The following is a 69,661-nucleotide window of genomic DNA, read 5'->3' as shown; positions in this document are numbered from 1 at the left end:
AAGACCCTGGAAAAAACTGAGACGCTGGGGATGGCTCTTAGCTCCAGAGAGCAGAGAGGCCTAGGCAAGGCAATGAGCCCTATTGAGACCCTGGGGAAGGGCCTGAGCCTCACCAAGACTCTGAGGAAGGCTCTGAATACCAGTGAGACAGCAGTGAAGGCACTGAACCTGTCTAAGACTCTTACCGAGGCCTTTAGCCTCTTCTGAACACTGGCAAATGATCCCAGCTCCATGAAGACCATGTGGCCTTCCTGAGCAGGACTAAAGCTCTGAGCCCTCGGGAGACTCTAGGGTAGGCCCTGAGGCCCATTTAGATGCCACAGTAGGCCCTGATCCCCCACAGACACTGGGAAAGGGCCTGAGCCCTCTTATGCCCTGCAGAAGTCTCTGATCAGCACCGAGGCTCTTGGTAGGCCCGGAGCACACCGTGACCTGGGAATGGTGTAGCTTCGCTGAGATCATGGGAAGGGAATGACACCACTAAGAGTATCTGACCCTGAGCCCCACTGTGACCTACCTGGGAATGATTCTGAGCTCCACTGAGGTACTGGGAAAGGCTCAGGGGGTTACAGAGACCCTGTTGAGTCCCCTGAACCCCTGAGACAAAGGGAAGGAAATGAAACCCTTTAAGACACTTATTAGGTTGTTTAACCTCTCATAAACACTGGGATGATATTTGAGCCGCATGGAAATCATGTGGACATTCTGCACATCACTTATATTCTGGGGCAGCCCCGAGTACCAATGATACTCTGAGGAAGAGCCTGATTCCCCACTGGATTCCCAGGGAGGGCCATGAGCTCTTATGAGAGCTTGTGGAAGACCTTGCACCTGACAGAGGCCCTGGGAAAGGCTGAGCTCTCCTGTGACACGGAAAAACCTTGAGCCCCACTGAAATGTGGAAAGTTCGAGAATATCATTGATGACTCGCAAAAGCCGTGAGACACAATGATATGCTGGGAAAGACCCTGAACCCCATTTGGACCCCAGTGAACTCCCTGAACTGCACTGAGACTCTAGTGAAGGCCCAAAGGTGGGCAGACACACTGGAGAAGTATGTCAGCCCACTGCAGTCCTGTGGACATGACCACATGCAATATACTCAGTGACACCCTAGGAAATACTCTCAGCCCCTGTGAGACCTTGGGGAAGGACCTGAGCCCCAGCAGCACTGTGGCAAAAGTCCTGATCAAGACCAAAGATCAAGTGTGCTCTCTGATATGTGATGCCAACCCATAACACGGGAGGATAGGGAAGAGAAGCGAAGGCGTTCGCCTGATTAGACAACAGGGAATTAAGGGAAGGTTATGGGGATGGGAACAGAGAAGGTAGCAGAATGAGTTGGACATCACTTCCCTATACTCATATGTGAATACACAACCAGTGTAACCACATCGTGTTCGACCACAAGAGTGGAATCAAAACTGTAACGAGTCATACCTCGTGTATGTATAATATGTGAAAATACACCCTACTGTCATGCATACCTAAGAGAAACCAGTGAAAATAAAAGGAGCGAGTCCCTAAGAATTACCCTGAGCCCTGGCGAGACCCTGTGGAAGGGCCTGACCACACCGAGAAGCTGGGAATGATCCTGAGTAGCTGTCACCCCGGCAAGAACCCGGAGCCCCACTGACACCCTTGCAAAGGCGATGCGTACCATGATGACCTGGAAAATGCCTGAGCCACAGGAGAGCCTGGAAACAGCCTGGAACCCATTTGGACCCCAGCAGAAGCCCTCAACCCACTGAGACTCTGGTGATGGTCTTTATCCTCACAGCAACACTGGGGAAGAATCTGCACCCCGTGAGATCCTATGGGCCACCTAAGTCTGACTGAAAATCCTTGGAAGGCTTCTGAGCCCTCCTGAGACCCTGAGGAAGGCTCTGAGCACTGCGTTGACACTTGGAAATAAACTGAGCCCGTGGAAACACTTTAAAATGCCATGAGTCCCACTGAATACCTGGGAAAACAGCTGAGACACAATGCAACACTGCGAAAGGCCCTGAACCCCACTGTGACCCTAATGAAGGCCTTTAGCCTCACAGAAACACTGGGAAAGAATCTCAGTCTGACTGTGATCCTGAAGACAGCCTGAAGTCTGAGATCCTGTACACGGTCTCAAGCACTAGGCACCGTAACGCAAGCCTGTAATCCCAGCAACTCCGGAGGATGAGGCAGGAGGATCATGACTTCAAAGCTAGCCTCATCAAAAGTGAGGCACCAAGAAACTCAGTGAGACCCTATCTCTAAGTAAAATACCAAATAGTGCTGGGGGTGTATGTGGCTCAGTGGCTGAGTGCCCCTGAGATCAAACCCCTGTACCCCCACCAAATAAAAGACCCCAGGCCACAGTGATTCACTGGGGAAAGTCCTGTACTCAAAGACACCCTAGGGAAAGCCCTGACCCCCCGTGAGAGTTTGGAGAAGGCTCTGAGTCCCAGCAAGACTCTTGAAAGGCCCTGAGCACCACTGAGACTTGGGAATGGTACTAAGCTCCATTGAGAAATTTGGCAATTCCCTGGGATTCACTGACACACTGGCAAAGATACTGAATCCAGTGGGTTTTGGACAAAATTTCTGAGCCTCCCTGAGATTCTGGGAACAACACTGAGCCACATTGAAAATATGGAAAATTTCCTGAGAAAATCTGAGACCACGTGAATGGCCTTGAGTCCCACTGAGATCCTGAGACACTGAGAACAGCACTGAGAACCAGCGAGACCCTGGGAATGACCCGAAGTCCCAGTGAGACACAGAGAAAGGCCCTGAAACCCACTGAAAAACCCAGTGAAGGCCATGAACACCACTGACACTCTAGTGAAGGCCTTTAACCTCATGAAACATTGGCAAATGATTTCAGCCCAATGACTGTCCCGTGGACGTCAGTCAACCTCATTAAAGTTCCTCATAAGTCCTCAAGCCCCCGGAACAATTTGGGGAAAGCCCTGTACTTGTCAACACTCTAGGCAATGTTCTGGTCCTCCTTGAGAACTTGGGCAAGGCTCTGAGCTCCCGTGAGACACTGGGGAAAATACCGAGCTCAACGTAAACACCGGGGACGAGAAAGAGCCCCATTCAGACACTGAGGAAGGGCCTGAGCACCTGGAGGAGGCACTGATCCCCACTGACATGATGGACAAGGTAGTGAGGCCCACTGAGAACTTGAGGAAGGCCTGAGTTCCATAGAGACACTGGTAAAAATATGAGCCCCACTGAGGACTTCTGAGCATCCTGAACCCCACTGCAAAGATCATGAGAAATGTTTTAAAAGTTGCTGAGATGCTGGAGAAATCCCTGAGTACCAGTGAGACTGTGGTCAAGGCCTTGAGACTTCACTGAGATCGTAGGGGGCCCTGAGAGGAACAGATGCTAGGGAAAAACCAGAGGTCTGCTGAAACCCTAGCCAAGGCCTTCGGTCCCACTGAGACCCTAGAAAAGAACCGAAATGCGTTAGGAGACCCAGAGTCTTCAATGATTTGCTGGGAGACCGTGAGTCACACCAATATGCTGGGGAAGGCCTGGCGCTTCACAAGGGCTCTGGGGAAGGCCCTGAGCATGACTGTGACCGTGGTAATGTTGCTATGCTCCCTGAGAACCTGGACAAGGCCCTGGGATTCACCAACACACAGGCAAATGCCCTGAACCCAGTAGGTTTCAGATGCAATTTCTGGGCCTCCTAAGATTTTTTTTTTTAATCAAAAATCATAAATTTACATAGGGCAATATTGTCTGATTCATTGTTATTTTTTTCCCTTCCCCCCACCCCTCCCACCCCTCTTTTCCCTCTATACAGTCCTTCCTTCCTCCATTCTTACCACCCTCCTTATCCGTAACCCTAAACCTAAGCCTAACGCTAACCCCTCCTACCCCCCATTATATGACCACATCCGCTTATCAGCGAGATCATTCGTCCTTTAGTTTTTTGAGATTGGCTTATCTCACTTAGCATAATATCCTCCAATTTCATCCATTTGCCTGCAAATGCTATAATTTTACCATTCTTCGGGGCAGAGTAATATTCCATTGTATATATATGCCACAGTTTCTTTATCCATTCATCAACTGAGGGACATTTAGGTTGGTTCCACAATCTGGCTCTGGTGAATTGAGCAGCTACGAACATTGATGTGGCTCTATCTCTGTAGTATGCTGATTTTAAGTCCTTTGGGTATAGGCCAAGGAGTGGGATAGCTGGGTCAAATGGTGGTTCCATTCCAAGCTTTCTGAGGAATCTCCATACTGCTTTCCAGAGTGGCTGCACTAATTTGCAACCCCACCAGCAATGTATGAGTGAACCTTTTTCCCCACATCCTCGCCAACACCTATTGTTGCTTGTGTGCTTGACAATCACCATTCTAATTGGGGTGAGATGGAATCTTAGGGTAGTTTTGATTTGCATTTCTCTTATTACTAGAGATGTTGAACATTTTTTCACATATCTGTTGATTGCTTGTACATCTTCTTCTGTGAAGTCTGTTCATTTCCTTAGCCCATTTGTTGATTGGGTTATTTGTATTCTTGGTGTAGAGATTTTTGAGTTCTTTATAGATTCTGGAGATTAGTGCTCTATCTGAAGTATGATTGGCAAAGATATTCTCCCACTCTGTAGGCTCTCTCTTCACATTACTGATAGTTTCCTTTGCTGACAGAAAGCTTTTTAGTTTGAATCTATCCCAGTGGTTGATTCTTGCTTTTATTTCTTGGGCTATGGGAGTCCTGTTAAGGAAGTATGATCCTAAGCCAACAAGTTGAAGATTTGGATGTACTTTTTCTTCTATAAGATGCAGGGTCTCTGCTCTGATTCTGAGGTCCTTGATCCATTTTGAGTTCAGTTTTGTGCAGGGTGAGAGATAGAGGTTTAATTTCATTCTGTTGCATATAGTTTTCCAGTTTTCCCAGCACCATTTGTTGAAGAGGCTATCTTTTCTCCATTGTATGTTTTTGGCACCTTTGTCTAGTATGAGAAAATTGTATTTCTTTGGGTTTGTGTCCATATCCTCTATTCTGTACCATTGATCTACCTGTCTATTTTGGTACCAATACCATGCCGTTTTTGATACTATTGCTTTGTAGTATAGTTGAAGTTCTGGATTGTGATACCCCCTGTTTCATTCTTCCTGCTAAGAATTGCTTTAGCTATTCTGGGTTTCTTATTCTTCCAGATGAATTTCATGATTGCTTGCTCTATTTCTGTAAGGCACGTCATTGGGATTTTAATTGGAATTGCATTGAATCTGTATAGCACTTTTGGTAGTATGGCCATTTTGACAATATTAATTCTTCCTATCCAAGAACATGGGAGATCTTTCCATCTTCTAAGGTTTTCTTTAATTTCTTTCTTTAGTGTTGTATAGTTCTCATTGTAGAAGTCTTTCACCTCTTTTGTGAGATTGATTCCCAAGTATTTTATTTTATTTTTTTTTTGATGCTATTGTGAATGGGGTAGTTTTCCTAGTTTCTCTTTCTGAAGATTCATCACTTATGTATAAAAATGCATTGGATTTATGAGCATTGATCTTGTAACCTGCTACTTTACTGAATTCACTTATGAGTTCTAAGAGTTTTCTAGTGGAATTTCCAGGTTCCTCTAAATATATAATCATGTCATCAGCGAACAGGGATAGTTTGAGTTCTTACTTTCCTATTTGTATCCCTTTAATTTCTTTGGTTTGTCTAATTGCTCTGGCTAGAGTCTCAAGAACAATGTTGAATAGAAGTGGTGAAAGAGGGCATCCCTGCCTTGTTCCAGTTTTTAGGGGGAATGCTTTCAGTTTTTCACCATTTAGAATGATATTGGCCATGGGCTTAGCATAGATGGCCTTTACAATGTTAAGGAATGTTCCCACTACCCCGATTTTTTCTAGTGTTTTGAGCATGAAGGGGTGCTGTGTTTTATTGAATGTTTTTTCTGCATCTATTGAAATAATCATGTGATTGTTAACTTTTAGTCTCTTGATATAGTGAATGACATTTATTGATTTCCATATGTTGAACCAACCTTGCATCCCTGGGATAAAACCCACTTGATTGTGGTGCACTATCTTTTTAATATGTTTTTGTATGCGATTTGCTAAAATTTTGTTGAGAATTTTTGTGTCAATGTTCATTAAGGATATTGGTCTGAAATTTTCTTTCCTCGATGTGTCTCTGTCTGGTTTAGGTATCAGGATGATATTGGCTTCATAGAATGAGTTTGGGAGGGTTCCCTCCTCTTCCATTTCATGGAATACTTTGAGGAGTATTGGCATGAGCTCTTCTTTAAAGGTTTTGTAGAACTCAGCTGAGAACCCATCTGGTCCTGGACTTTTCTTTGTGTAGGCTTTTGATGACTTCTTCTACTTCATTACTTGAAATTGATCTATTTAAGTTGTGTATGTCCTCCTGATTCAGTTTAGGTAATTCATATGTCTCTAGAAACCTGTTGATGTCTTTGAGATTTTCTGTTTTGTTGGAGTATAGATTTTCAAAATAGCTTCTAATTATGTTTTGTATTTCAATCCTGTCTGTTGTGATATTTCCTTGTTCATTCTGAATTTTAGTAATTTGAGTTTTCTCTCAACTTCTCTTTGTTAGTGTGGCTAAGGGTTTATCAAATTTGTTTAATTTTTCAAAGAACCAACTATTTATTTTGTTAATTTGTCTGATTGTTTCTTTTGTTTCAATTTCGTTGATTTCAGCTCTGATTTTAACTATTTCCTGTCTTCTACTACTTTTAGTGTTGGTCTGCTCTTCTTTTTCTAGGGCTTTGAGCTGTACTGTTAAGTCGTTTATTTGTTGATTTCTACTTCTTTTGTTGAATGCTCCCCATGAAGTAAATCTTCCTCTAAGTACTGCTTTCATAGTGTCTCAGAGGTTTTGATATGATGTGTCTTTGTTCTCGTGTACTTCTAAGAATTTTTTAATTTCTCTCCTGATGTCTTCTGTTATCCATTCATCCTATAATAGTGCATTATTTAATCTCTAGGTATTGGAGAAGTTTCTGTTTTTTATTCTGTCATTTATTTCTAATTTCAATCCATTATGATCTGATAGAGTACAAGGTAGTGTCTCTATCTTCTCATATTTGCTAACAGTAGCTTTGTGGCATAATATATGGTCTATTTTAGAGAAGGATCCATGTGCTGCTGAGAAGAAAGTGTATTCGCTCTTGGTTGGATGGTATATTCTATATAAGTTGGTTATGTCTAAATTGTTGATTGTGTTATTGAGATCTATGGTTTCTTTATTCAATTTTTGTTTGGACGATCTATCCAGCAGTGAGAGAGGTGTGTTAAAATCGCCTTGTATTATTGTGTTGTGGTCTATTTGATTTCTGGAATTGAGAAGGATTTGTTTGACATACATGGATGAGACAATGTTTGGGGCATAGGTATTTATGATTGCTATGTCTTGCTGATTTATGCTTCCCTTAAGCAGTATGTAATGTCCTTCTTTATCCCTTCTGACTAGTTTCGGCTTGAAGTCCACATTATCTGAAATGAGGATGGATACTCCAGCTTTTTTGCTGTGTCCGTGTTCATGGTATGTTTTTTCCCATCCTTTCACCTTTAGTCGATGGGTATCTCTTTCTATGAGATGAGTCTCTTGCAGGCAGCAAATTGTTGGATTTTTCTTTTTAACCCATTCTGCTAGCCTATGTCTTTTGATTGATGAGTTCAGGCCATTAACATTCAGGGTTATTATTCTGATATGATTTGTATTCCCAGTCATTTGACTCTTTTTTGTTTTTTGACATGATTTAATTTCTCCTTTATTTGGCTATTCCTTTAGACTAGTTCCTCCCGTTGCTGATTTGCATCGTTGTTTCTTATCTTTTCCTCATGGAATATTTTGCTGAGAATGTTCTATAATGCCGGCTTTCTTTTTGTAAATTGCTTTAGCTTTTGTCTATCATGGAAGGATCTTATTTCGTCGTCAAATCTGAAAGTAAGTTTTGCTGGGTATAAAATTCTTGGTTGGCATCCATTTTCTTTCAGGGCTTGGTAAATGTTGTTCCAGTCCCTTCTAGCTTTTAGGGTATAGATTGAAAAATCTGCTGATATTCTTATTGGTTTCCCCCTGAAGGTAATTTGATTCTTTTCTCTCGTGGCCTTTAAAATTCTGTCTTTATTTTGTATGTTAGGTATTTTCATAATAATGTGCCTTGGTGTAGGTCTGTTGTAATTTTGTGTATTTGGAGTCCTATAAGCCTCTTGTACTTGGTTTTCCATTTCATTCTTCAGATTTGGGAAATTTTCTGATATCATTTCATTGAATAGATTGTTCATTCTTTTGGTTTGTTTCTCTAAGCCTTCCTCAATCCCAATAATTCTTAAATTTGGCCTTTTCATGATATCCCATAGATCTTGTAGATTCTGTTCATGATTTCTCTACCATCTTCTCTGTTTGGTCAACTTTGTTTTCAAGATTAAATATTTTGTCTTCAGTGTCTGAGGTTCTGTCTTCCAGGTGTTCTATCCTATTGGATATGCTTTCTATGGAGTTTTTAATTTGGTTATTGTTTTCTCCATCTCAAGTATTTCTGTTTGTTTGTTTGTTTGTTTGTTTTCAGTATCTCTAACTCTTTGTTGAAATAATCTTTTGCTTCCCATATTTGCTTTTTTAACTGTTGACTGGTGCGATCATTCAATGCCTGCATTTGCTCCTTCATCTCCTCATTTGCTTCCCTGATCATTTTAATTATGTACATTCTGGACTCCCTTTCTGACATTTCTTCTGCTGTGCTGTCCTTGGGTTTTATTGATATAGCATCTAGGTTTGTTTGGGACATTTTCTTCCCTTGTTTTCTCATATTGGTCAGATGTCAGTGGGACTCTGAGATATTGCAGATTTCCTCTATTAGCTTATAGTGTCCCTGTAGATTTCCAGTGTATCACCTCCCAGCCTTCAGTAGCCTGAAGTCTTGGAGGAACTTGATAATGCAGTGCTTCCGAAGAAAGCTGCCCCTAGCCCACTACTGGTTCCAGGGCTTGGAGCTGGCTCTGTGCGGAAAGGCTCTCACTGGGGGGCCTGCTCCGAGAAGCTGGCTGTGTGGGAGGAGCCCACCACTGGAGTGCCCAGGGCTGCCTGGAGAAGACTCTAGCTGCCCTGCCCTACTCTAATAAGCTGCCCCAATCCGGGCCTGCCACCCGGCCGAGCTTCACCGGGTGGGGGAGACTCACCCCATGGTTCTATTTTAGTCCAAGTCTCTCAATGCCTCCCCTTCTTGAATTCTGGGTTCTGGAGTGACTGGAGATGCAGTCACCCTCTAGTCCACCATCTTGGATCAACCCCATTGAAAAAGCCTGCGGACCGGAGGGGGGCAGGGCCGCCTGGAGAGGTCTCTGGCTGCCCAGAGGCTGCTTGCGGGTCGGAGGTCTCCACTGGCTTGGGGACTTGTGGCTGGCTCTGTGTAGAAAGGCTCTCACTGGGCGGTCTGCTCCGAGAAGCTAGCCTAAAAAGGCACTTCGTGCTGGAGGGAGCTGGGCTGCTTGGGGAAGTCCCTGGCTGCCCTGTCCTGGTCTCTGAAGCAGCGTGTGGATGGGCCAGAGCTCGCCATGTGCTGGATCAGGGACTTGGAGCTGGTTGTGTGCAGAAAGGCTCTCACTGGGGGGCCTGCTCCGAGAAGCTGGAGTATCTGGCCCTGTGGGAGGAGCCCACCGCAGGAGTGCTCAGGGCTGCCTAGGGGAGACTCTAGCTGCCCTGCCCTACTCTAATAAGCTGCCCAAATCTGGGCCTGCCGCCTGGGCCGAGCTTCACCAGGTGGGGGAGACTCACCCCATGGTTCTATTTTAGTCCGAGTCTCTCAATGCCTCCCCTTCTTGAATCCTGGGTTCTGGAGCAACTGGAGATACAGTCACCCTCTAGTCCGCCATCTTGGATCGCCCCTCCTAAGATTTTGTGAACAGCGCTGAGCCACATTGAAAACCTAGAAAATTTCCTGAGAAACTCTGAGACCCTGAGGATGGCTGTGAGTCTCACTGAAAACCTGGGGAAGGCTCTGAGACCAATGGAAAACCTAAGGAATGTCCTGAACCCCAATGAGACAGAATGACTAGCCATGAGCCCCATTGAGCACCACTAAGAAGGCTGAGTCCACTAAGATTCCACAGAAGGTCCTGAGCACTGGTGTAACCCTGGGAAAGACCATGAACACACTGAAACACTCAGAAAGACTATGAGACTTACTGATGACATAGAAAGCCCTAAGATCCAATGAGACACTGGGAAAGGCCCTAATGTCCATTGAGAAGCTAGTGAAGTCCATGAACACCACTGACCACCTAATGAAGGCCTTTAGCCTCACTGAAACACTGGGAAAGAATTGTGGCCTCACTAAAATGTGTGGACCGCCCCAAGCCTCACTGAAATTCTGCGTGGGGCCCTGGACCCAGCAATAGTCTGGGGAACATCCTGAATGCAGTGACACCTTGGGACCATAAAGGCCTAAAGTCCTGAGGCCATATGAGTACTTGGGGAAAGCATTTAGCCCAGTGAAATCCTGTGGAAAGCCCAGAGGTTCACTGAGACACTGGATAAGGGATTGGACCCCAATCAGACCCTAAAAAAAGACAAGGGAGAATTTCCTGAACCTCACCTAGTACATGGAAGATACTATGAGCTTATAGGTTTCTAGAGAAAACCTTGAGCACAACTGTGACCCTGGGGAAGAACCAGTGCCCCACTGAAACACTTGGAAAGGCCATGAGCCCCACTGCTTACCTGAAAAAGCCCTGAGACACATTGAGACACTGGTAAAGTTCCTGAACCCCATTTAGACCACAGTGAAGGCCCTGAACCTGACTGAGACTCTAGTGAAGACCTTTACCACACAGAAACACTTGGAAAGGATCTCAGCTCCTCTAAGATTCTGTGGATGGTGCTGATTTCCACTGAAATTATGGGGATGGCCTTGAGCCCCACTGATAACATGGGAAAGGCCCTGAGCCCCAGTGATGACCTGGAGAAGCCCTGAGACTCATTGAGACAATGGAAAAGGCCCTGAAACCCATTAAGAACCCAGTGAAGGCCATCAGCACAACTGACACTGCAGTGACTGCCTTCACCCTCTGCAAGAACTAGAAAATCTAGTGATCCATTTTCAAAATGTAGATTTAGCCTTAATTGGGATATAAGATCCAATCATAGCCATTTTAATTATACCTCTTCCCTTTACCATCCCCAATTTTAAAATTGGCCAGTCTCAGACATCGTAACTCTGAGCTCCCTCAGAGACAGAAGCATTGCTGCATTAAGGGTAAAAACCGGCAGAGTACCCAGCCAGGTGCACTTGCTCGCCAGATTTTCTTTAGTAACACCCCTTCTGCAGAAGTGAAGTTTGCCTGACCAAGCCACTTCCAAGCATGTGTTTGATTCCTGTGGTACTCTGGTATCTCTAACACCTCAAACTCTGGAAAAGAATCTCAGCCCCATTAAGATTCTATGGATAATCCTGAGACTCACTGAAATTCTGCAGAAGGAACTGAGCCCCAGTGATACTCTGGGGAACTCAGTGACAACCTAGGGAAAATGCAGAGAACTTTGAACCCTTGGGGAAGAACCTGAGCCCTAGCAAGACCCTGGAAAGGCTCCAAAATCAGCAGAGATATTGGGGAAGAGACTGAGCCCCACTAAGATACTGAGAAAGGCCCTGAACACCACCTTGAAACTGGAGGCAGCACTGAGTTTCACACAGACCTTAGCAATGCCATGGGAATCAATGAGACTCTGGCAAGGACTCTGAACCCAGTGGGTCCTTGAGGAAGTTTCTGGTTCCACTGGGAACCAGACACTGGGATTAGCTCGGAGACCCACTGAGACCCTGGAAAAGGCCCTGAGCACCAATGGGGAAGGTTCTGAGCCCCACTGAGACCCTATTGAAGATCCTGAGTTCCACTGACTCTCTGGACAAGGTGTTAAGATCCACTGAGATCATAGAGAAGGCTATGAGTCCCAGTAAAATTCTAGGGAAACTTTTGAGTCCCACAGAGATATTTGTTAAGAATATGAGCCCCACTAAGAACATCTGGACACCCCAAGCCCCAGTGAAGCTGTGGGAAATATCATGAGCCCCATGAAGACAACAGGAGAAGACACAAAACTTCCTGAGATACAGGGAAAAGGCCTGAGCACCAGTGAGACTCTGGTAAAGGCTCTAGCATCCACCAAGAACCTCACAGGGCCCTGAGCCACACCAAAATATTGGTGAAGGTACTGAGCCCCACTGAGAACCTGGGCAAGAATCTGAGCAGCAATATGATATAGCAAGAGACCCTGAGGCCCCACTGACACACTGGGGAAAGCTCTGAGCTCCACTGTGACCCTAGAGAAGACCATGTGCCACTCTGAAACCCTTGGAAAATCCATGTGAACCACTGACAACCTGCAAGAGTACTGAACTGCAGTGAAACATTGGGAAATGCCCTGAACCCAAGGTACACCCCAGCGAGGACCCTGAACCCCACTAAGACTGTAGCAAAGGTCTTTAGTTTCACAGCAACCCTGGGAAATAAATCTCTTTTCCACTAAGATCCTGAGAGCAAACCAACCCCCACTGAAAATTTTGGGAAGGCCCTTATCCCATTGAGACCTGAGAGAAAGCCATGAGCCTCAATGAGACCTTATGGAAGGCCCTGAGTCTGACTGAAACCATGGGGAATGTCCTAGAACTCCTGTGAACCTGGTGAATGCCCTAGGTATCACTGAAACACTTGGAAAGGTCATGAGTCCCATTGATGACCTGAAATACCCCTGAACCGCAGTGAATGCCCTGAACACCACCGATACTCTAGTGTAAGCCTTTAGCCTCACAGGAACACTGGGAAAGGATCTCAGCCCCACTAAGATCCTGTGGGCAACCTCAAGCCTCACTGAACATCTGCAGAAGGCCCTGAGTCTCTATGATACTCTGGGAAACATCCTAAACTCAAAGACACCCTAGGGAAAGCCCTGAGCATCTGTGGGACTTATGTGAGTTCCCTGAACCCCAGGAAGACCCTACAGAAGGCCTTTAGGCCACTGAGGTATCAGGAAGGCCCTGAGAAGAACTGTGAGTGGGGTGACCTGAATCCCACTCAGACCCTGGGGAAGACCCTGATCCTCACTAAGACTCTGGGAAAACCCCTGATCCTCACTGTGATACTGGGAATGGCACTGAGCAACACTCAGAACTTGGACAAGGCCCCTGGATTCATTGAGACCTTGTCACAGGCTCTGAAACCCCTGGGTGGGTCCTTAGGAAAGTTTCTGAGACCCACTGGGACTTTGGGAATCACACTGAACTCTACTGAGATGCTGGGGAAAGTCCTGAGCATCACCGTGACCCCAGGGAAGACCCTGAGCCCACTGAGACTTTGGGGGCAGGCCCTGAGGTATGCTGAGACTCCGGATAAGGCCCTGAGCCCTTCTCTGATGCTGGGGAAGACTCTGTGCACTGCTGAGGCCCTTGGGAATCCCTGTGTCCTGTGGAGTCCCTGGTGAATGCCTCAGCTTCATCGAGATCTCTTGGAAAAACTCATTTCCACTAGGCCTTGTCAAATGTCCTCAGACCCACTGAGAATCCCCGAGGCAGACCCTGAGCCCCACTAAGAGCCTGGAATATAGCTTAGTCTGACTAACATCCGGAACAAGGCTCTGAACAACAATTAGGAACCCCTGAGCTTCACTAGATCTTGGGGAATGCTGTGTGAGCCATTGAGAGATTCTGAGAATCAGTGAGTCCCTGAAGGAGGACATGAGTCCTACCGAAGTTTGGGGGCATGCTGTGAACTCCAGGAGATGTTGATGAAGCCTCTTAGACACAGGGAGACACTGGGAATTACTCTAAGCCCCACTGAGTCCCTGGGAAAGGTTTTTGAGCCCTATTGGACCCAACAGAAGAGGTGAGTCCCCTGAAAATTTGGAGAAGACCCTGAGCAGCACCAAACGTAGGGGGCCTCTCTGCCACATCCCGCATGAAAGAGAAAAGGGTTAACTGCCAGAGGAGAATACTGGCAGTTTTTCTATCTATTACCCAAAAAACTTATCTACTCAATAAACACATAAGAGCCAATACTCTTTTGAAATCAGAGGGAGCATGACGGGTCTGGCCATTCCAGCTCTGGCCTCTTACAACAACTTGCCCAACTCTGTTTTATTTATAATACACAGGTAAAGGGGGCAAGGACTTGGAGGAGCTTCTACTGTGATAGACAGAGTTAGGGGAGCCATTCTCTTAGTGGGAATATTCCAGAAGGAAACAGGGAACTACTCCCACACAGCACCACATGCTTCCCAGCAGTTCCTAGAAGCCAGGCATCTGCATCCCATTGTTCAGCCTAGTCTGATTCTGCTAAATAAGGATGGTTTTCCACATCTGAGTATTTGCAAATGGCTGACATCCTCACTGAACTATGGGGAATGCTGTGGGCCCCAGTGAGACAATGGCACTAGTTTTGTGCTACTCTAAGGCCCTTGGGAAGAATGTGAGTACCACTGAGACCCCCAGGATGACCAGGAGTCACAATGAGTGCCTGGGGAGGGCCTTGAGATCAACTGAACCACATGGGAGGGCACGAGGACCACTGGGATGGTGGAGTAGGATGGGAGCCCCACTGAGCCCCTAGGAAAGCCTGAGTTCCAGTGAGGCCCTGGGAAAGGCTCTGCGTCACACTGTGTGGATAGCAGTCTGTGCCTTTTCTGAGTGACTCCACGGTGTGTAGAACAGCACTTCTCAGTCTACGCCTTTTCTGACTGGCTTCATGGTGGGTAGCACAGCAGCTCTCAGGCTGTGCCTGCCCTAGTGACTCCATGGTGTAGAACAGCAGTTCTAGGTTGTGCCTGCCCTAGTGACTCCATGGTGTAGAACAGCAGTTCTAGGCTGTGCCTGCCCTGAGTGACTCCATGGTGTAGAACAGCAGTTCTAGGCTGTGCCTGACCTGAGTGACTCCATGGTGTGGAACAGCAGCTCTAGGTTGTGCCTGCCCTAGTGACTCCATGGTGTGGAACAGCAATTCTAGGTGTGCCTGCCCCAAGCGACTCCATGGTGTGTAGGACAGCAGCTCTCAGGCTGTCTGTCCCCAGTTACTCCCTCTTGTAAAGCGAGAGTTTGCCATGAGCTTCTCCATTTTGAGTTTTAATGCTGAGATTTATGACACTTTGTACAGGTAAACAACTACCATCTGCCTGGCACAACCATAAGGCACAAACTGATAAATAAATTAAGTATGCTAATAAAAATGACCTCCTGTGAACTTATCAAATTAAGCAGAAGCATATGGTGGGTGGATGGGCATATCAAACTCATCAGAAAAACTAGGCCCATACATTATCAAACACACCAGACCACTGAATGAAGCAACCTCCTTCCTTAAAGCCCCAAAACAGAAGGAGCACCAAGACTGGACACAGTGGCATCCTGACCCCATCGCCTTGTCACTCATCATTAGCCTTGCCCAGGAAAATCGCCACAGTAATGAACCTCCAAATCCCTGTCCTTGGGATTATCACCTGAGGTGGTTTCTCCTGCCCATCATGACCACTCATGGCCTGCTGAAAGCTGACACCCAGAGCTGCTACTCCAAGCTGATGCTGTGAAACTGAAACCACTGTCCGGGGGACCCTCTGCTTTGACGGTTCTGGAACTGAGTGGTTAAGATTCCTACCTGATACCTGCAGGGACAGGCCCTTTCACTTTCTCCTTGTGCTCGGGGCTCAGCCCCCAGTGGCTGTCTTAGCCCTTTCTTAGTCTTCTGTGATCTCCTTATATCTCACTGCCTGCACTTGGATACGTACTTGAGCATCACAAATAGAGAATTAATACTGGAATAAAAGAACCGGCGACTGTCTGACCCATGAGTCTTCAGGGAACTGCACCCATGAGAGTGGGGTAGCCTGTGAGTTGACTGTCATTCAATGCCTTCTGGTGTTGAAGAGGGACACGGACGAGTTTGGTCTGTGCGAGTGAAACAGCTCACTAATGACACAATGGGATCCTACGGATGCCCCACCACAAGAACCTGGGAAGACCTGAGTCCCCCAACACCCAGGGATGGCCCTGAGCCCCCTGAGATGCCAGGGATGACCCTGAGCCCCCCGAGACTCCAGGGATGGCCCTGAGCCCCCTTAGACCCCAGGGATGACCCTGAGCCCCCTTAGACCCCAGGGATGGCTCTGAGCCCACTGAGACCCCAGGGATGGCCCTGAGCCCCCCGAGACTCCAGGGATGGCCCTGAGCCCCCTGAGACCCCAGGGATGGCTCTGAGCCCACTGAGACCCCAGAGATGGCCCTGAGCCCCCTGAGATGCCAGGGATGACTCTGAGCCCCCTGAGATGCCAGGGATGGCCCTGAGCCCACTGAGACCCCAGGGATGACCCTGAGCCCCCTGAGACCCCAGGGATGGCCCTGAGCCCCCAAGACTCCAGGGATCGCTCTGGGCCACATCCAGACCCTGACAATGGCCCTGAGCCCTTTAGGAGCCCCAGCAGACTGTGAGCCCAGCAGGGTCCTGGGAAAGGCCCCCTGTTCCTCCTGCCTCCAGACTCCCTGCCTGACTGCCTCTCTCCCACCGCAGCGGGTGTACTAAGAACCAGGTGTCCTATGGCGGGTGTTGTGGCTCTATGGATGGAACTGCCGGTGGGCAGGGGTAGCCAGAGCCCCCGGTCAGCTCCACCCATCGTCTCTTGGAGCCAGCAGGAGGTGGTGGAGGCCAAGGCTTAGGACCAAGATGGGACTGGGGAAGAGGATCCATGCTGAGGCAGGGGAAGCAGAGTCAGCAGGTGGGGCACAGAATGCAGCAACCTCTAAGTGCAGGCTGTGAGGGTCCCATGGTGGGGACTCCCTGGTCCCAAACCTTCTGCTAAGAGGGGTGTGCAGACAGCTGCAGAGGGGCTCAGAGTCTTACAATCCCAAGTGGGGCCTGGCTGGCCTCCTTGGGGCTGGGCACTGTATCATCTCAGCCCAGGTGACCCCAAGGGAGCCACGGGGCAATAGCCTGGCCTGATGGGGAAGATGGGCAGGGGCGCTCGGAAGAGGGGGAGGGGTGAGAGGAGCCTGGGCTGGACTGGCAGAAGCTCTGTTGCCCTCAGAGTGAAGATGGGAAACGGGGCCATGCTGCTGGGTTCTGAGGGTTTGGGGGCTTCAGCTGGTGGCCTGAGGTCCTAGGGTGGGGTGAGGAGTAGGCAGGCTGTAGGGAGTGGACTCTGCCCTGGGTCCCCCACCCCTGGGACCTCGCCACTCAATGGGGACTGAACAGGAGCCCCTAGGCAAAGGCACAAGGGCCCCCCAAGCAGCTGCCAGCCCTCCTGGGCTAATGTGGAAAACGCTTAGCCTAGGTCAGCGGTGTTGCTCCCTAGAGACCTCGGCCCCCAGCTGCGAGCAGGGCCAGCTTGCGCCATCAAGCCCTCGTTAAGACTAAGGAGCCCAGGGCCTGAGCAGAGGTGCTGACGATCAAGCAGCTCTTCCTGCAGACCCAGCACCAGGGAAATGATCCAGAAGCTGCAAGCTCAGCCCCCCGGCCATCTGCCAACCCCCCTGCACCCCTAATGGGCCAGGCAGCAGGGGCTGGGGACAGGGGAGGTGAACGTGGGGCTATAAAGCAGGCGGGGAGCCAGCCGCCCTCACCCCTGTGGGACCAACTGCACTCCATCCAAGGTGGTCAGTAATCAGGTCTGTGTCCCCATGCTGGGGCCCCAGGGTGGCTGGGAGGATGCGGGCTTCTCGCACCAGGAGGTCCCTTGGCCTGCCTTAACTTTGCCTGCCCACCAGGTCATTGACTCTCCACCATGGCCCTGTGGACACACCTTCTGCCCCTGCTGGCCCTGCTGGCCCTCTGGGGGCCCGACCCTGCACAGGCCTTTGTCAACCAGCACCTCTGCGGCTCTCACCTGGTGGAGGCACTCTACTTGGTGTGTGGGGAGCGTGGCTTCTTCTACACACCCAAGTCCCGCCGAGAGGCAGAGGAGCAGCAGGGTGAGCCTCTGTCCCACCCTCAGTGACCCTGCCCTGGGGGGACACAGGTGGGCAGAGAGCTGCTGTCCAGAGGGTGTCAGTGGACTTGCTGAAAAGGAAAAGGAGGCTCTCCTGGTTACTCCCTGGAGGGGACAGGCTCCTGGCTGGAGGCTCAGGATGGAGGCACCTTGGCCAGGGCCTTTGGCCAGGCATGTCTCCCTCTGCTCCTCAGATGAATGCCCACCTCCAGCCCTTTCTCCACCCTTCCAAAAGGACATCAACTCAGGGACAAATGTTATTGTATAGACCACATGCTGGGAGCTGAAGGTCTCTGGGTGACTAGAGGGCATGGGGTGTCTGTCCACATGTGGGATTAGAGTAGGAGTCCTGCCCCAGGGCCCTGAGCTGAGGGGACGCAGGACGTGTGGGCAGGCCCTGGGTGGGAGCCCAGGAGCACCTGTTCTGGCCTGTGTGGCACTGCCCCGGGGCCGGGAAGCAGACAAAATGTGCAGGGCCTCTGCCTGGGCGCAGCGCAGCCGGGCGGGGCGACGCGGGGCGGGGCGGCGGCGCCTTGCTGCTTCTGACCGGGCTGTGCTGTCTCCCTCACCTCGCCGCCGCCGGCAGGGGGCCCAGCGGAGCTGGGCGGGGGCCTCCCGCAGCGCTCGGCTCTGGAGGTGGCCCTGCGGAAGCGCGGCATCGTGGAGCAGTGCTGCACCAGCATCTGCTCGCTCTACCAGCTGGAGAACTACTGCAACTAGAGCCCCGCGCCTCCGGCCCGCCCGCGCTCCTCCCGCCCAATAAACCCTGCAAGGAACCCGCGTGTCCGTGTGTCTGGGGACTTGGCTGGCAGGGAGGGTACACAGGGCGTGCGAGGGCCGGGGGCCTCAGGGCCTGGGACCCCTTCCCAGGGCTCTCGGCGGAGCCAAGCGTCCTCCTTGCTCACTGCGCATCCAAGAGGCCCACAGCCCAGGCCCAGGGCCGCAAAGCTGCTCCCCACTGCGGCAGGGCGGAGCCTGGGTGTAGGAGGACCACGCCCACCAGCCTGCGGGGTCCCTGGAGGTAGAGCCAAGGGGGAGGCAGGGAGCCACCTCCTCCCGGCTGCACAGCCCGGCCTTCGAGGCCCCCAGAGAGCTTCTGAGGAGAGAGGGCCAGGAGTCCCGGCAATTGTGCCACCTAGCCCCTCAGGCTGTGTTGAGAGACATTTCGCATGAAGTCCGTCTTCCTGGAGAAGTGGGCTGGGGTCCTGCAGAGTGAAGATGGAGACGGGTCAAGAGGCTGTAGAGGCTGCACCTCCCTCTGGGAGTGCTGGGCCAGCCTTAGCCCCTGCTGGACACCATCAGACACCCTAAGGGGGCCACCAGTGCCTTGGGGGGAGCAGGATAAGGCAGGTGGCCACTAGGGCACGGACAGAGTGAAGAACCAGGTGGCACTGGGCAGGGCAGAACCCCACCATGGGGCCCCAGCTGTGAGGCCATGAGACTGGCTGCCTTGGGGAGCACACGGTCACAAGGCCAGGGACGGGGCCAGATCCCCCTTCTTCCCTCTCCAGGACAATGATCCTGGAGAGGACGTGCTCCATGTTCCTTTAGCCAGAGACCTGGCAGTCACCCCAGGAGGTGCCCCAGGCCCCAAAGGAAGGCCACACTGGGTCCATGATTTGAGGGTCTGGTGTGGAGACCTTCCTGCGGACCCTCAGTACCCAGGGCTCCCTCATACTCCCAGTCTGGGCACCACCTGTTGGTCTGATAAGAACCCAGGGGCTACAGGGCCTGGCAGTGGCCTGGAAGGTCAGTGAGTGACCCTGGTCACCCCAAGGCCTGGCCAGCCTGCCTGCCACCCAGGCCAAACCAATCTGCACCTGACCTGAGAGCTCCACCCTGCAGACTTGGATGGCTGGGCCAGGGCTGGCACCTGGGCCTGTAGGCCGCAGACCACCTGCAGGCTGGCACAGGGCTAGGAGTAGACCCTCCCGTGGGACCCAGCCTGCCAGGCAGCCTCCCCTTCCCAGGCCGTCCCTCTCCTCATGACCCCACTAGCTCCCCCCACCTAGAGGAGACACCCGGGGCCCCCAGCAAGCCCCGCCCCTGGAGTGGGAGCCAGGACTGGACAGGCGGGTGGATGGCTGGACACTGGACCCGGAAGAGGAGGGGAGCAGGAGGCTGGGATCGGTTCGTGGGAATACCCTGCTGTCTCGTTCACACAGCTAGAAGCAGGGGCGTCCTGCTGGAGTCGAGGTACGTGGGAGGGCTGCGGGGCGGACAGCCAGAGCTGGACAAGGAAGTGGGCTGGCTCAGTGTGCCATTGGCCATGATGGCCTGGACCTTGTGGGTTGATGGGCAGATGCCCCCCAGGTGCCCACAAACTCCCTGGAGGGAGTGTGAGTCAGGGCGGAGGGAACCCTGCAGGGTCCTAGGACCCCTGGGGCCAGTCCAGCTTGGTGGGACACAAATTGTGGCCAGTTCCAGGTGGCTACAGGGCTCAGGAACCTGGTTCTAGGGCCCAGATGCCCTGAGACTTGACCCCTGGGGACTCTGGCCTGAGACCTCATGTGGCGCACAACCCCCAGCCCACCTGGGCTGGGCCGTCCCCTCTCCTTTCCTGAGACCTCCCCACCCCCGAGACACAGGACCCTCCTCCCTGAGGCCTGCCACACAGCCCCTGCTCCCCAGTGTGTCCTTGAAAAGGAAGGGGAGAGAGACCAGGCAGGTGAGCAGTCGCCTCTCAACCCCTGCCCTGGGCAGGGATGGGAAGCTGCTGCCCAAGGTGACCCAGGGCCCATGTGGCAGAGGCAAGATCAGCTCACTCTCCACAGCACCATCCTGGGGGCTGACCCAGATGTCCCAACTGGGGGCGGAGCGTGGAAACTCTCTGGAGCTCCCAGATCAGGTGACCTAGGCCGGGCCCACAGTCTTGGCTCTGGGAAGCTGAGGACAGCCCCCCCGGCATGCGGGAACTGCTGCCCTGGGAATCGGGCTCCTGGCAGCGTGGGCAGCCATTTCCAGGCGTGCCTGTCAGCCAGTGTTGCGGTTGTGGCTTGCCAAAGGCCCCCTGCTGGATCCCCCGCCCTGCTGGCCCCTGGCCCCCTCACAGCCCCGCCCAGCGCCTTGCAGGGGTGTCGAGCACCAAGAGCAGCCCACACACCTGTCCTGCACTCGGCCTCCGGTTAGGCGTCCTACCTGCCCACGCTCGGGAACGAACTCTTATACCATGCCATGCAAGCGGAGACTGAGGCCTGGACCTGGCGTGGGCAGGCAGCACTGTCCCTCCCCACCAGGGACACTCTGTCAGTGACGCTGCCTTCAGGCTGGCCCTCTGACTGCAGCTGCTCTTGGCACCGACAAACTGGCACCTCTGCCTGACCCCAGGGCAGTATTTGCCTTCTCCTGCCAGCAGTAAATATTTACTGTCCTCCCTGTTTTCCAGGCCTAAGCAGACCCTGAGGGGCACAAGGCATGGACGCAGGGGTACCAAGGTGGACCCCCTGTCCTTGCGGGCTCTTTGCTCAGTAAGGGTCCTGCCCAAGATCAAGGATCCAGCCAGGACCAGGTGGCCTTTAAGCCTGGGTTTCCGGAAGATGCCCAAATTCTTAACAGGGTCAAACACCGGGCAATGAATCTTTAGAGGGTCTGCGGGGTGGAGGGGGGCTGCCCTCAGACCCTACTGGGCAGTCCACCTGTTGGTGGCTCTTTTCCAGGCAGAAACCTGTGCGTTCTGACCAATGTAGCCAGGAGCAGGCATTTGTGGACACAGCCAGCAGATGGCGCCAAAGCCTCATTTTTGAGGTGCTCTGTTCTGCCCGTCCAGCTTCTGAGCCACTGTGTTTGGGCGCTGCTTTCCACCTGGACAGCACCTGGCAAGGGGCTGCCTGGCAGTCTGGCCACCCTGGATTCTGAGGCATGCGGTGTATGGAGGAGAGAAGGTGTCTGATGGTGCTGGGGTACAATCCTGGCCCCCAGGGGCAGCCCCAGGCTGGCCTCCCAGATGAACAGGGAGCAGCTGGGAAAATGTCACCGTCTCCAGTATTTTGAGGAGGTCTAAAGCTAGAGGCCAGCCCCATTTCCTGCCTCTGAGAGTCATGGAGACCTAGGGGAGACTTCAGGATGACTCCTTCCAACACCCCGTGTTGAGGCTGAGCAAACAAGCCAGAGGAGTGGGCTATTTGTTCGCCCCCAGCTAGGACCTTGTGGAGGGTCTTCAGGGACCTGGGGGTTGCTGAGGTTAGGGGCTCAGGGGGATCACTTGTCCCTGTGAGTCCAGTGGTACCTCGCTCTGCTTGGAGCTACCTCAGCCATGAAGCCAGAAGGCTGGGTCCTTGCTCGCCTGGGAAGTGGGGGCTTCAGGGACCCCGGGTTGAGTAGGCCTCCAGCAGGCCCAGCTGGGTCAGGCAGTCCTTCCCCATGTCCACATGCTGCCCAGTGCTGAGAGGAGAGGGAGGTGAACTCCGGAAAGAACGTTTGGGGTGGGGGTGGCGGGGTCTGAGAGCCGCAGAGATGACAGCGGGCGGCGCTGTCCCCTCCCACGCCCACTATTGTTTCTGGCCTGGATCGAAGGAACAGCGAGGCAGATTCCTTCGAAAGTGCAGCCGGCCGGAGGTGGCCTCCTCGTCCCCATGTGGCCCAGTCACGCTGTGCTGGCGCCAGGCACCCTGCTGGCCCTCCCACCAGCTCCTGGGAGTCCTTGGCTCCTCCGCCTGCTCCCAGGTGGCCCCTTGCCCCTCCCTCCTTGGCGCAGACTCCCCACTTCCTCCCAGCTGCTGCTGTGGGACCTTGTCCCTGTCACCAGGCTGCCCCCAGCAGCTGGGTCTAGTCCGAGTCAAAGGGGTCCCGCGAGCTACACATGCCAAGGTGGGTGAGAGAAGAACCCTGTGTCTCAACTTATTCCAAGTCGGGACCCTCGGGTGACAGTGCAGCCCCTCCCCCCCAGAGATGCTCGAAAGTCCAGACCCAGGCAGCTGACCCCAACCAAGGTCACAGGTACTGGCCAAATCCCGCTGCCACCCCAGACTCTGTCCCCACCTCTCTGAGGTGCCCTCCCCAGCCACAGGGAAAGTCTCCGGGCTGCGGGGCTGCAGACCCTCAGGCCTCCGGAGGCCTCGGAACCTGATGCAGCACCGGCCCACATTCCTCGCAGCCTCCTCTGACCTCCACTGTCCATCTGTGTTTGTGGAAACAGCCGGAGCCGGCAGGCCGGCAGCTTGTGGCTCTTCATGCTGAGCCTCCAGGCACACCCCTCTGTGCTTCAAAGTCCACCCTCGCTAGAACTCGGGCCCATTCCAGCCCAGCCTCCAGCCCCTGCCTCCTGCCCACCCCAAGGCCCAGCATGGCCTGGGTAGCTGAGGGCCTCTGGGAAGTCCCTTCCCTCTCTGGGCTGCAGGTCCTCGGCACCAGTCAGCCACATGTGGCGGCTGCGTGGCGGGTCCTGGGTGGACTGGGTGCCCTGAACCTGAGCTCTGGGAACAGCTGTCCAGCCCCCCAAGGCTTGACCTGTGAGGGCCGAGGGAAGCTTCAGCAGGCGGAGATGGGAGCAGAGGAGGCGGCCTCCTCTGTGGCCCATGGAGAGGAGCCCACCACCAGGCTCTGCCATGGGGACAGCAGGACGGAGGCCGGGCAGCAGAGGAAGAGCTGGCGAGGAGCCGCTGGCCCCAAGCCCCAGCTGCACACAGAACTCAGGACCCAGGAGGCAGACACGGGCAGCTGGGAGGCCTGCTGGAGGAGGTGTCCCCTGACCCACAGGCACCGTGGCCTTGAGAATGCTGGGCCATGCTGCAGGCCAGCCAGGCACCCCAGGGCCACTGCAGCCTGGCCACCTGGTCAGGACACAGCGGCAGGGCTCTGCGGGGCTGTGCCCTTCCTGGGGCACAGGCTAGACCTGGATGAAAGCAAGGCTGGCATGGTCCAGGGATCTGCAAGAGGCCGTGTCCTGAGGTGCCAAGGGATGGGCCCTCACCTCCCAGGGCACCCCAATAACCTTGGGGCCAGGGCCATGTCCCCTTGGGCCAGCCGAGGCTGCAGTGAGGGAGCTGGCTGGGCAGGCGGGTTCACGTCCCGGCTCCACCACTTACGGTTCTGTGGTCTTGAGAACGTGCCTGGGCCGCTCTGCTCCTCAGAAGGGAACCACAGGAGGCCCCAACCCCGCCCAGGAGCCCGGCCAGCCTGCATGAGCCCTGCAGGCCCTGCAAAGGCTGTCACCTCCTACCACACGAGCAGGGGAGGGAACAAGAGTCAGGCCACAGGGTGGGTCAGCTGAGTGTCCCCAGGTGTGAGTGCCCTCCCTCCTGGACCTGCCCCGGAGGCCCAGGCCACAAGGGTCCCGGCATAGCGTTGCCTCTGTAACTAAGGTACACCGCATGGTCCTGTGGGGCCAGTCCACCTGGGGCGGGGAAGGGGGCTTCCAGATGTGTGTGAGGGACTCAGGGAGACAGAGGGCTGCACCCTTGGATGTCCTGTCCGGGCTCTGCACCTCTGGCAAGTAGACAGCCCTCTCTGGGCCTTGGCTGTGGGCCAGCACCTTGAGTCTGGGGTCCCTCCTGGCTCTGGCTTTGTAGATGCACCCTCCCTTCCTGGGACGCAGAGTCTCCAGGACTCCCAGAAAGGCCCAGGGCAGGAGGGAGGGGCCAGGCAGGGAGGGCCAGCACCCTGGGGCCAGAGCACAGAGGCCTCGTCCATCCCGGGTGGAGGGAGAGAAAGTGCTCAGGAAAGGCCCACACTGCGAGACGCAGATGAGGCTGGCAACCTGGCCTACGGCCCTGGGCAGGGAGGCGTCTTCATGGCTCTCTGAACCAAGCACCCCAGGCCGGACCCCACAAAGCCTGTGCCCTGGGGCCTATCCCGCTCCCTGGCTCAGCTGGTCTTCATCAAAAACTCCGGAGCCCTCTCAGGTGTCAGGTGTTACCTGAGCAGGTGGAGGAGTCTTTAAGACAGGCCACCCAGGGTCACATGGCTGCTGGCTGTCCAGTCTGTATTTCCATCTGGCCCAAGAGAAGCCGGGGGAGCCGGGGCGAACACAACCTCCCGGCAAGCAGGGGTAAAGCAGAGTGCTCCTCAGCCGTTCTCGGTGCCCGGTGCTCCTCCCTGGGGCTCCCACACCTCTGACTGGACCCGGGAGGCCCAGTGCCCAAGGTTGGTGGACAGAGCAGGGATTTGGACCAGGTCAGACTCCAGCCCCTCATGCCCACTCCTACCCCTGGTCTGAATGCCTAGTGGTGTGAGTTGTGCAGAATGGGCCCCTGGGTCCTGAAGGACAGGGCTTCCCAGGCCCTGGACTCTGTCCTTGTACCCTTTGAGGAGAGCCTCACCCCTGTTGGGCTACTACAGTGGAGGTCACTGGACCATCTAGTACCCCAATGACTTGGGGTCCTAGGGACAGAATTGGTTCACGCTGGAAGTGGGTATGGATCGCTCCTCCTCTTCTCTCAATTCCCAGGGCCCTGCGGTGACACCAGGGCAATGTAAATTTAGGGGAAAGATACTTCATGAAGCTGCGGGTGCAATTTCCCAAGTGACCACAAGGTGGCACACTTGCGCCAGATTTGGAAATTCCCACTTTGGAAATGGAACCCCGCAAAGGGGAAGCTGCTACTGAACCCGGATTTCAACACTCAGTTCCAGGTCCTCTTGATAATATATCAAATTTTACTTTGATACAAATATAATATGTTCACCTCCCTCAAAATGGATGCTTCAGGAAAGCATTTCAGTTTAATCTGTGGTTCTGGGTGCCCACAATGCCACCCCTAGGACAGGGGAATGCCAATTCTGTAATGCTGGGATAGCAGCAGAAAAGAGCCTCAGACCCGAGCACAAGGCTGCAGAGTCCTACGTACCACAGCTCTGCAGGGGCCTCTCTCCTGTCAGGAGAAGGGTTCCAGCTTGACTGCCCACCCACCAGCCACCTCCCAGAGCGCTGTAAATTCCTGCACGTAGGACTGGAAGAGATTTGGGTTGTGCGGTTGTAATTCTGGACATGGCCACAAGGTGTCAGCATAAGGCCACTTAAACAGTCAAATGGAGAAAACCTGGCACTGGGATTTCTGGGTTACCTCAATTTTTTCCTGCATAAAGAAGAATCCGACCAGATACCAGGATTGGCCTACTCTACCAGGTCTGAGAGGGAGAGGAGCAATGAGGTTTTGTCATGTCCTGTCCCTCACCCTTGCATCCCAGTTTTTGTTTTTATGGTCCTTCCCACCTGTGGGCCCATTAGGCTGTCTCCCTATAGAAAACCCACACAATGCACTGTTGGGTATTCCAGTTCTCACACCCCAGCTTGCTGATGCCAGTGCCTCTAGTTCTACCTCAGTGGTACCATGCCTAGGCTGCTTTGATTGGCTCTTCCCTATGCCACCCTTGTTTCCTTGCTCCCCTCCTCTTGCTTAAACACTCTGGGTTCCAAGATCCTGATAGAATAGAATAGCCCCGAACTTGTCTAGAGGTGAGAATATAGTTCAGGGCACAGCATGGACTCATTTAGGAGGCTCCACGATTCCAGGGTATTAATCTATGGGATGTGGGCTGCTCTCCCTTTCAACCTCTTAGCAGCCCACTTCCTCAAACTGAGGGCACCCCTTTTGGCAGGCCTCCCATGGAATCTTGACTGGTTTGGAGTGAGTCCCTCAACCTCTCTACCCCCACTTCAGCTTAGAAAGTCTCAACCAGTGTCGACAGATGGGCCTGAAAGTAACTCCTTGCAACATCCAACATTTTGCAGCAGACACTAGGGGGAGGCACATGCTGCAGAGCCTCTAGCCCACAGAGTCCCAAAGCAGAGTGAGAGTCAGCATGAGAAATGACTGCTTCACTCTAATAAGAGTGGGATACTTCATGCATACCTCATGGGAACCTGAGGCCACTATGCATCTCAGACCTGAACCAGAGTCACTAGCATCCCTGTAGCCCTCCTCACCCAAAACCTAATGGAGTCCTGCCTGCCCTCCAACGATGAGATAGTTTGGCTCTGAAGCATCTACATTCTCCTGGGGCACCCTCCCTTCACTTTTGAGTTCCCCTCAAGTCTGAGTCTCTATTCTATCCTTCCCATTTAAAAATGGAGTTCAGGCAAGGTCTTGGAAAGACATAGGGAGAAGGGAGAATTAAATCCCAACATGGGCTAGTAAACTGGGTAGTAAAATAAATACCCAGAGAGTGAGTGGCTGATTTGCTGGAATGTAGGGAGGGTGGGTTGGTGGATCTCTGGGGAGTGCATGTCTTTGCCTCTTTGGAAGTCTTTGCTCTGCTTTCTGCTGTCCATCAAGGCTGTGAGCAGAGGTTTCAAATTCCCAGTAAGATTTAGTCCAATCAGGCAGAATCTCTATCTGAGCTCTACCCCTCCTGCTGCCAGCCCTGAGTTTATGCCTTAATTGGAGTTTTGGCCAGGCTTAAAAGGCTGTGAGGCTGGCCAATCATCCTACCCACAAATGACTATGAGTTGCCAGTGCTGAGTGCATGTCACTTGCAGCAGCGTACTTAGTGCCTGGGACCACACGTGGGGGGTAGGGGGTTAGGTTAGATATGACCAGTGAATGAGAAAAAACTCCCAGTTGAGTCCTCTACCCATTTAATATGGAAAAACATAACTACATTGTGCCACAGGTGTGCTGGAAACAATCGAAAAACTACTTTATTATTATTTTCGAACCTTGTTTTTTTTCCCCTTAGTCCCCGCCCCCTTTTTACCAGTGCCACGCCCACACATTCCAGGGTGTCAAGTGACTGCCAACTGTCACTCCAGTGAAGGCACACCCCCCTCCTTACCCCCTGCACACAGTCCCCACCTCCTAGCTAACAAGGAGTGCTTCCGGCTTATACCCACACCCACATATGTCCTTCCAAGGGTTCAGGGATGGGCCAAAGCTCCACCCCTCAATGCACCCGTGCCCTGGTGTGGGTAAATGCCATAGTCAGCTGCCCCAGTACTACTGAGTTGGCGCAAGTCTTCCAAATTTGGAGGGGCTTGGAGAAAGGCGTGGAGGGGACGAGGAGGTGAGGGCAAAGCCAGTTTCAGTTGAGCAGGTGCCGTGCTCAACAGTGGAGAGGCTACCCTGCTTCTAGGGGCCCCTTTATCATGCGCCCTCTAAAAAAGTCTTTCATCGTTTCTCCAGCCTCGGCCTCGTCCCCCTCCACCTCCTCCTCCACGTCGACCCGGCTGGAGGGTCTGGGCACCACAACCAGAACACCCCCTGCTTTGGCGGCGACTGCTAATATTGGCCCAGCCAGCGGATCATCGTCCGGGCAGTTTCGGCAGAGAGTCTTGGGCACCAGTGATTCCCCAGTCCTCTTTATCCACCGTCCGGGAGCTGCAGGGACCACGCAGCGACTAGAGTACAGGTAACTGGGTCTCCCTCCCTTGTGCTGCACCCTCCGTGTGGGGGAAAGCTGCAGTTGTAATGTCTGGGCATAGGTGGGCTGGGGGCTTGGGACAGCCAGGGCCTAGACTCCTAAAGAGGGGAAAACCTTCTGTCACTGGAGGGCCCAGCAGGGTAAGTTTTCTAAGAGTAGCTTCAAATTTGGAGGGGACAGGAAAGAGTGGGAGAGGGGCCTCTTCTATAAGGCTGCCCAAAGGCACAGAGCCTTTTGCAAGGAAAATAGGTTTCCCCTTATAATCTGCCAGACCAAAAAGGAGGGACTGGGAAGGAGGGCAGCGCTGCTCTTGTCAGCAGGAATATACAGTTGCTTTTGCAAATGTAAAAAGCAGGGCTTTTTCTCTTGCTGAATCCCCCCACCCGAATTGTCCAAAGACAATCAGGACACTGTGTGTAGGGGCCAGGGCCTGAGATTCTGAAGCTGTCTTTTTTCTACCATTTTAAAATCAAACTTCCCTTTCTGTCTGCTCTCTACACCTCTCACCCATCATTGAGGACTTGGGGGTGAGGCCCTGAAAGGACAGTGACCATGATCCCCCAGCAGTTTTAAAAGGAAAGCTGCTTTATCCCGGGGGCACGTCCAGCTTCTCTCCCCCCTCAGCCTCTCCTGCCCACAAAGTGAGTGTTGGGCAATGGCCGTTTCTCTGAGAGCATGTTTGTGTGTCAAGTGTTTTGCCCCTGCACACTGGATCCCAGGCAACTCAATCCACCCAGTGTGGTGTTTATGGGAAGGGGGTTCATTTCCCAGAGAAGCCCCGGCCCCACTCCCCACCCCATGCCCATCTCCCTCCCCTCTCCCCCAGTGACTCTTGCAAGCAGAGCCTTTGTCCCTCTATCTCTGCCCCTCATTGGGGAGCTCTTCCCTTCCATTCAGAGTGGTTGTGTGGGGAGGGAGGGGAGACCTTCCTGTGTGTTGTGACTTCTTGAGGCAGATCCTTTGTGTGCAGCCCCCACCCATGCCCAGCAGAAATCCATCCACACCAGAAAGGGTGCTGCCCATTCACCAGGAGGGACTCCTGCCTTTCCATCGCAGGTGACAGACTTGGCAAAGTGTCTTCTTGCCACCTTTCCCTCCCTTGTGTTTTGAAAAGGGGGAGTCAGACAGTCAAAAAGACAGGAGGGAGAGACAGTGACCAGACCCTCAGAAGGTGACCCATAGGCCTCCCCCACCCTCAGCAGCCAGGGCAGAATGGGGCCCGTGCACTGGCTAGAGAGAGATCTGCAAACATGAAAAGTAAAAAGGGCTGGGGTACAGCTCAGAGGTACAGCAAAGCTGGGTCCACCACCTCACACTTAGGGGTGAAAAGTAATCTCAAAGATGTCACTTTGCTTTTCCTAGGGGCCGAATAGTCACCACTGAGCTTGTGAGGGAGGAGGCGGAGCCCAGCCCCCAGGCCGAGGGACCTGCATCTCCTCCGGATCTGCCCCCTGCCCAGCCTGCCCCCCAGCCTGAGCCCCAGCAGGTCAGAGCAGCCCGGGAGCCCAGTCCAGAGGCGGGCTGCTGCGGCCTCTGGCCCAGGAGGTCTCCTCGCTCCCAGAACTGAGGCCAGCCGGCAGCCAGCACCAGCCCCGAAGAGGTAAGTGTCCTGGGCAGGGCAGAGGTGTCCACTGCTGCAGCTCTCCTCATATCAGGCCCCCTTGCAGGGCTGCACCCTCCAGGCACAAGTGCGAATCCGCCCACTTGCAGGCAGCCGAGGCTGAGGGGGTAGTTCAGTCACACTGCTAGTATCTGGAAGTCAGGTGTGGGCTCCGGGTGCTTATCTCCTGGGGAGCGAGGTGTGTGCACATCAGGTTCCCTGAAGTCCCTGCAGCACGGAGGTCCTTGGAGACTCCTGAGAAAGAAAGAGGGGCAAAGGTGGGCAGGAGTCAGAGGGAGAGGGCAGGCAGCCCAAGGGAAGGCTGGCTTCCAAGTGAGCCCAGATCTGAGAAGGCAGGAAGAACACGGAAGGGGCAGAAGGGACAGAAGGGAAATCATCAGGGGGAGAAACCAGGAGATCCAAGGACAGCTGGGGGTGTGGAGCTTGGGCTAGGCCTTCTGGAGCTGCCAGGCTGTAGGGCCACCAGCAGTGGCTTGACCTCTCTGTCTCTACCCACTTGTCAAGCATGCTCCAGCCTCCCAGCTGACCGGGGAACAGCAGGTGAGACAATGACCAGAGGCATTCTGAGCACTGTGAGGGGCCTTACAAGTGGCCTTGTCATGATTCCATTGTGTTCTGGAGGCCAGCAGGGCTTCCTGTGTGTGAGTGGGGGCAGGGGGGGGGGGGGGCTCAAAAGGGACTGGGGCCAGAGCCGCCTCTGACTGCCTGCCAGCAAGCTGGGTGGTGGCCACTTCGTTGTTCAGGTACTGGGGTGGGAGGTGGGAGAAGGGCCTGGGTCCTGGGGAGCGCTGGAGGTGGGGGGGCACATGGGCCTGTGTCCTTGTGCCTGACTGGCAAGGGACACAGACCCCCTCCAGAGCCTGCGGGAGGACCAGCAGGTGATCCCCTTCCAGGCCGCTTTGCCCATCCCAGAGAGAAGCCAGGGATGTTCTTTTAAAGGTGTCTTTTTAGTTCAGACGCTGCATGAAGCAGCAGCACGAAGCAGCAGCACAGTGGCATAGCCTGGTTCTTCCTGGAGTGCTCTGCTCCCTCCCCAGAAGCCCCCCTGGCAACCCCACACAGACCCAAACTTACCTCGGCTTTTGTCTTGTTGATCAGCTGCTGGGTGTTTGTGTCCTGGTGTTGGTGTTCCCTTCAGGGGCCTGGGTCCCTGGCGTCCCAGGCTGGTGGGCTGACACCAGGCACTGTGTCCTCTTGGAGCACAGGATCTGTGCCTCTGCAGGGACCCTGCAGAGATGAGGGAGGGCTCTGGGGACCCTCGAGAACAGAGCAGGGCTTGGTCCCGGTAAGGGGGAAGCGGCCAGCTCAGAGCATGAGCCCGGGAGGAACAGGAAAGGCCCAGGGCAGGCTGGCAGGAGCGCTGGGAGCCAGGCAGCCCAGCCAGTGGACCCGCAGGCGGGGGCACCAGCCAGGCCGGGTGGGTGAGTCGAATCTCGGAGCAGATGGGTCTTGTAGTCCAGAGAGATCAGCGGCTGCCTCAGTGCCGAGCAGGCAGTGGTGGGGTCGCCGCTTGGGGCCGAAGTGACTGCCAGCCAAACTCTCCCAACCCCAGGATATTCTCAGGCTGCTGGTAGGACCCCTCCACGTTGGGGGGCCAGAAGTAGGGGGAAGGAGAGGGCTTTGGGGAGAACCTAGTCACTGTCCTAGCTAGGGGCACAGCTGGTGGACTTTTTGAGCTTCAGGGTGACCCGGATCAGCCCCAGCCTCCCGCCTGTCCCTTCTGCCACACTTTTGACTAAATAAGGCTAGGCGATGGCTCTCTGAGCAGTCCCGGGGGGAGGGAGAACATGCGTGCCCCCCACTGGCCTGGCATGGCCCCAGTGCCGTGGTGGCTCTACAGTGGGCACCCCAAGGTGACCTAAGCTGCCTTCCTACCTCTGAAAAGTCCGAGCTGCGTGTTCGATTGCAGTGGTGGCTCCTCCAGCAGGCACTTCTGCCAGGGCAGAAAGCAGAGGGTGGGTCTCCAAATGCCCACTGACGTGACTGTCCCCCAGGGACCCCCCTAAAAGGAGTAAAGCTCACCTCTGAAATGGAGTTTCACTCCAGCCTTGCCTGTCCCCAACTTGGGAAGCAGGCCTGAGGAACTGGAGAGCCCAGAGCTGGGCCAAAGGAAGCCCTAGGTTTGCCCTTAACAGAGACCCTGGGAAGGATCTGAAATCCGGTCTGGTCTTGCAGGGACTGGGGGGTGCAGAGAGACTTTTTTTTTTTTTAATGCTCCTCATCCCCAAATTCACAAGTCTCTCTGGAGTGGGGGGCTTTTGGGCACCGCAGAGTGTTCTCAGCTGGAGGCTCCCTCCTGTCTATAGCACTCCCTGACAGGCCGGCGCCTGGGACTGGAGGCGGCAGGAGGCTGGTGGGAAGGGGGGCAGCGATGGGTGGGGGGAGACGGGGCCAGATGTTCTTGGAATGGGACACAGGGGTGATTGATGTGGAATCTGAAGGGGGAACATTCCCCACGTGCCTGGGTGCAAAATGGGCTGCTTTTCTTGGGGGCGGGGGTCTCCCTGTCTTGCCAAGCTTATGTGGAGATGCCTAGGCCTTGCCTGGGCCCCCACACCTGTCCAGTGGCATTAACCCCTGCCTCCCCCAAGTGTCAGGCTTTGGGATGCCCCGATTTCTATCCTGGGTCTTTCTGCGGGGGTCCGGTCGGGAGGGGTAACGACTGCTGTCCTGGCGCCCAGGATTCCTACCATCCTGCTGCCCCCCGCAGTGCACCCTCTCTGGCACCCCCAACACACAGGCCCCCTAGGGTCTCTGCCCCTGACCTCCAAGACCGCCCAGTGCTGAGGGGTGGCCTTGTTCCCAGCAGCAGCACCATGAGGCTGCGGTGGGTTCGATATTCGCCTTTGAGAACTGGACGCTTCCCAGCCGGGGTGAGAGGCTTGTGAAATTGTCTGAGAAAACGAAAGGAGAGCCCTAGCACCCAGCCACCTCCGGCGGGGCCCCTGCTCAGTCCCCCATATTCTCCTTTGCTTCCGTCTCCTCTCCTTTCTCGTTACCCAAACGACGCTGGTTTCGCCGCCGTCTGGGGGCTGGCGAAGGCCCGACGGCGCCCGCGGGGCGCCGGGGCGGGAGGGGGCGGACGCCCGGGGTGCTCGGGGCCCCCACGCCGAGCCAGGCACGAGCCTGCCCCCGGCGGCGGCCGGGCCGCGGCTTCGCCTAGGCTCGCAGCGCGGAAGCGCGTGGGGCGCGGTGGTGGCGGGGAGCCGGCCGGCCTCCTCGGCGGCGGCCGAGCGGGGAGCCGGGAGCGCCGGAGCACGCGGGGAGCGCGCCGGGCAGCGCCTTCGCGGCCCTCGAGCGTCCCGTGTCACCAGACTCGGGCTCAGATCCGGCGCCCGCCACCGACGCCCTCTCCGTGGCGAGAAGCGGAGAGAAGGGAAAGCTGCGTCCCCTCGGCCGTGCGCTCCAGGCCGCCAGGGCTACCTGCCCGGCCGCCCGCGCCGGGTCCCCGCGCCGCCGCGCGCCGCCGCTCTCGTCCCCCGGGGAGGGCGCCACTGCTCCGCGCGTCCCGAGGCGCGGCGCTCGGGCGGCGCTTCCCCTCCCGCCCGAGCGTGGTTTCCCGGACGCCCGCAGAGCTCCAGGGCCCCCGCGCACGAACGGCTTCCCTGCTTTCCCCGAACTCGGACGTGACTTTTTTCTGGGATCCTCCGAATTTAAGCATTGCGCCCCAGGTCCTGTACATTCAGCGTTTGTACAGCTCACAGGAATTTTTTGGAGCATTAATTTCCAAACATAAAAAAAAAAAAAAAAGACCCCACTGCTTCCCCAGATTTACACTGTATGGTTTGGGTTCCCAAATTTGCTTTCTCCTAGGTTCCTAACAATGTTACATACACCCCGCCCCAAGATCCTACGGGTTTACAGAACGACAACCCGGATCCCCCAAATTTATACTGTAACCCCTTGGTCCTGTGGTCATGCTGACAAAAATCTCCTGGCTCCCGAGAATGTGGACAGCATTCTCCCAAAACAAGTAGAACGTTTCCATTTCCCTAAATTTAAAAATATTAATTACAGGGTCTCCTAAATTTACTTTTCTGACTTCCCCATATTTCAGCCCTGTTCCTGATTCACCACGATCTGGAACACTGTCCACCAAGTTCCACAGTCTTTTGTCCCCAACCTGTCTCCCTACATGTTACATGTTGAATCCCACGTCTATCCAGCACACTGAGCAATATTCCTGAACCCCTCAAAGCTTGAACACTATTTCCTATGCCTTCTCCCCCACTTTTAGGCACTATACCCAAAGCCCCTTCTAAACAATCTATTCTGATTCCCTGATGTCCATAAAATTAAAGAACGCTTTCACCAATAATCCCCCGAACTCCATAAAATTAAAGAACACTTTCACTAATAATCCCCCAGACTCATTGAGTACCCCACAAGGGCCACAAGGATTTGGGACCTTCATTTCCAAGGCTCTGCAAGCTTCCTGGCCATTCATCAGACTCTTTGCAACGTAGACACTGTGACCCAGGCACCAAAAACAGGCTGAGTGATTACCTAAGATGTGTTCAAGTGTGAAAGAGGGTCTTTTACCCTCTCCCGAACCACTCATGGCGGCCCACGACTTGGGGTCACAATGTGCACAAAATCAACCCTTGTGCAGAGTTTATTTCTTGTTCTTCCAGGCTTTATTGAAAGTCTCAGTCCCCAAACATTCTAAACTTTCTCTCTGTATCCGCAACATTTTAAATATTAAAAAAACTCCCTGGGTCCTCCTAGCTGACTGACAAGAACCCGGTTTTCTGAAACTCCAATACCAATCTCTAATCCCAGGGTGACACTGGACCCTTTTCCTCCTGTTTGCACATGCTGAGTTCCCTCAAACATTAGGCATGCCCTCCAGCCCCCAAACGCACTCAGTATTATCCTGAGTTACAGGAAGGTATAGATCTCAGGCTGGAAAGTATCCACATTTAAGCAATATTTTCTGCAAATACATTGCACACTGCCCGCAGATCACAAACTTTGGACATCAATTCTCCAGGCCCTATAATTTAGAGTTTCTTAATCCCTGTTCCCTAAAACAGATATTGACCCCCCCAAATCATCCAAGGAGCCTGAGAAATTTCCATGAATTATTGGACTCAAAAATTATTTTCCAGAGGCCCCCAAATCCAGGTACTTCAAAACAAATTGAGATTTTTTTTTTCCTTCACAGAACAACTGAGATTTTATCAAATTTTAATAAACTTTATGCCCCATGGCCTGAGTCCCCCTAAATTAAGCAATGTTCCCTGGGCCCCAAAGCACACTAGAAAATGTCCCTGGGTCCCACAAATCCTAGGATTTAAAGTTCTGTGTTGTATAAGTTTTTAGCTACTAACTTGGTTACCTGAAATTTAGATACCAGTTTCCATTTGGTAATTTCCATGATACCCAAATTTGGACTGTTTTACTGGGGTTCCCCAAATGCAAACATTGTCCAGGAAAACACATAGTATTCCCCCGCCTTGTTCAACAAAAATAAACTAATTAAAATCTATTTTGCCAATTAAAATATAAAAGGACATTGATTTTCTGCATTCTCCAAATATACTGCTTACAATCTGGGTTCCCCAAAATTTAGAAGATGTTTCTCAAGTGGCTAAAGAACTTTGAGGATTTTCCCCAAAGCCTCAGTAATTAGGAAGATTCTAGTGCTGCCCGTACCCAGGCCACGACCTGCATTCTTAAAAATGTGGACATAAATTCCCACTTTCTTCTGACCCACTAAGAATTTGCCCAGATCCCCAAAATGCATCTGTTTTTCATCCCAAAATGTTAGGCAATATGCCTCTTAGATTCCTCCAAATTTCATGTAGAGAAATTTATTTGATTCAACCAAAAAGCCTTGCCCCCTACCATTGATCTGGGATTTCATGGGCCCCCAAATTGCTAAAATGTTGGGTTCCCCCATTTTAGACTTGGATCACTAGGTCCCCCAGTTGCATGGAGGAATTCCTTCACTCCCCAAACTTGGACGCTTTTTGGGATTTTTTTTTTCTTTGAGTCTCAAATTTAGCCATTAATCATGGTTCCCCCCATTAACGAGTCTCCTCTGGGTTCCCCTGCTTCAGAACACTCATTCTCTGGGCTGCAAATAAGACAGAGCTCTGATTTCAGATCCCCGAAATTTGGGCATTGTTCCCGGCCCTGACAGCCACCCTAGGCTTCCTCAATCCCGCAAACGGTGGGCACTGGTTTCTGGCCTCTTCTCTGTTCCTACAGAGTCCGAAGAGCAACTTGGGGGTTTGGAAATTTCTGTGTGTGTGCCCCAAACACACTCAGGACGGCCGTGCGACCTCCAGGACGTGGGCAGTGCTTCTCCCGCGTCCAGGGAAACGACTGGGCATTGCCCCCAGTTTCCCCCAAATTTGGGCATTGTCCCCGGGTCTTCCAACGGACTGGGCGTTGCCCCCGGACATTGGGGACTGCCCCCGGGGTCTTGCTCACCTTCAGCAGAGTCCACTGCTCGCCACAGAGCGCTCGCCCGCCTGCTGCCTCGGCTTCTCGTGCACCCGCAGACGCAGCCTCCAGCTTCGTGGTGAGCTCCCCGCCGAACTGGTCCCGCCACTCTGCGGTCCCAGCCCGCCTCCTACCCGCACCCGCTGCCGTCCTACCCCGGCTGGTGCTTTTCTAGGGCGGCCGCTCCCAGGCTGACGTGGGGCGCGGGAACCGGCTGCGTGCTTCTCGCTCGGCGGCCGCGCTCCCTCGGGCTGCGCGCCCCGAAACTGGCGCCACTTTCGTTGACTCTTTGCAAAGATCACAACTGTCGGGAAAGCGGCTTGGCCGACCCGAACCGGTGTGGGCAGGGCCCTCGGTCGGTGGGATGCGGAGGAGAGGCGCTCCCCACCCCGGCGGCGCAGCGCCTCCAGGCCGCGAGGCCGAGGATTTGGGGAGGCGCGCGCGGAGCGCGGGCGCAGTGATTGATGGCGGAGTAAGGGGGCTAGCTGGCGCGCGGGTTTCCGCCGCCCGCGGCCCCTTCCTCTCGGCGAGTCGCGGGCAGCGCGGGCTGCGGGGGGCGGGCGGAGTGCAGGGGCTTGTGAGTGGTTTTGACTTGGCAAAAATCACAATGCCTTCTTACATCGTCCAAACTCTCCAGGAGATGGTTTCCCCAGACCCCCAAATTATCGTGGTGGCCCCTGGGGCCGAACCCGAGGCTACGCAAGTCCAACGCACTGAGGACGGGGGAACCATTATCCGGATATTTTGGGTGGGCCCCAAAGGCGAGCTGCTTAGACGCACCCCGGTGAGCTCGGTCATGCAGGTAGGATTTGAGCTACTTTTCCCGCCCTGCTTTTTTCTCTCCTGGCGGGCGCAGCCTCCGCACACAAGTTCCATGCCTGGCCCAGATTCCACCGGGCCCAACCGGCCTGCGCCGTGTCCCGCACCTGGCAGCCGCCCTGACTGCTCGGGGCTCCCGCGCGGCACCGGGGGGCGCTCAGGATTCGACTGCGACTCGAGGTGCTTCGGAGCCCGCTCCGCCTGCTCGGGCAGGTGGCGGCTGTGCGCCCCGCCCGAGCCTGGGGTTTCTCCACTCCCCTGGCATCTCCCAGCGGGGACCCCAAACCCAGAGCTGGACCACCTGCGCCGGAACTCTGACGGGACGCCCCCGCCACGTAGAACCCTGGCAAGACACGGGAAGCCCACTCCCGCTAGGGTCGGGGATGCTCGCCCCGCGCCCGCTGCGCAGGAAAGCAGGGTGCCCTAGCACCCCGGAAACCAGGGATGAGGCCCCAAATTCTTTAGGACGGGGATTCGGTGTTTCGCTCAACTTTTGCGGTTCCCAGCCCCCCACCCCGGCCTCGCGTTCGCGCACCCCACGGCCCCCCCAACCGCCGCCCCCCGGGCCCGGGGCCCCCAGCCCGCGTTCCCTCCGGTGGCTCGAGTTGCGGGGGCGGTCCCGGGGCGGGGCAAGGGCCCCTCGGGCGCCCATTGGCGCGGGCGCTTGGCCAGCGGGGCCCGAGCGGGCGCCGAGCCGCGGGGTGGCGCGGCTATAAGAGCCGGCGTTGGCGCCCGCAGTTCGCCTGCTCTCCGGCGGAGCTGCGTGAGGCCAGGCCGGCCCCCGGCCCCCCCCTTCCGGCCGCCCCCGCCTCCTGGCCCACGCCCGCCCGCGCTCGGCCCGCCAGCGCCTCCACCCGGGCTGGCGGCCCCGCGTCGACGCCGTCCGCCGCCTCGCTGCTAACTCCCGTCCCGGGCGCCGTCGGCGGGGCCGCGCTCCGTCGGGCCTGCGGATTCCCCGCCGCCTCCTCCTCCATCTACCTCAACCCCCGTCCCCGCTTCGCCGGAGGAGGCGGTCCCCCCCGCAGGCAGTCCGGCTCGCAGGCCGCCGGCGTTGTCATCCCCCGCGCTCCCCCCCAGCCCTCCCCCGGCGCGCAGCCCGGCCGCTCCCCCTTCCGCGCTGCGTCCCGAGCGGCCCCCGGCGCCGCCACCGCCTGCCCCCCCCCGAAGGCCCGGGCTCGCGACGGCCGAGGGCTCCGTCGGCCCATACCGAGCTGGGCGCCCGCGGCCTGGGTGACGCCTCCTCTCCGCCCCGGTCAGCACCGTCCCCGGCCCTCGACGTTGCGCTCTTCCCTTGGCTTCTCCGCCCCGCGCCCCTCTCCGCGCCCAGCGCGGCCCCGCTCTCCCACCGCCACCTTTCCCGGGCTCCCTCCCGCCCCCCCAGCTCCTCGCCTCCAGCGCCCTCCCCCCTCAAGCCCGCCCTCTGCCTTCGCCTACCAAAGTGGATTAATTATACGCTTTCTGTTTCTCTCCGTGCTGCTCTCTCCCGCTGCGAGCCTGCCCGCCTCTCGCTGTCCTCTCTCCCTCTTGCCCTCTCTCTGGCCCCCCCCTTTCACGTTCACTCTGTCTCTCCGACTATCTCTGCCCCCCTCTATCCTTGGTACAACAGCTGACCTCATTTCCCGATACCCTTTCCCCCCCGAAAGTACAACATCTGGCCCGCCCCAGCCCGAAGACAGCCCGTCCTCCCTAACGAAGCAGAAGAGTCCCCCCCCCCAAAAAAAAGCCATCCCCCCGTTCTGCCCCGTCGCACATTCGGCCCCAGCGACTCGGCCAGAGCGGCGCTGGCAGAGGAGTGTCCGGCAGGAGGGCCTACGCCCGCTGTTCGGCTTGCGCTAAAGCAGCAGGGAGGTGGGCGGCAGCTTCGCGGCTTCCAGGTAAGCGCGGGCCGCGGCCGGGAGGGCAGGCGCGGGCGCGCGGGACGCCTGGCCCTTCCTCCCGCGGGGCTCGGCGGGCGCCGGCCCGGGCGGGGACAAGGGTGGGGCGGGGGTCCCGTTCGCTCTCGCTCGCGCCGCTGCGTGGGGGAGGGGGCGGGGGCGTCGGGCAGCGCCGGGGAGGTGTGAGCCGTCCGCTCGGGCGACTTCCTGGTTGGCCTGTGGGTGCAGGGGGTTGCTGAAAATGTGCGATTTGTGCCGTGCGGGACCCTGTTGCTCCAGGGTGCTGGGTAATGAGGAGGGGGCAACGTCCCCAAAGCCCACCCTGGCACGTTGACTTGGTGCCAGCAAGACTGAGAGGAAAGCTGGGTGGGTGGGGCCAGGAGGGGCGCCGAGTTGGCAGAACAGTCGTGCCAGGCGCCACATTTGCAATAGATTCCCCCGACACCCCCTATCTCTGCCCCCAACATTTCCAGCGGGGAGTCTGGGGAGAGAGGCCGGTCTGAATCTCAGAAGGACAGGGGTGTACTACCCAGAGAGGGGTAACTGCCCTGCCCTTGGGCAGCATGGAAGTTTCCATGCAAGGAGGTGGGAAGGAGCCCCCCGCCCCCATTGCCCTGTGCGGAGATGGTCTGGGGGTGCAGGATGAGCCCCCCTCGTGGTACTTTGATGAGGGATGGTCCAGGGCGGGCGTTGGGGGTGCAGGAGAGAAGGGACTGGCTGGAAGGAGGGAGGGGGCGGGTGCAAAGGGGGCGGGGGGAGTGGTCAGCAGGGAGGGGGTGGGGTAGGGTGGAGCCGGGGCTGGGCGGAGCCGACTCAGACATAAAAGCTGAGGCACTGACCAGCTTGCAAACTGGACATTGGCTTCTCCTGAGAGAGACTTCCAGCCTCCTCCTCTTCCTCCTCCAGCCTCGGCGAGCCCTGTCCAGACGCAGGTAACAGGCCTGTGGAAGAGGCCCCGCTGCCATCCTGCTCGGCCGGCTGGGTGGCCCAGGGCACTGCCCAGCCTCAGGCCTGGGCCCTGCAGCCGGGCCTGCTGCTCTCACAGGCCCTCCTCTGCCGGAGCCTCTGCCCTGCGCGCCCACCTGTGTCCCTGTCTCCTCACCTGCTCCTTCTCTTCTCTTCCTTCCCCTGCCTCCCTCCTCCAACAGCTTTTGGGCCTTTCCAGGCCCTCACCTGTCGGGCACCTCCACACATCCCCTGCTTTCTGCTGACACCCTGGGCTGACCTGGAACTAGAGTGGTTGGGTTTGCCGAGGGGTTTTCATGGGCAGCAGGGTGGAGCTGCCTCTTAAAGAACTGTGCGGGTTCCCTGCTGGAACTGGAAAGGGCGGTAGAGGGGAAGTGGGGAGGCAGGCCCGTCCGAGGAGGAGGTGGGCAAGGTGACTCGCAGAGCCTCCTGCAGAACTGGCCACTGCTCCCCAGGGAGCTTGGAGAGGTGGTTTCCTTCTTACTCCCCGCTGCGTCCTGCACATGATTTATTGCATCAAGGAATCCCCTGGGCCTGCGGAGAGCGGGCTGAGGCCGCCGGCCTGGCGGGCTCCACCTTCCGCAGGGGCAAGGGCAGCTTGCTGTGTCTTCCCAGCCTCCTACCAGTGCCCTTGCCCTCGAAGCCTTGGGCTTGGAGGGGGTGTGTCCTGCAATGAGCTGCCCCTTCCAGGTTGGGCCTGGAGGGTCCTGGCGTCCGGCCTCCCGAGTGGCCTGACCCACCCTCTCCAGCTCCCTCCGAGGAGTTTGTATTCCAGTCGGGAGATGGTCTGATGGTTCTGGAGGGACTCGGGTCCCTGGCACTGGGTGGTGTGATTCGAGGCCTGGAAAGGGGACTTGTGGCTTTCTCGTGAGTTTGGGGGCACCCATGACGGGCTGCACTTGGGCTGTGTGATCTCGAGCGCAAGGCTCCCCAGAGTGTGGGCGGCTTGGTGGCTCTAACCACTGGGTCCTTGACCTGAGCTTCGCTAGTGCGGCCTGGAAGGGAGAGGGCAGGAGGGCTAGCCCAGCAGGACATGCCTGCAGCTAGGGAGGGCTGGTCCGCCTGGATCCCCCTGCCCTGCTGGGGGCTGGGGAGGACAGGGACCAGTCCCCTTGGACGCACATGCTCCCCAGCGGGGTGGAGCCATCTGCCATCTTGGCAGGCCTTGGAAGGGAGCAGTGGTGACGTGACCTTGGGTCGGCCCCACCCCCATGATGTCACAGGAGGGAGGCCTGGTCCAGTGTCCAGCACAGCCCCTGTGGCTGTGGGTGTGGCTCGGCCCCTGCATGCTGACTGTGGTCTGGTGGTCCCCACACAAGATTGCTACCGTTTCCTGCCACTCAAAGCCATGGGCTTGTGCGGCTGGCGGCATCTCTCCCTCCTCCAGGCAGCGCGTGGCCTCCTCTAACCCTCCAAGCATGTGCGTTATTTTTGTAATTAAAATAATAGCATCGAGAAAGCTGGGCTTTTGGATTTCAGTGGATTTCAGCTTAAGAAATGGCGGGGCTCCTCTGGCTGGGAGGACCCCGCGCTCACCCTTCCCTCCTCCCACAGATACCAATGGGGATCCCGATGGGGAAGTCGATGCTGGTGCTTCTCACCTTCTTGGCCTTCGCCTCGTGCTGCATTGCTGCTTACCGCCCCAGTGAGACCCTGTGTGGCGGGGAGCTGGTGGACACCCTCCAGTTTGTCTGTGGGGACCGCGGCTTTTACTTCAGTAAGTAGCTCGAAGGGGTGGGGCCGGCCAGGGGGTGTCCACAGCAGGCATGCCACCGGTGTGGGAGCCAGCCCCTCCCCCAGGGCAGCTCTGGACCCTGGCCTGAGGCTGGGCAGGGGGACACTGGAGGTGGAGGGCCCCGCCCTGGCTCTGACCCTTCTAGAGGGTCTCCAGCCAGCATTTACTGAGCCACAGTGCGCAAGGCGCCTCCTGTGGAGGAGGCTGGGGGCCCGGGCTGCCATGAGCTCACAGGGTCCACCTCACCGAGGAACAGGGGTGCCTGCCTTCCTCCCTGCATCATTTTGACAAGGGACACATGTGTTCGTGGCTGCAGATGTCAAATCTGATAGATTTCAAATCCATAAGAATGAAGCAAACATGGCGGGGCGGGGGCAGGGCTGTGTGCGCTCAGCGGGTGGGAGGCAGGAAGACATCTGCACCCCTGCCACCAGAGCTGGGGGGCTGCGCGGCGGGGTGCCCACCTGCCTTGACTCCTGCTCACTCATGCTTCTCTCTCTTCCTTTTCCAGCCTTGGGGCACTGGGGGACTCCTGGGTGGGGCAGGAGGGGAGGGGCCTCAGGAATGCGACTCCTCTTGCTGGCATGGACCGTCCTGTCTGCCCCACCCGGCACTGGCCAGGTGGTCTCTTCCTCTGCAGCCTCTACTTACCTACTTGGGAAACGGGCTCACAGAATGTACCTGCATTTCAAAGCTTCTCTCTGAAAGGCGCTGCTGCTCCTGGATGCCCTTGAGGCCCCTGCTGCCTGGCCCCTCTGTGCTCCCTCTCGCCTGCCTGCCTCCTTCAGGGGACGGACGTGGCGCTGCGGGGGGTCGTGGTCCTTGCTCTGGGAGTTGCTTCCCTGCACTGGGCTTTCCTGAGCAGAGAGCTGGGCCGAACCCCTGGCGGGACCCCAAGATGGGGCTCCCTGTCCCTGCCCCCACAGATGACGCCTGACCTTTGGCGCTCCGAGGTGAAGCCCCCAGCGACCCCGTCCTCCCAGCGAGCCTCGGACCTGAGTGCCGTGGGGGAGAGGGGGAAGACGGGAGACGAGAAGAGAGCGGTTATGCGGCTCCTCACTCCTCCCCTCCCGTCTTGTTCTCTCCTGCCCGATCCTCCTTGTCTCAGCGCTTGGGGGACTCCAGGCTCTGAGGCCAGGCCTGGCCAGAGCCCCGAGACCAGGGGCCAGACTCGTGTGCACCCCAGGGCTGCGCCCCTTGCTGGGCTCACGCCCCACCCGTTTTCCAACCACCTGCACCTGGGCCTCTGGTCCTGGTGGTCACAGTCTGACCTTGGGACAGAGAAGCTGTGCCCGTTTCAGACGGGAGGCAGGAGGCCCCAGGGGCCGGGGCTGGTCCCGCAGCACGCCTCTCTCACCTCTCCTTTCTGGGCTCTTCGCCTGCCCGGCTCTCGCTTCTCTCCCTGGTGCCCGCGGGGTGACTGAGTGTCCAGGCCTAGCCTGGGGACAGGGGTGGCTGTCTCTTCTTGCAGCCTTCTCTGGGGGGGGGACGGGGTTGCCAGTGGGTGCTGACCTCCCCCCGTTTGCCCTGTGGGACTTCCAGGCAGGCCCGCAAGCCGTGTGAACCGCCGCAGCCGTGGCATTGTGGAGGAGTGCTGCTTTCGCAGCTGTGACCTGGCCCTCCTGGAGACCTACTGTGCCACCCCCGCCAAGTCCGAGAGGGACGTGTCTACCTCTACGACCGTGCTTCCGGTGAGCCTGGCACCTCTGCTTCCCCAGAGGCAGGGACAGGACGTTAGGTATTTGCTTCAGCGGCTGGGACCTCCTAGCCAAGGGACAGGGGTGCAATGAGGGGTGTGGGCAGGGGCATGGACAGCTTCGGGGGAGGCAGGTTTGGAGCAGACACCCACCACTGGTCCCTTCCTCCTCAGGACAACTTCCCCAGATACCCCGTGGGCAAGTTTTTCCAATATGACACCTGGAGACAGTCCGCCCAACGCCTGCGCAGAGGCCTGCCTGCCCTCCTGCGTGCCCGCCGGGGTCGCATGCTAGCCAAGGAGCTTGAAGCGTTCAGAGAGGCCAAGCGTCACCGTCCCCTGATCACCGTGGCCTCCAAAGATCTGGCCCACGGGGGTGCCTCTTCGGAGATGTCCAGCAATCAGAAGTGAGCCAAATTGTTGTGATTCTGTAATGTGTACCATCAGCTCTGTGACCTCCTCTTGACCAGGGACACTTCCATCATGTCCCACACTGAGACCTCTCTTCCATTTCTACCCTGGGGTTTCTCCCACCCCAGCCCCCAGGCCCCGCCTCCCCACATCAGACTCCTCCTCAGCCCCCCTCCACCGGGCTGAGGGATTACACCCCCTTCAAAACCAAAACCAATTAATTGGCTTTAAATGTCTTCCAACAGACCCTCCCCCCAAATTATACATAGGCCTCAAAAATTGAAAGTATAAGCCCCTAAATTGTTCTCTCTCACACACGCACAGCCCCACTTAAAATCAATCATCTTGTTCAGAAACACTAATCAGCTTTTTCTAAAAAGTACTTAAAAAAAAAAAAAACAATTGGCTGAAAAAATACTAAAAATTAATTGGCTTAGAAACAATTGGCAAAATTAAGGAATTTGGCACGCCCCCCCCCCCCTTCCTTCTCTTCCCTTTGGACCTTGAGTCGAATTGGCTTGGACTTGGGTCCCTACACCAGTCAGAGGAAGGAAGGGGCCTGGGCTCCCAGGCAGTGTGCGCCCTCGTCACCCTGCTGCCCACAGCAGCAGCCCCAGGCTCGACCTCCACCCGGCTTACCATCAAGTGTCACCAGGAAGCTGGGCACAGGGACCCGTGAGAACAGAGGACGGGAAGGGAGCATGGAAGCCAGAACCCCTGCAGACAGATTTTAATTGGCACCCCCCCAAAATCTCACATCTCGTTCTCTGCCTCATAGAGCACACACACACACGCACCCTGACACAGGCCCACCTTCACACACAGGCACACACGCACCCTCACACTCACACACGCCCTCACAGTGCCCCACGGCACACACACACACACGCACAGTGCCCCACAGCACACACACACACACACACATACACACACAGTGCCCCATAGCACACATACACACACATGTGCACAGTACCCCACAGCACACGCACACACGTGCACGGTGCCCCTCAGCGCGTGCACACACACACACACACGCACAGTGCCCCACAGCATACACACACACACACACACGTGCACGGTGCCCCTCAGCACGTGCACACACACACACACACACACACACACACACGCACAGTGCCCCATAGCACACACGCACACCCTCACGCCCCAGCAAAACTAGATGCAGCCATGAGAATCACTGCCCAGTGCCCTTTGCACAGATCAGGCCGAGGTTCATCCCAAATTCTCTGAAGTGTTTTCGTGGTACCAGCTCCCTTCCCGTCCACCACTTTGGGGCCAGTGCTATGGGCCGCACATCTGCCTGTTCCTGTGGCCCCTGCAGCATGAGCCATCATGGTCCCCAGACCCCACCATCGTCCATGCCCTGTACTTGTGCGAGTGAGGCACGAGCTTGAGAGGCTGGAGCCCCTTGCGCCCGGAGTCGGCCCTGATGTGGGGAGAGTGGGAAGTCTGGCGGTCGGAGGGGTGGGTGGGGGGCAGTGGGGGCTGGGTGGGGGGAGCTCCGGGGGAGGAGTGGTCCGGGAGGTTTTGGCTGGACGTCAGGAGGAAGAGCAGGCCAACTTGCAGAATCACAGAGAAATGAGAGCCCAAATTCCACGTCAATTGATCTATCCCCCCCTTTGTTTCTTGGGGCATATTTTCCTTTTTTTTTTTGATCCCTCCTTAGCTTTTCATGCGCTCGTAAACCAAATTACACCCCTCCCACGTAACGGAGAGCAGTGACAGGGAACGAGCACGGCCGGCCACCAGCACCAGCTCGTCCTGCTCTCTGCCATGTATCGCCCTTGATTCGATCTTGAGTTTTGTTTTTAATCTGTCCCTTTTGCTTGGGTTGAGTTGAGAGTGGAGCCTCCATGGGGTGCTGGCCACTGTGCCCCATGGAGAAGCCAGAGGGGAATGGAGAAGGCCGCTCCCGGCCTGGCCTCCGGGGACTGTGGCTGATCCCCGGAGGTTCTGAGGGACGGAGGAGGGGTGGGGCAGGGTCTCCCCAGGTGTCAGGAAGGTGCTCGGAGGCCACAGGGACGGGGCCCCCGGCTGGCCTGGCCAGCTGGGGGGGAAGGGGCTGCTGCTGTGTGAAGGGCTCCACCGGGCGGGAGCAGTGGCCGCCTTCCGCACACCTGGGGAACCCTCCCCTCCCTCTGTGACACCTTGCCCGCTCCTCAGCACCCCGCCTTGTCCCCAGGAGGTCCAGAGCTCTGTGGAATCTCCTTTGGGCAGGGTGGGGTGAGGCCAGGGAGTAGGGGAGGTCAGGAGGCTCTGAGCCCACAGAGCAGGAGAGCTGGCCATCAGCGGGGTCGCTTGGGCCCTGAGGCCCACGGGTCTGGCAGTGCTGTGGCAGCCACCACCACAGAGCCTAGGACTGCGGCAGGGACACCGGGCGGCTGGAGGTTTACCTCACCCCCGCTTCTGCCTCCAGTGCAGCCCCCCTGCACGGCAGTCCGACTAGCAGTCTAGGGGCCCGAGGCTTCTGGGCCCTGGCGGCAGGACTGGCGGGACCCTGGGGGCGGTCCGTGCCAGCCCGACCCCAGCACAGAGGGCCCCTCAGCGGGTGCCTGGAGAACGGGCTATTAGGAACATTGGACAGACACCAAAGAGCAAAGTGGTCACAATTGGAGAACACAGATTGGCCTGAGATCCAAAGGACTGCGGGGCACCCCAAATCACCCGCCCGTTCGGAGGGACACCCACCCACAGTGTTATCTTGCCTCGCTGGGATGGGTGCTCCTGGGGCGCTTGCATCCTGCCCTCTGTGTCCCCCACGTATGACTCTCCTGGGTCACTGGCCATCCTGACCCGGGCGCCATCTGGCCTCCCGCGCCCTAGTGTGGCCCTCCATCTTGTCTCTTCCCCCACGTCCCCCCCAACTGTCTTCAGCAGGACCCCCTCTTGGGTCCCTCCCTTTGCCATCACCTGAAGACCCCCACGCGACGAACACCTGTGTCACCTGTGCGCCTGCGCGTCCACCCGCGGCGGCCCTGTGTTTGCCTCAACTTAACCCCTTTAACATGCTGATATTTCTGGCAAAATCCAGTGCTTGGGTTTTGTCTCTAACTTGTTAACGCTCGCAATCCCAATAAAGCATTTAAAATTACTTTCTGAGTTCTTCCCTTTTTCACTGGGGAGGGCAGCAGGAGGGACAGGTGTGGACCGCTGGGAGGGGCGGGGTGGGGGGCTGGGAGGGCGGGAAGGCCTTGGAGGTGTGGACCCCTTGGTCCCCCCGCAATCACATGACATCAGGGCGGGACTCCCCCTGGATTTGGGGGCTGGGACAGTGGGAGGCACCACGTCCTCCCAGCAGAGGTGCTTGCTACAAAGTGGGAGAGGACTGTGGGGATCTTCAAGGAGAGTCGAGGGCCAGTCACGCCAACCCAGGACCACCCCTCAGCTGGGAGACCAGAGACTGGGCTGCTTCCTAAAGTTTCCAGACCAAAGGGTCCCTGAGCCCAAGCACTCGGCTAGTCACCTGGAAAGGCTTCCAACACGCTTCCCTCCCGGACCCTGCCCACAGACCAGAGTAGAGCAGTCCCCAAGCCCAGGAGGGGGTTGCGGCTGGCGCCCAGACGCTTGAGGGCTAGAGGGCCTCTGCCCACCATGGTGGGAGAGGGACTGGGCAGCATGGGAAGGGGGTTCCCCCTCCCTCGGGGCGTCTGGCCGGGGTGGCTGCACACCTGGCACCTGGGAGCTCCTTCCCACATCTCATTTAGGGTTCACTTGCCTCTGCATTTCTCCCTGGCTGGGATCTGCCAGGGTTGGCAGAGGCATGCATGCCGCCCAGGAACTCCACTCAGACCCCCTCGGGTGAGCAGTGGTCAGAGGGGGCTGCCTGGAGGGTGACAGGGTCCGCCTTGAAGCTGAGGAGGGGTGGAAACCAGCAGGTTGGATGACCCACTTCAGTCCTGCCCATATGATCCTCCTTAGCCCCTGCAGCTACCTGGGCCCAAGCAGAGCTGGGGTCAGGGTCTCTGGACTCCAACCTCTAGCCTTTTGTCCCTAGGCCTGCTTCTTCTGGACCTGAAGACCCTAGGTCCACCATACTGTCACTTGCTGCATCCCATGCACTCTCTAGGGCTCCCCTGGCAGCTTACTCACTTCCAACCCCACCCGGGCTGGCACCCACCTTCCTCAAGACCCCAAACATCCCCTGACCTCCCCCAAATCCTAGGGACAACCCACCCCTTTGCCCAATTCCCTGGGTTAGTCCCCGTCTCTCCGCAGCATCCTCAGGACTGGCCCTGCCCCTTACCTGCTGTGCTCAGCTCAGCCCCATTGAGGGTGTTCTAGGATGGCCTGCTCTTTTTTCCCCTCTCTCTGCAAATTCTTGGTTTATCCCAGAATCTGCACCTACCCATCCACCCACCTGCCTATCTATCCATTCACCCACCCACTCACCCATCCCTCTGTCCACCACTCTCCCACCTACGTACCCACCCATCTATTCCCTCACCTACCAATCCACCCCACCATCCACAGCTGCCATCTACTGTCTTTCCTCCTCCCTCCCTTCCTCCATCTGTCCATCCATCCTTTCAGCCACCCAGCCACCACCCATCCATCCGCAGGAATGGATAGGTACCCTCCCTGCAGGATGCTCCAGGCTGGGAGATGGGCAGTGCTCTGGAGGTGCGGGGTAGGCCCCGGGAGCAGTGGATGCTGGAGGTGCGGCCCGAGGGGGTTGGAGGCCCTGCAGGCGCTGGAGTGCCAGAGCGGCACTGGGCAGGCTGGGGCTGCAGCAGGAGGGCGTCCAGCCCAGGTCACGGGCCAGGTGCCGTTGACTCGGCAAACACCTGTGGACCCCTCCCGCAGTGGGCTGGCCGGTGGCCCTCAGAAAGTCACACACACCTCCTGACCCTGAGGCCCGTGAATGTGCCTTATTTAGAGAAAGGGTCTTTGTAGATGTGGTTCAGAGAAGGGTCTTGTGATCAGGTCATCTAGGATTTAGAAAGGGCCTAACTCAAATGGCAGGCATCCTTGGGCCAGAAGAGGGAAGTTCACACAGGAGGACGGCCACGTGAAGCCAGAGGCAGACACTGGAGCAACCTGCCACCACTGAGGGATGCCTGGGGTCCCCACAAGCTCGAAGAGGCAGGAGGGGCCTACGACCTTCCGAGGGAATAAGGCCCTGCTGACATCCCGGCCTGGGCTTCTGGTTTCCAGGCTGAGAGCTTACATCCCTGTCACAAGCCCTGGTCTGCGGTCGCTGGGAGAACAACTGTACTGGGCAGGATACGCTGCCCTGCCCCAAGCACCAAGGATCCTGCCCTGAGCTCCTGGGCACGCCGGCTGCTCCTGCCTGTCTCCCCTCCATCCCCAGCAGCCCTGGAGTGCCAGGGTGGTCTTCAACGTCAGACCACCATCCAGTCTCAGAATCTGCCCGGTCTCCTGAACCTGCCCTGGAGACAGGCCACTGTCTTCATGGTGACCAAGAGTCCAACCTGGCCCATCCAGTCCATCACCAGCTCTGACCTCCGCCCCAGCCAAAATGGCCCTGTGTCCCAGTGCCACAAGACCTTTGCACAGCCTTGCCTGCCTAGACCACTGCCATTGAGACCCTGCCTGGCCACCGTGGCTTAACTGCACCCTGCTCCCCGAGGCCTGCGCTAGGTGGCCTCTGCACAGCGGCAACCAGGTTGACGTGCCCCATAAAGGGTCAGTAATGAAGAGGACAGACTCCAAAGCACACCGGCCCAGCTGCCCTGGAGGCCCACAGACCCACCTCCCTGAACCCACCCCAACCTGCTCTGGGTCCTCCGCCCTCCTTACACTCCACACTGAGCTGATAAGAGGGCTCCAGCAGCCAGGGCGGCCATGCTCCACCTGGGGCAGAGTGACGTGTTCAGAGCTGCCATGCTGCTTGGGAACCCCATGGCTCCCCGGGCCCCTGGACCAGGTGCTCTGGCTCCTGGAAACCCGCCCTCCTCAGCCCTCAGCTACATCACGTCACCTTCCGCCCTGGCTCCTCATGGCCCTTGGCTCCCCATCCTGTCTCCAGGCCCTCTGGACCCTTCCTCACCCCATAACCCCCACATATCCTCCTTGCCAGACTCCTGGCATGCAGCCCCTGGCACCCCTGGGTACAGGAAGTCTGCAGTTGGGTGGCTCTCCTTGCAGCCCCCAGAGCAGACTGGTCAGAGAGGACGCCTCCAGGGACCCTATGGGCAGCCAGAGGCTGCTCTCTCTGGGCCCTCTGGCTGCCCCTGAACTTGGAGGTAATCCCGGCCCTCCCCACGTGCTCTCTGAATGCGCCCCAGGTCTCATCCTAAGACTCCTGTATTGCCGACTGGATGACCCTGGCTACCAGGCTCCCCACTCCTCCCAGCCGCCCAGGCCTGCCACCCAGTAGGTGCTTCTGCACAGGTGCAGCCCGGGGGGAGGGGGGGGCACAGTCCAACGCACCTGGAGCCTGGCCTCTACCTGCTCTACAGGGCACTGGCCCTGCCCAGCCCCCTCCTGGCCCAGAGGCCACAGCCTCAGGCCTCATTAGTGCAGCCTCTAGCCTCTCTCCCGCTCCCAGCCCCAGCCAGTCCAGGCCTCCACCAGCCAGAAACCAAAGAGAAAATGCCTGTTTATGCCAGTTATGCCGAAAGCAAAACAGTTGTGGTTTGTGACCCAAATTTTTTGCCTTTTTTTCAGAACATAACAAAGCCCAAGACAACTCCCTCCCGCCCCCGCCCTCCCCCAGGCAGACAGAAGCGATCTGTTTACACTGGCTGCAGCACATTCCGGCCAGCCCTCTCCTCAGTGCAGTGCCCTCGCGCTGGGCGCTGGGCGCCTGGTGGAAGCATTGCTGGGCCTGGCCGAAGCGGAGGAGGAGGGGCCACCAGGAGGGATGGCCTGCTCCTTCTGGGGCTGTTGGGGACCCAGATGCAAATCCAGCGCTGGTACACATCCATCTAGAAGCGAGAACGGCCATTCAACCCGCCCTGGACAGGGGAGGATAGCGGGACCACCACTGTCCCCTGGTGTCTCCTGCCAAGGGACACCCTTCACAGGTCTGCTTGGCCCCAAGCAGCCACCTCCACTTTCCAAGGACAGGTGCCTGTAGCCATGGGTGATGGGAGTCCCCACACCTAGCGGCCTCTCCCTCTGCACCGTCACCCCTCCTCACCCCCTCATCACCCAAGGCCATAAAACCCGTCCAGTCCAGTGCTGAGCACAGAGCGGTGCGTCCTCTGCCATGGGGTCTTGGGTCAGTGTTGCAGTTCAGCACCCCGGGAGCCAAGCCCCCCCAGGAGCTGACTGGGGTGGGGGACTGGGACCCCTGTTGGGGCCCAATGGTGGGGGCAGGCGGGACCCCACGGAACCCTGGCCAGTAAGAGGGATCGGCAGCTTCCCCATCCACACGCTATGTGTGCAGCCAGCCCTCCGGGGAGATTAGAACGTGCGGCAGACCTTTGCCTTCTTGCTGGTACTTGGGTGACAGGCCCTCAGCCTCCCACCCCTTCATGCCCTTCCCCTCCTCCACACCTCTTCCTGGACTCTCTCTATCTCCTCCCCTCTGCCACTCACACGCTGGCCCCTGCTACCCAGGATGCTGAGAAGCCAGGACCTCAGAAGGAGGGATTCCTGGGTCAGGACCCCTGGGGCATCGTGGGGGCCCGTGGGAACAAGATGTGGGGCCCTCCTGCATCTGAGGGATGTGCAGGAGTCAGTGGGACAGGAGGGCTGAGGTGTCTGGGCAAAGGGAAGCACCTGGAGGGCAAAGGGCCCCAGTGCTGAGCCAAGAAGCTGAGCTTGACCTTGTGAGGACTCTGAGCAATGAACAAGGGTTTTCAGGGCAGAGCGAGTCAGAGGCAATTTCTAGAAAGATGCTCTGAGTGTGGGCACACCAGCGCTAAGAGGACACAGGAGCGTTGGGCAGAGGCGGGAGCCGCAGAGGCGCTCCCCGTGGGCAGTACTCAGTGTGGCCAGCATCACTGCGGGCCTGCAGTGGGGGGTCCTTCCAGCCCTCCCCACCGGGGACCGCAGGCCCTGGCTCCCGCTGGGGGAGGGGCGGGGAGGCAGAGCTCTGGCCTCAGGGCTAGAGGACATCAGGGCAGCCCACTGCCAGGCGGGCCAGCTCCCTGCGCCTGGCCAGGAGCATCGCTTGGGGAAGGTCTGGCCCGTACCTCTGCCTCCCCCTCCCCTGCCTTGTCATCCCTGGCCTCCCCTCGATCAGGAACAGATGTGCCTCTGAGCAGGAATTCTAGCTATTTGGTTAGCCAGCCACTCGCTGGGATTTTCTGATAAGGCAAATTGGTTCTCTGCAGAGTTGGTGGAGGGGGAGGAGGAAGGACAGTGATGCCCACCCCCACCTTTCTCATGCCTAGAATTCCCCCCAGCCAGGCCCCTGGCCAGCTCCAGAGCCTCTCCTGCTATAGCCCCTGGCATGATGGAGGGCCTGCTGGTGCCCAGCAGGTAGGGGCAGGCTGAGGCTGGGGGAACTTCCCCCACTCGGGACCTGAGTGCAGAGCCTGGTGGGAGGGAAAGAGCCCTCTGTGAAGATAAAGCCACCGCTGCCTCCCAGCACTCCTCAGCCCTCAGCAGCTGCATGTCCGAGTCCAGCTTGGTGTGGGTACACTGCAAGATCCAGGACTGAGAGCTCATCGCCTCCCAACCACGGGTCTGTCCTTCCTCCATCATTTATCCCAGTCAGTCCTATAGGAACCCCTAGAACCACGGAAAGGAATCATGCTCCATTCTGGCCTCAGGTCCACCATAGTGAAATCAGAGGCAACTCGTCATCGCAGGGAGGAGGTCCCCAGACCAACACTTAGAGTCTTGCCCTGGGCCTCCCCCCACCCCCATTCCTTCCACTCGAGGCTGCTCCACAAGCAGTGACCGAGCACCTACCACTGCTTGGGGGAAACCTACAGTGGGCCAGTCCTGCTGGGAGCTTACAGATGGCACATTATTCACCCAGTGAGAATTATTCACTCAGATCTGCCACTATGGATTCTTGGTTCACTGGATCCTAGAACAGCATCTTATGTTCTTTTCTGTCAACAGTTTTAGCCTGCTGGGGCCATTTTGAATCTCAATTTGATCTTTAACACTTGGCTTATATCTCCTGTCTTGGACCCTCACTATGTAGAATAATACCTAGTACAGAGACTTCCTTGAATGGATGAGTGGAATGTGGGTGGATGGAAATATGAATGTGTGAATGGATGGGTAGATGGGTGGACGAATGTGTGGATTGATGGGTGGATGATTGGCTTTGTGGATGAATGGAGGGATGAATGCAAAGCTGTAAGGGTTGGTAATAGGTGCACATCAACAAGTATCTACCTGGTTCTCACTGGAGATAGTCCTAGTGGGGAATGAGGAAGAGAGCAAAGTGACTCTAACTTACCGAGTGCTTATTCTCATCAGAAGACCATATGCTAATTCAGGTTGTTGTATTTCCTGTTTTTAAGGTCTGGCACATTGGAGTTTGAAAGATATTTGTTCATTAAATGGAATTTAAAGTGAATATCTATCTGGAACTTTTCTCCAGAGGACAGAGAAGATCTGAATATGTTAATAACCAGGTTGTTAACTGAAAGTTATAAAATCCTGCCCCAGAAAAAGGCACAGGGCCCAGAGAGTTTTATGGACATGATCATTCCTCATGATCATTCCTACACTGTGCAAAATGTTTCAAGCATAGAAGAAGGACAATATTCTAATGTGTTCTATTTTAGCGCAACCCTGATACCAAAATCTAATAATGGTAGCACAAAGGTGGAAAATCCACAGTCCCAGGTCACACTTAAAGATAGATGCAAAAATTGTCAATAAAGGAATTAGCAAATTAAATCCAGCAGTGTATTGAATTAAAGCAATAATACACCATGACCAAGTAAAGTTTTTTTCCAGGAATGCAAGAGTGACTCAACATTAAGAAATCCATTAATATTATCATGTTAATAGGTCCAAGGAAGCAAAGCCATACGATAATATTGTCAACATACTTAACAAAATCTAAAATGTACTCCCAGTTATAATGCTATTTAGTAGTCTAGGACTAAAAAGAGACTCTCCTTAACCCAAGAGAAGATTTCAGTCCTCAGTCTCCTGATCTCTCATCAGCCCCTAAGAAAACATGCTCGTGTCCACCACCATACTTCTTATAGCCAAATTCAGTGGACACTCTTTTGCCTTCTCAGACTTGACGTCTCAGCAGCATTTGCTGATGTTGACCCACTACCACCACCCAGAAATATCCCTGGGTTTCACTTCCCGTATAAGCTAGCAAACTTCTAACAAGATAGCACTCCTGCAGATACTGATGATAAACCCCAAATGTCAAGAAAACAAAAAAATACCTAAGGACTCTAGAAATCAAGTGAAGCAGGTAGACTTTAAGGATCAGTCTGGGTTTCTATTGGGATTTTAATGTGGGTACCAAATTTCCTATAGCAATCCTGCCATTTTTTTCTGGCTACAGAAACCAGAAGAAGGATCCCAGGGCAATCAAAGTTGTTGGAGAATGAGTAAGAATCCCAAACTTGGCCAGAGAAGGGGGCATCCAAATTTGTGTATCAACTCTGCCCAAGTTCCTGGCATGGGACAGTCTGAAAGCAGTTGGAGCTGAGGTGGCACAGTTTGCAGTTGGAACCTGATCAAGTTAATTTGCATGCTGAAGCAAACACTTGAGTGCCTGCCAGAGAAGTGCAGCACATTCCACAGTTTCAGCAACATAAGTGTCACAAGTGCAGGATACCATCCCACATCACACGGCATATGTAAGGGCCAGAATGTATGTTTTATTCTTAAGGGAAAAGAACTGAGGCCAACCCTGATGCTGGAATTATCATAAGAGGTCCTTAAGACAACTCTTATGGCTATGCTCATGAAGATAAAGGAAAGCATATTTACAATGAATGAAAAGACAAGACTTTTCAGCAGACAAGTAAAACATGGTAAAAATATCTAAATGGAATTTTAGAAGTGAAAATGCGATTTATGAAATTAAGAAAGAACGTACTAGAAGGAATTAACCACAGAATGAAGACAGAAAGAAGAGTCTCTGAATGTGAAGATTAGTACAATGTGTCCAAAGTGAAAAAGGCAAAGAGAAAATATTCTAAAAACATGAACAGAGACTCAAGGATATGTAGAATAATTTAACATATGGGTAACAGGAGGAGAGAAAGAAGGCCAAAAAATATTAAAGATGTAATGAATAAAACCTTTCCAAGTTGGTTAAAAACACAAACTTATAGATTCAAGTAGTTCATTGAAATTAAAATAGGATCAGTTTGAAGAAAATTGTGACTGAGTTCATCAAAGTCAAAGTGATGAAATGAAAATTCCAAAAGAAAATCTTGAAAGAAGAAAATGGCATATTACATAATGGGAATGATGAATTGAATGATCACAGACTTCTCCTTGGAGACCGTGGAGACCAGGAGACGGTGGAACAATGTCCATTAAAGCCTGGAATTTGCTTTCCCTCCACTGTTGTGGCCACTTGGTTTAGTTTTCCTGCCCCATGTCCTTGGTTTCCTTTTTGTTCCCCCTTTCCCTAAGGGCCAGTGTGCCTCATCTTGACCAGGTACCTTCTTTCTTTCCCTTTTCCTGACTTGGCCTCTGGATGAGGTCACCCACTCCCACAGCTTCAGCGATGGAATACATCCTGGAAACCCCCAAATGCTAAGCTCCTGCTCTGTGATTCTGCATCTGGGCATAGACTCCTGTCTCTCACCTTGTTGATAGTACCTGATACTTTTTTTTTTGCATTGGCAACCTGCTCTTCCTCCAGGGCTCCCCACTTGAGGAGTGCCCACCCAGAGGCACAGTTGTCTGAGCTGGGACTCTGGGAGCCAGAAATCTCCTTCTCTCTTGCCTCCCATCACATCAGGCCCACCTTTTCACCTACAAGCCATCTTCACCTGGAAGTTTTCCTGGACTGAGGGTCACTCTGTGCTACCTGCTGCACATCTGTTCTGTCACTTTCTCCCCAAACGCAGAGCTAATCCTCCCCGTTTTCTTGATGGTCAACTGAGAAAGTGACTTGTCAACAGTCACTTAGTTGTTCTTGAGCACCCCAGGTCAAGCACTGGGCTGGGCATTGGTCACGTACAGGAGGACAGACGGGCAAGCTGCCTGTCCCTGCAAACACCGTCTGGAGGAGGCACTGGCAGCTAACAAGGACTTTAATGAGCTGATTACATAATTACAGGCTGCAGAGAATAACAGGGCCATGGATCTGCCGGTTGTAATGCTCCCCACTCCTCCTGTGGTTGAGGGGTGGTGCCCAAATTCTCTTGCCTCCCAAGACCAAAGATGTTTGTGGACCTGTGTTGTCCAGGAAGTCCTTTCCTTGGCTCACTGGCATCTCCTCTGCACCCTCCTCCACCAGCCACAGGCTCCCAGTGTACAAGTAGAACGGGGCAGGCAATCCCACAGGCCAGGCAGCCTCAGGAAGGCGCTGTGAAGGGAGACTCCTGGGATTGGCACAAGAGCCTTGTGTGCCGCCCTGCAGCCAAGGGAGAGGCATTCTAAGGCTCAGAAGCCCCAGAGGCCCCCTCAGGTCTCCAGAGGGCTTTGGGAGGGGGCTCCAGCCCCGTGCTCATTTGGGAGCAACATGCCCACCATGAACACAGAGGTGACCAGCACCTGGTGCCCAGTTCCCCAGGTCCTCACGGACTCCTCATGTGAAGAGTGGGATTTGTCATCACATCTTCCCAGGTGCTCCCAGGGTGCAAAGCCCTCCATACATACCCCCAGAATGATCTGGACACTCCTGGGGCAGGCTCTGTGCCCACCAGCCCCACCCCTCAGGTGAGAAGACTGAGGCTCCAGCAGGAGACAGGCAAGCTTAGGTCACTCAGGGTGCCTGTCAGCTGCTGTGTCTCTCCTTCCTACTTCTCTGGCACCGGTGCCCCTGCAACCCCTGAACCAGGCAGCTCCTAGATTCTGGACCCAAGAAATACTGCCCCGAGCTTGGAGGTGCTGCAGGAAGGGAAGGGGAGGCTGGGAGGATGTGAGCTGGTGCCGTGTCAGCTCCTTCCTTAGGAGTCACAAAGCAGGCAAGTCCCTCCCCAGGCAGAAGGATGGAAGAAGAGGTTCTGAGAAAGGGGTGGCTTCGTGGCCCCCAGGCCTGCCCTGCCCAGGCTGCTCAGGCCTAAGTCAGATCTTCCCTCTTCCTCAGCTGGACAAAGCCCTCCCACCATGCCCGGGACTCCATCTAGATGCCTCACACAGGTCAGGCCCTGTGTGCCCGGGGGTGCCTGGGGTTCCCTGAGCTCAGCAGTGGCGTCGGGCCGTCTGTGCATCCTCTCCTGGGTGAGGATGAGTGGGAATGTGGCTGGCACAGTCCTGACTGGAGCTGCCTTCAGCTCCTGGGCTCTGGCTCTGGCAGCACAGGCCAGCAGGAGGGGAGGAGCTGCTGAGGTGGGGCCTGGGCTGGGCACAGGGTCCCTTGCCAGGCTGCGCTCCCTGAGAAGGCACCGGAAGGAGAGAGGACACTCAGGAGGCTGCCCCCTCATCCTGGTAACTTTTGGCCACTGCAAACTCCATGGAAACTCCCTGTGGCAGGGCAGCGCTGGGATCTGGAGGCTAATTTCCTGCAACGTTCCAGAGAGCTGGAGCCCCTGGCTGAGAAAGCACCTGTGCAGCCCCCACAGCACAGGGCGCAGCTCCTGCCCCTCCGCTTGCCCTCGGCAGTGTCAGGTTTGCCTCTGGACCCCAGATCTGGGGAAGAGGGGTGCCTGTAACACACAGTAGCAGGCATGTGGGATGGGCCGTGGGGCACTTCCAGCTGGGTGAACAGGAAACAGACAACTTCCAGGTGAGGGCTGTGCCTGGGGGTGGGGGCTCTGCTGCAGAGAGATGCCCTCCTGACTGGAGGAGGCCCAGCTAGGCAAGGAAGGGCGGTGAGCTCAGGCCCCAGAGGAGGTGGAGCCAGGGGAGTTCAGTCTGGAGAAGTGGGGGGCAGGGGCAAAGAGGACAGGTCCATGGGACTGGACGATGCTCCCACCAGTGCCTCCTGAGGAAGGGCAGTGTGGCTGTGTGGGGGCCCAGAGGCTCGTGCAGCAATCCACTTGTGGGGCTTCACCCTAGGAAGCAGCCGCGGGGCTGGGACATTGGCTGGCTTCACTGAAGAATGTCCTTCACGGAGTGGCAAACTTTATTAATTCCATTAAATCTGGACCCTGCCGTGCGTCTTTTCCACAGCCTGTGTGAGGAGGCTCCCCCACGGCGCGGGCCGCGTGTAGAGGCTTGAGTTACAAGCTCAACTGACCCACGCCACACTGATTGAAAGGGCTTCCAAACCTCGGTCTCCTTGGGGAAGAGCGGGCTCCCCAGTTCCTTGGAGGAGTCGGCTGTGGTGGTAGCTTTTGAAATTCCAAGCAGAAATCGTGCCCTCACCCTCCTTTGATCCAGGCAATTTTCCAGTCCCTGCAGACCTTTCTGAGAGGTCAAGATGGTGGCGAAGGGGAGTTTTTCATAGGCTCTGCACCATCACTAGATCGATACTTCCCAAACCCTCCCATAGGATGCTACATGCAGGAAGAGCCCCTTCAGATGTCCAGCTGAATCGGTGCACGTCCCCCTGGCAACCTGTTCCTGCCGCATTGATTTCAGATTTAGAGTCAAGCTGCCCCTGTCCTAGACTAGGTCTCCCGTTGGCATCTTACGTGGCCGACCTAAGTTTCCGGCAGCTGGGACCCTGACCTTGGCCCTTGGCCAGGAGGCAAAACCCAGGCGTGTGTGGACTGCGCCACGGCCCTGTCCTCTTGCCGTCCTGGGACCCTCCAGTGGTCGCACCTCAGGCATCTCCCTCCTCTCGGGAGCTGGCGAGTTCCAATTCAACAGAGGCTGGGGAGTTCCCTGATGGGGCTCAGAGTGCAGCTCATCTTCAGGAACTCGCTCGTGGAGTTTGGGGCAGTGACGGTGAGGAAGATCCGCAGGTGTTTGTGGAGAATACGAAAGCCCCCCCTTCACCCGGACGCACTCCGGGTGCCCTCCATGCTCTTCCCACAGGTGGAGCAGACGCTCTCAGGGTGATCTGAAGGCAGAGGCAGCGCGGGAATCTGCGCCTGGCCACCCCAGAGGTGTGCAGAGCTCAGCCAGGCGCCGGCCCCCCCAGCTCGTTTTGTTTTGAAAAGCCTGGCTATTTTTATAAAGAGATGTTAATATGCAGTGAATTTTCATCTTGAATTTCAGTGAGTTCATTTATCCTGCTTTAAAATTTTCTTAAGACGTATAACTTAAGCGTCCAATGGTCTTGTAACATGGTGTATAGCAATAGATGCAGTCTCACATCAACAAAAGCTCTTTCTGGATCCTCAACAAATTCAGGAACGTAAAGGGGTCCTGGGGCCAGAATATCTGAGAGCTGAGGACTCGGAGCGGGGCTCAGGGGCCACCAGCTGTGCCGCGGAGCGCACTGTCTTCACTGCTCTAAGCCCTGGCATGCTGCCCAGCCTCCTCCTGCCCCAGCCCCCCTTGTGCCACAGAGACCCCATGAGCACGGGGGACACCTATGAGGAGACTGGGGCCGTGTCACTGAAGAGCAGCAGTGGCCTGTCCGGCATCAGTGTGGATGCTGCTGACTGAGGCCCAGAGTCCGCAGCAGGGAGCTCCTGGAAGCGCACCTTCCACGCACAGGGCAGGTGTGTGAGGACGGCGGTATGCAGAGCAGCTCCCCTGCCCCGGAAGTCCTCCGGCTGCACCAGCTCACCCCTCCCTCCCAAGCCCTGGCAACCCGGATCTTTTCCCTGTCCACTTAGTGACCTTCTCCGGATGCCACAGAAGGAGATTCAAGCAGTTTGTGCCTTTTCTTTCAGATTGGCTTTCTGCACTGGGTATCACACACTTGGGGCCCCAGGTGCTCGGGTTGGGAGCTAACTTCTTCTCAGCACTGAACAGCACCCCCCACGTGGACGTCCTGCCACGTGTCTCTCCACCCGCCCTCTGGAGGGCAGAGGGGCTGCTTCCCACTTGGCGATCGTGAAGGAAGCCACTGCACACATTCGTGGGCAGGCTTCAGAGTGGGTATTAGTTTCCTCACGAGTCTGATTTCGTCGTGAACAAGCGGTCTTAAGGCAATTGCACGCTATCTCCTCTCGACTCCTTCCAATGGCTTCTTGGGCCCAAGCCCCGGGCGAAGCGTGCTGCGCTGTGTTTCCTGCAGCGCTGCTGTGCCCTGCGGGGACCGTCCTTTCTCCCCGTTGACCTGCACCTCCAGCTTCACACAGTTGCCCAGCACTTCTAACCACCACAGGCCTAGAACACAGCATTTTCTGTTTAGACGCCTTCTGTTTACGGCAGTCTGGTAAAGCTGGCCTGTCTTGCCCGACCCCTCACCTACCTACTCCTGGCTCAGACCCCGCTCGTCATGAGCCCACCTGAACCTGAGATTCAGAGCAGGGCCGTCCCTGCATCCTCGCCAGCATTACAGCAGCCGAGGTCTTTAACTTTGTCACTGCAGCAGATACTCCGCTTCTGGGTTCCCACTGTGACCAGCACTGCGCCCGCTGCCCCTGAGGCTCTGGCCTTACGAGGGCCTGTGGGAGCTTCCTCCCTGACCCCTGCAGAGCCGTCTGCCTGGTCACTTTGCTTGGGGCCTCTCCTTGCATGAGCCATTGCCAAGGCGCACAGCTGCCGCTGCCCAGGCAGGCTCCCCTCCTGAGACCCCGCCCCCTCACATCAGCTAGCTGGGACTCGGGGACCACGCCCTGCTGGGCTGGGCTGGGAGGCTCCTGACCACACAAGGCCCTGCCGGAGTGCCCTTCTGGGCCTTCTTCCCTCCTTCATCTCATTCCCAGGTTTCAATCTCAGCTTCACTCCAGAGTTAGGCCTGACGAGATGGCCCTACCGCTCCAGGGTGCTCCAGTTCTTCCACGTCCAGGATCCAGTCGACAGGAGGGAAAGGCAGCTGAGGCACGGTCTTTCCTACAGCCTTGCTCCTGCAGTCCCAGCACTCCTGGCCGCAGCCCCTGGTCCTGCCTGGCTGTGCTGCCCACCCCATGCCACTCACCCCCTCTCCTGCCCTGGCAGGAGCCTGGCTATTGGTGGCACCCTTAGAGCAGCTGGACCCCACAGCAGGGGGGTCTGTGTGCTGGGGCTTCCTCCTGGACCCACCCCAGCCTCACCTGGCCAGGAGGAAAGACAGGGGTCAGAGCGGGGGTGTCCAGCATGTTGGTTTCCTTGAAGCTGGGTCAGCCCGGCCCAGCTGAGCACCAGGCTCCAGGGCCCCCATGGATGCCGCTGTGTCCTGAGGACCCCAGTCCTGGGGACCCCAGCCCTCCCCAGCCCATTAAGGAAAACCAGCTGTTTCCTGTTTGTGTTATTTTCCTGCTCCACAGCTGAGGGTCCCGAGCACCAGCAAGATGGTCACTCCCTGACTTGCAGGGCCTGCTGTTCTGAGAAGAAATTTAATCACTTTGTTTTCTTGGTTTAGGTTTTGCTTTTTAATAAAAAAAAAAAAAAAAAAAAAAAAAAAAAAAAACCGCCCTGTTGGGCTCCAGCCTGGGGCCTTGTGACGTTGCTTGCATGAGATACGTCCCTTCAGGGCTCTGCTCCAGCTGGCAGTGCTGAGCCAGGAGCTCCCAGGGGAGAGTGGTGGCCCTGGGGACCCAGGCCTGCCCACAGCCAGGACAGGACAAGGCCGGAGAAGCCCGCAGGCTGCCCCCTGCCCTGTAGCTGGAGCTCCAGCAAAGCCCGGCCCTCCTGCTGGGGCAGCACTGGGGAGCAGGACTCTGAAGTGCCAGGCAAGGCCAAGGGGTCCTGGCAGGGGCAAGGGGGGCAGGGCTGGAGAGCCTGGGCCACCTGACTTCCATTTGGCCCCTGCCCAAGTCCCCTCCTTCCTTCCTCTGTCAGGGGCCGGAGCCTGGGGAGGGCCAGACTGACCCCACAGCGGCTTTGCTCCCTGCCGCCCTTCTCTCAGAGGCCTTGGCAGCTGGGCAGGGGTTCTAGGGTTCCAGGGTCCCGGCTCAGTGTGGGAGGGCAGCTGGACCAGGGTCCTTCTGCCTCCCACTCAAGGACCCCGGGCTCTCCCCTCCTGTGGCTCAAGAGTCCGCCACGCATGGGGCATGGACCATAGTGGGCACCTCTCCTCCATGGTGCACCCAAGGGTTCCAGGGCCCAGTGGCACCTGGGCATCCCAGCCTCACTCTCAGAGCTCCTAGCACCCTGCCTGCAGCACTTCCTCGCAGTCACCCCCACGGGGACATGCCAGGACCAGAGGCCGAGAGCGAGAGGGGACAGCAGAAGGAGCGGATGGAGGAAGTGGGAGGTGGAGGAGCGGGTGGGCTGGCTCCATGGGGCTGAGGGGCTCGTTGGGAGAGGGTAGGAGAGGGTCAGGGAGGATGACGAGGCGAGAGCGTGGGGGAGCACAGGGGAGATAGGGGCTTCCTGGGAGAGGAAAACAATGGGGGTAAGGGAGTTGGCTCAATGTCACCTGGTGTCAGGTGGCTGACCCAGGGCTGCGTCAGCTGCTTTGTCCCTCTTTCCACAACATTTAGTTGTAGATCATCACTGATCTTGGCGGCCAGCTTCCAACATGGCCCCAGGCCCCCCACGGGGGAGCCTCCTCTCCAGATGCGCCCCCTTGTGTAGCCTCCTACCCAATCATGAGGTCCCAACTGTTGCCAGCTCTACAGGTGGTGGGTGACTTCTGAGGCTGGGGCATAAAGGATAGTGTCCTCTTCTCTGTTTCTGGGCTCACATGCTCTGCCAGCTGCCGTGCCATGAAAGCATCCAAGCAGCCCTGGGCAGAGTCCACGGGGAGGAACCAAGCCTCTCACCCACACTGACCACCCTGCCAGCGACTGCGAGCCGCCTTGCAAGAGGCTGTGCCAGTCCAGCTGGGGCTTCTGTGGCTGTGGCCCTAGCCGACCCAGCTTGACTGAGACCCTGGGCAACTCCGCCCTAGTCAAGCTGCTCCTGCATGCCTGACCCCCAGAAGCTGAGAGCAGGGATAATTAGCTCCAAGTCTTTACTGGATTACGTTTTGGGACAATTCAACATGCGGAAATAGAGAACTAATAGTCTCTGGCAGGTATGAACTAGGAACTACTGTAGTGGGGAAAGGGAAAGGGTGGAGGGAGAAAGACAAGAGGTCAGAGCACGGGAGCAGAGCAAGGTGACAAGGCGAGGGGTCAGCCTCTGCAACCCTGCCAAATCTGCCCAGCTCAGGCTCTATGTCTGCGTATGCTGGGTAAGTCCACCCCTCCCATGCAGCAGAGTCGGTGTGTGACAGGCAGATAGCCAACAACCACACCGGGACAGGAAGTGTGCCACAGGACAGCAATCGGGGTGACAGAGCAGGGCCTGGCTTGAGGCCTGGTCCACGGAGATCACCAGGACAGCCCACAGATGGTCCAGAGTGACTAAGTCCCCAGATGAGGCATGGAGCAACATAGCAGAACACAGCTCAAAGGGCCCACATCTGGCAGCTGAGTCCTGCTGTGCACCTGTATGTTGGCCCTTCACCATCTGGGGCCCAGTAGTTGTCCTCAGGCCAGGCTGGGTGGTCTGGGCAGAAAGATGCCCATCTGGGCCTTTCCACTTGGCTGCACTTCCTGGCTGGCATCCAGGGAAGGGGCACCCACCAATCCATCCATGCATCCACTCACCAGTTTATCCATCTGTTTATCCATCCATCACCCACTTACCCATCTATCTATCCATCCATCAATCCATCCATTCGTTCATCCATCCACCCACCCACTACTCGTATGCACACACACATACACATACATACATTCATCACCCACTTATATTCATCTATCCATCCATACATCCATGCATCCACTCACTACCATCTACCCATCTGTCCATCCACCCATCCATCCATCCACCCACCCACCACCCATGTGCACACACACGTACACATACATACATTCATCACCCACTTACCCATCCATCTGTTCGTCTGTCAATCCATCCATTAATTAATTCATCCATCCACCCACCCATGTGCACGCACACATACACATACATACATTCATCACCCACTCATCTACATTATCATCCACTCCCCTACTAAGCACCCAGGTGGACATCTCAGGAAGTGTCCAGGCAGCAGCAGCTAGTGTGAAGTATGCCGCATGCCTCTCTGGGGAAGGAGCGTGGTGAGTGGGGGGTGAACAGGGGTGGTTTGCAGCATGTCTGAGAGACCCAGGGGAGCTGCCCTGGAAGGCCCACAAGCCCTAAAGGAGGCGGGACCGGGGCCATGGAGAGCCTCACTTAGGTGTTAGGGATCCTATGCTGCCCAGCGAACAGACTGGGAGGGCCAGGGCACAAGGCAGGAGATGTGGGGCCCCTGGCACGGCAGGAAAGCCACTGGTGCCAGGTGGCAGGGAAGAGGACAGGCGGTTAGATCAGGATGGGTGTTGAGGAGCTGAGCAACTTCAAAGAACTTGTCTGCGGAACAGCCGGAGGAATGGAGGGAGGCTGGAGAGAAGGGCACCTGGGGCCCAGGGCGGCATCCGTCTGGGGCTGGTCTGCCCTCCCAGGCAGTCACACCCCTTCCTTCTTCCGTGGCCAGCCTCTTGGGCATCCACAGGGGCTCATGGGGCTAATCCTAATCAAGGCCTGACCCAGGTCCCAGGCCGTGCTGTGCCCCAGAGTGGGGGCACACAGGTGTCTGGGCAGGAGCAGTGGAGACGGAGGCAAGGGGTCCAGGAGAGGGCTTGGGCTGAGCCAGGGCAGGGGATTCTCAGGGGTACTCTAGGACCAGATGCACCAGCTGAAACGCTTCCTGACTCAGCAGCTCCAGTGAGGGCGAGAGCAAATCTACACCTTTCCACTCCGAGCACGAAATGACTCAGCTGTCCTTTCCATTCTGGTGTCTGGAGAATAGCTGATTCTAGAAACTCAAAACTTACCAGGGCACAGTGCTCTGCAGAGAAGGGAGCAGGGCATGGTACTGGGCAGGTTGGGAGCTCAGGCCCAGGCCCACACTGTCCCTGGCCCTTCCCCAGGAGCCTAGGCTGGGCCTGCAGGGAAGAGCCTGCCAAGGAGGGGCCAGTCCCCTGCAGAGAGCATGCAGCCAGGTTTCTATAGCACCAGTGACTGGACCTCAAGTCTCTGGAAAGCTGGGGGGCTAATCCGGCACTAATCCTAGCAACAAACTGGGCCCACAGCCACACCAGGGCTGAGGGACATTGAGCAGGCTCTGGAGACCCTCCTGCCTGGGGGCTGGACCCTGTGTGGTTTGACTGGCTCTTCATCCTGCCGTTGGCTGGAGGTGGTCCCAGGAGCAAGCCCTGTCTTTGGCCTCTTTCTGTACCACCTCTAGGCTGCCTGGGGTCCCTACAGAGGTCCCAGCTGGAGGTTGTCAGGATGAGAGGAGATTAGCAGGTGAGAGAGGCCATCACCATGCAGGTTGGCTCCCTGCTGGGAGCAGGCAGAGACCTGGGGGAATTTGGGATGGGCTGGGGACCCTGGAACATTCACTGGGGACCCCATGCTGGGGTAGGGGAGCAGCAGAAGGTCTGTGGGCCACTGGGACCCTGAGCAAGGACAGAGCTCTGGAGGCCTAGACTAAGGAGGCCCACTGCTCATGTCTGTGAGTGCCTAGGTGTGTGGAGGCCTCTGTCCCCTGGCCTCACAGACGACTCTGGGCCCACCCATGGGCCTTTACCTCCCCATCATTTGGTAGTTTTTTCATTTGATGATGATTAAGAAGTACTGGCTCTGCCTGACCTGGTGCTCCCAGGTCCCATGCAGGTCTCGGAGGAGGTGGTGGCCTGGTGGTGTCCAGGAGTTTGGCCAGGTCTGGGCTGGAGCTGCAGCTCTCCCACAGCCTACATGTGACAGTGGGAAAGTCACTCACCTGAGAAAAAATACTTTCCGCCTGCAACAAGCCGTCCTGACACCTCAGGAGGGGCGCTGTGGACCTGGAGCCGGTACCTAGCCACCAGGGCAGCCTGACGCCGGAGCACCACTGCTATCTGCTATTGCACCGCTGGACGCCCCTCTGAGAGGCCAGAGCAGCGCAGGGTGGGAGCAGGAGGCGGGGAGGCTGCACCGCCTAGTCCATCTCCCGTCTGTTCAGCTGTGGGTCTCTGGGCCGTCCTGCGCTGCAGCGCCCCTGCCCAGGGAGCCTCTGTTTGCATTGGTCAGAGCTCTGTGGGTCCTGGAGACCACAGAGGTGGGAAGTGCTGCTGACGCCATCCCGGGCTCCCAGGCAGCCGCAGGAGGACGGAGTCTCACGGTCCTGGAGCTCTGAGGTTCCTCAGCGTTCAGCTGTCCTGCCGACCCTGGAGACCAGAGCCACAGAAAGATGTGGTGGGCTGGAACACAAGCAGAAAGGACAGGGTGGCCCAGGAGCACCATCGTGGCTGGCCCCTTGGCCTCTGATGTTTGGCAGGGACAGTGCCGGGCACAGTGGCCTTCGGAGACAGAGGAGAGGCTGCCTCCTGGCCTTGGGTCAGGCCAGAAAGATCCCAAAGCTTTCCTCCTGTGGTCACTGTTGGACAGCCTGATGCTTGGCCCCTGGACAAGAAGCTGGCTCGGTTTCTCCTCCTCACCCTCTACCCACTGTGGCATCTGGGTGGGGCCAACTAAACTGATTCTACCCTGTCTCCTCTCCTCCCACGCTGGCTAAGGTGTGGGGCGTGGAGAGGGACGGGAGGAGACACGCAGGAAGACCTCAGGGAAGAGGACCGAGCAGGGAGGCTGGGCCTTGCAGTCAGAGTCTTGAAGAAGACAATGGGGTGCAGGGAATGGGAGACACCACCCTGCCCACTCCTGCCCCCCTCAGAGAGGAGCCAGGAACAGGGTAGCCCAAGCGGAGGAAGAGTTTTCACATGGGGGCCTTTGGTCCCTGCCAGGCCCTTGTCTGTCCCTGCCCCCAGCTCCCTGCATCTTGCTCTAGGGCCCCTGGACCCCATCAGATGAGGCGGGAACTTGGGTGGAGCAGGGCGGAGGTGCGCAGGGATCAAGCCAAGCCCCATTGTTTAGAAAAGAAGGAACTGACTTCAGCTCCGGGAGCAGGGCCTCCCACCCCACCCGGACTTCCTGCTCCCTAGCCCTGCCGGAGCGGACTTTGTCACCTTATTTGGAGATTGAGAAGCCATGCTGCCTTGTGGCCTGGAGATCGCAGTCTGGAACTACAGATCTGAGGGTGGAGAGTGCCTCTGCAGCCATTCATCACGACTAGAACTCACCAAAAGAAATGCCATTACAGGATCTGCGTGCTCTCCACCCAGCTCTCCAACTGCCCTCCCATGTCCCCCGGCCACTCACGCATCCACCCTTCCACTCCTCTTTCATCCATCCATCCCTGAATTCATCCATCTCTCCCTCCCTCCACTTGCCCTTTCATCCATACATCCCTGAATTCATCCTTCCACTCCTCCATCCACCCATCCACCCATTCATTCATCCACCCATCTGTCCACCCATTCATTCATCCACCCATCTGTCTGCCCATTCATTCATCCACCCATCTGTCCACCCATTCATCCATCCACCCATTCATTCATCCACCCATCTGTCTGCCCATTCATTCATCCACCCATCTGTCCACCCATTCATCCATCCACCCATCCATTCATACACTCATCTATCCATCCTTCCACCCACCCACCCACGACCCAAGCTCCCTCTCAGTGTGCATTCAAGGCGCCCTCTTGAACGCGTTCAACCACCCACCCTTCATATCTTCTGTACTTCTAGTTGTCTCTATCCACCATTTCATGACTCGTTCATCTACTTTATCACAGACCCCTTCTTCTGTCCACCTGTCTACTCATGCCATCTACTTGTCCTTCCATATACTTATTAATCTAATTACTTGCCTGTCCATCCATCCATATCATTTGCCCCCTTGCACGAACTAATTGATTCATTGGCACTTTACCTCCCTATCTCCCTAGCACCCTAGCATCCACTCATCCAGGCTCACTTTTTTTCTGTTCATCTACCCATTCACCGCACATCCATTCATGCACCATTACCTCACCACCCAGCAAACAGCCCATACATCCTCACTTCCACTACTTTTCAGTTGTCCTCTAATACGTTTATCTACCTACTACCTTCTTGCCTACCCAACCATCCACTTACCCATCCATCCATCCATCCATCCATCCACCCACCCACCTACCCAGCCATCCACTTACCCATCCATCCATCCATCCATCCACCCACCCACCTACCCAACCATCCACTTACCCACCCATCCATCCATCCATCCACCCACCCACCTACCCAGCCATCCACTTACCCATCCATCCATCTATCTGTTCATCCACCCACCTCCATTTCCACCACAAGTTTTTACCTTCCCTATTTGATAACTGGAAGCCCATTGCTAAGAAAACTTCAATAAATTCCTTTGCCATGAAATACAATGCTGCCTCATTTTCTCTTCCTGCTTCTATGACTTGCAGCTTTGAGCCATTAGCAGGCATGTCAGACCAGGGTCAGGAGTAGGACTGTTCCTTCAGGACCTTCTCTTTTCCCTACTGGAGATGATGTAAGCACACAGGCACTCCAAGAGGCTGAAGCCCCAGTGATGGCATGTGGGGAAGGGTCTCTTCTGGCTCTGCAAGCCCTGGAAAAGTACTATTCTCTGGTCCCAGTTGTGTCTGTACAATGGATCCTCAAGATTGTCATGAGGGCTGATACAGAGAAAGACTCTGCTGGATACATTTGATGAATTTCCTCTCCTCTCTCTGACCTGATCTAAAGACCTCTGAGGCTAAACTACACCCTTAAGCCCCAAACATAAGGAGTTTGATGTGGCTAATACTGGAATGGACACAAATGCTGGAATGACAGGAGAAGGGGTCAAGGGGTCCAATGAGTCAAGGTGGTGAGCTCCGGGGGGCCCAGTCCCTGGTACCACAGTAGCCCCCACTGAGACATCTGGGCCCAAGGAGGGCTTCTGTGGTGCAAAGTGTTGGACAGCATTGGAGCTTGCTCCCTGAGGCCACTAGTGGCCCTGAGCTTGGCAGGGTGGGCAGCCTGCATTACTGGATCTGGCCTGAGCCCCGCTCTTGGACTCCAGCTCCTCAGCCTCTCAGGTCATCCTAAACCTCCTGCCCCGGCCCCCTTGAGTCTTCAGGGAATAACTTCCTCTCGCTTTTCCCTCCTTCCAGCCTCCGACCTCCATGGCAACTAGGGGCCTAACCCAGGGGGATGGTACTCTAGAGCTCCCTTGTTACTGGTCCCCAACACTTGCCTCCCAGTCTCCCACTCGGTGGCCACTGGGCATCCAGAAGTGAAAGAGTCCTGTGAAATAAACTTCTGACCCCTGGCCTGTAGCTAGCTAATCCCCAAAACCTGAACCTCAGGAACTCAGCCAAGCACATGGGGCTGGGTGGCTGGCTGCACTGGGCACTTGTCTTTGAGGACTTGAGCTTCAGGAAGGACTGTCCAGGGTGGATGGAATGTGTGGGTAGACCAGAATGGCCCAGGAGGACCAGGAAGGGGCAGAGGGTCCCAGTTCCCTGCACTCGGCAGCCTCAGAAATGGGCCTGGGGCACTCCTCCTGTACTAGACAGGCTTCCTGTCTGGCCCCAGAAAGTGACCCCTTCCCCCCCACAGATGGCGATAACAGCATAACAAGGCAGCTGTCCTGGCACCTGCCCTAGCATATTCCCTGGTATTCTGGGCAGTCATTCTGAGCAGCCTGGGACTAAGGGGCCACCTTGGCTCCTAAAAAAACTTCCCCACAGAGGGGGCTTCAGTTTGGCTTGGAGAAAACTGGCACGGGGTCCTTGTGGTGATGGTGGGGCACAGCATTGCCCGTAACGCCCTCACTCCACCTGGAGACTCAGTCATCCTTGGTTGGGCATACGGAACTGGCATGCAGTAGGTGCCCAATAAATGCATGGATGAATGAATGGAGGAGGAATGGATCTGTCTGGACTGGAAGCAAGCTGACTTAGTGGCAG

The 69,661-nt window shown here is 56.3% G+C and overlaps 2 protein-coding genes and 1 long non-coding RNA gene across 4 annotated transcripts; 2 read left to right on the top strand and 1 right to left on the bottom strand.

Annotated features, from left to right (window-relative positions):
- Positions 1–17,443: 17,443 nt before the first annotated feature.
- LOC306640616 (insulin) lies at positions 17,444–18,666 on the top strand (the record flags this gene model as incomplete). The annotated part of the gene is made up of 2 exons (XM_079104996.1): positions 17,444–17,929; positions 18,533–18,666. The coding sequence occupies exons 1-2, from the start codon at positions 17,743–17,745 to the stop codon at positions 18,664–18,666; spliced, it is 321 nt and encodes a 106-aa protein (XP_078961122.1). The 5' UTR covers positions 17,444–17,742.
- Positions 18,667–29,702: 11,036 nt separating this feature from the next.
- On the top strand, positions 29,703–44,289 carry IGF2 (insulin like growth factor 2). Of its 2 annotated transcripts, none has more exons than XM_079104991.1 (4): positions 29,703–29,842; positions 41,530–41,692; positions 43,253–43,401; positions 43,581–44,289. In XM_079104991.1, the coding sequence occupies exons 2-4, from the start codon at positions 41,536–41,538 to the stop codon at positions 43,815–43,817; spliced, it is 543 nt and encodes a 180-aa protein (XP_078961117.1). In that variant the 5' UTR covers positions 29,703–29,842; positions 41,530–41,535; the 3' UTR covers positions 43,818–44,289. The 2 variants fall into 2 exon arrangements, with proteins under 2 accessions (XP_078961117.1, XP_078961116.1); XM_079104990.1 differs by lacking the exon at positions 29,703–29,842 and adding an exon at positions 38,869–39,009 and having other exon boundaries at positions 41,530–41,693; positions 43,245–43,401.
- Positions 29,849–37,619, bottom strand: LOC306640625. The gene is made up of 4 exons (XR_013757837.1): positions 36,305–37,619; positions 31,739–31,796; positions 30,938–31,090; positions 29,849–30,097 (listed from the first exon to the last, which is right to left on the bottom strand). It is a non-coding gene; the product is annotated as an uncharacterized lncRNA (long non-coding RNA).
- Positions 44,290–69,661: the final 25,372 nt, after the last annotated feature.

This window comes from Sciurus vulgaris (assembly GCF_902686455.1).
Source record: "Sciurus vulgaris genome assembly, chromosome: 11".
NCBI lineage: Eukaryota > Metazoa > Chordata > Mammalia > Rodentia > Sciuridae > Sciurus > Sciurus vulgaris.
The sequence above is the reverse complement of the archived record's forward strand: the minus strand, read 5'-3'. Positions and strand labels throughout refer to the sequence as shown.

Bases quoted from the DNA above. Each gene is read 5' to 3' on its own strand.
- IGF2 (XM_079104990.1), top strand. From the start codon at position 41,536: ATGGGGATCCCGATGGGGAAGTCGATGCTGGTGCTTCTCACCTTCTTG. The intron at 41,694-43,244 runs TAAGTAGCTCGA...TTGCCCTGTGGG, and splicing joins GACCGCGGCTTTTACTTCAG to ACTTCCAGGCAGGCCCGCAA. The intron at 43,402-43,580 runs GTGAGCCTGGCA...CTTCCTCCTCAG, and splicing joins CCTCTACGACCGTGCTTCCG to GACAACTTCCCCAGATACCC.